This window comes from Coffea eugenioides, chromosome 11, assembly GCF_003713205.1.
Source record: "Coffea eugenioides isolate CCC68of chromosome 11, Ceug_1.0, whole genome shotgun sequence".
NCBI classification, from domain to species: Eukaryota; Viridiplantae; Streptophyta; class Magnoliopsida; order Gentianales; family Rubiaceae; genus Coffea; species Coffea eugenioides.
The window spans coordinates 12,534,322-12,606,410 of NC_040045.1; the positions used below are offsets into that span (position 1 = coordinate 12,534,322).

A 72,089-nucleotide genomic window follows, 5' to 3' on the forward strand; every position below is an offset into this window, starting at 1 on the left:
CCAACTTACCTTCATGGCATGCCTGCTGGGTACAATCCACATGCTATTTGTGCCTATCATTCGGGAGTACCTGGTCACTCAACCGCCGATTGCAGGGCACTTAAGCACAAAGTCCAAGACATGATCGAGGCAGGAGAAATAGTGCTAAGGAAAAGAGGTGAACAAGGGCCGATCATAAGTACAAATCCTTTTCCTGAACACCAGGACACCTTCGAGGCATCCACCTCCAACGACGAAATTTGAAAATCCTGAAAGAGCTTTGCACAATTTGGATGGCCGAGTATCTTCCCTCTCGAAGGGAATTTCGGTAAATCTAGGGGTTGTTATTTACTAAAGTTCACAAAAACCATTTCTTGCATATGTGAATAGCTTCATGAAAACATCTTTCGCAATTAAGTTTTTGTCTTGTTTTCGCTTTGATTAGTTTTTCCATTAAATGCACAATTTGTTTATTTGATTATTGTCCTGAATTTTAATTCTTTTAAATGGCCAAAGATGAAATTATTTGACCCTTTGAATATCACTGTTCTGGATTCCGATAATACCATTCATCTAAAAATCCCTTCATTAAGAAATCCCTTCATTGATTCGTTGAAAAATCCCTTCTTTGAGAAGGTCAGAAATCCCTTCGTTGAAAAATCCCTTCTTTGAGAAGGCCAGAAATCCCTTCGTTGAAAAATCCCTTCTTTGAGAAGGCCAAAAATCCCTTCATTAAAAATCCTTCATTGAAAAATCCCTTCATTAAGAAAGCTCTTCATTGAAAATCTTTTCGTTAAGAAAGCCTTTCATCAAGAAATCCCTCCTCTGCCAAGTTCTAAGCTGATCGGTTAAAGCAGCGTCACCGACGATTGATTTTGATGGATGAAAAGCAGTTGAATGTCGTATGGCCTGTGTTCATAACAAAAAGGTCCGCCACCGGTCCTCTAGAGAAGAAGGACAATGAGTTAAAGCGAGATTTGCCAATGCAAGATGAAATCAAAGATGAATTTGGCCTAAACTGGTAAGGCCATTTGTCATTCAAAAAGGTGCTACCGAGTGGAGCACTTATCCTTGAAGAGATGGACGAACAAACAGTCTCTCAACCTATCAACTCAGACATGTGTAAGAAGTTTTATTTCTGATTATGCAAATTTCTTTTGGAAATCATGCAAGGAGCGAAACAAAAGTCAGGCCATCTTCTTTTCCAATCAAAACATTTCATCCCTAGTCATCCCTTTTGAGCTATCAGAACAATAGTTTTTTCGTTTGGCAGCCCCTGAGGATTGCAAGCCCCACACTGGGGCAAATTCATTGTGAACAGAGACGATCCGAAAGAAAAGGTAAAACCCCACACTGGGGCAAATCTATCTTTGAAAGAAAGATGGAAGACAATAAACCCCACACCGGGGCAAATTTAGCTTTGAAGAAAAATGCAAAAAGTGAGGAAAATGCAATGAAAATGCAAGGAGAGAGAATTCAATCGAACTGGGGCAAATTTCCCTCAGTTTCGTTCGAAATTGAAGATGATTTCAAATGATGTAATCTCAGGTTATTTCACCTCTCATAAGAGCAAATTGTTTTCAAGCCTCAACTTTTCTTGAAAAACACCCCACCTGACCTCATTACAAAAGCCCAAAAGTCCTGACTTTCGTCACTTGCTGTATTTCTATTAGGAATTTCGCTAATCAATTGGCAAGTGATGTCTATAATGCCTTCACTTAAACTTCTAAGGGAAGTGCATTTTACTGATGCCAGAAATCTTCAACTCAAACTCCTGAGTCGATCATGGTTGAGCTCTTTCATTTGCGTCTTTAGGTGAAAACCCGAAAGGGCACCTCAAAAAAAGAAAAAAGAAAAAAAGAGAAAAGACAAAACGAAACAAAAAAGGGGGGGCAACCTTGGTAAAAACCCGAAAGGGCACCAAGGTAGGATTTTGCAGCGAGCGAGCACGAGGAAGAACAGCTGGTGATTTGGTTCATTTGGATTTCTCCTCATTTTGTCATACTTCTGTCAATTTTGAATTCCAGAACAAAGATATCCAGAGAATTGAATATGACATTTGTTGGCCAAAACTGTGTCATTTTGTAAAACATTCTTTTGCAAATACATTCTTAAGAAGCTCATTTTTCCAAATTACTTGCATTCATGGCATTTTTGTAGAATTTAAGCACAAATGGTTATGTGTGCATTCTTGTGCATATTTATTCTTTCATGACATGTGAATTTTCTTGCATACTTCATTCTTTATCTTTGAATTTTGGTGAATAACAATCCCCGTGGTTTATTCGAAGCATACTTGGGTTCAGTCATCTTTTGAAAAGGGTTAAGGTTCAACAAAGTCAGTTACGCAGACTTCACAATATGGCAAAGCACATACCTGATCAGTTTGTAAATCAGAAAAGCCTTAGGGTGAAAAATCCAACTCAATCGACTGCCGCAGCAAAAGTTGATAAAGGCGTTGAAAGACTCATGTTTACACGATTCTCAAAGGAAAACGGATCAAATGATGGTGGCAATTTCTTTGTTTTTTTTTCTCTTTTGCAGAAAAATTGCATACACAGATGAAAGTAATCACACCTCGCACTGGAATCGGTGTCGGAAAGAGTCCTCCGGTGAGCAATGGCAGATTGAAAATGTCGCAAGCAAATTTCATCAAAAAATGCAACGGCATGGCAATACAGAATCAACTCTGGACTCACATTGCAAAAAATTCATCATACTGGAGCAAATTAATTTTTTGTAAAGATTTTCAAAAGTCAAAAAGAAGCAAAAATCATCAATCAAAAACCAAAATCGAATCAAATTTCATCACGGCAGGATCGGGTTTAATCCCACTGACCGATTGTCAAAAACATTTTCGGGTCAGTCCCTCGATCAAAAGCATTTTCGGGTCAGTCCCTCGATCAAAAGCTTATTCGGGTCAGTCCCACGATCAAAAGCATTTTCGGGTCAGTCCCGCGATCAAAAGCATTTTCGGGTCAGTCCCATGATCAAGAGCTTATTCGGGTCAGTCCCATGATCAAAAGGATTTTCGGGTCAGTCCCAGACCAATAAGCATTTGGGTCAGTCCACGATCAAAAGCATTTTTCGGGTCAGCCCACCGATCAAAAAGCTTATTCGGTGTCAGTCCCACGATCAACAAAAGGATTTTCGGTCAGTCCCATGACCAAAAGCATTTTCGGGTCAGTCCCGCGATCAAAAGTATTTTCGGGTCAGTCCCATGATCAAGAGCTTATTCGGGTCAGTCCCATGATCAAAAGGATTTTCGGGTCAGTCCCATGACTGCAAAAGCTTATTCGGGTCAGTCCACGATAAAAGCATTTCTCGGGTCAGTCCCACGATCAAAAGCTTATTCGGGTCAGTCCCATGATCAAAAGTTTATTCGGGTCAGTCCCACGATCAAAAGCATTTTCGGGTCAGTCCCACGATCAAAAGCTTATTCGGGTCAGTCCCACGATCAAAAGCATTTTCGGGTCAGTCCCATGATCAAAAGCATTTTCGGGTCAGTCCCGCGATTAAAGCTTGTTCGGGCCAGTCCCATGATTTGAATTTCCTTCTCTAGTCAGTCCCAATTTTAATTTTTCTGTTCGGATCAGTCCCGTTTTAAATTTCTGTCTGGGTCTATCCCATTTAAATTTCTGTTTGGGTCTATCCCATTTAAATTTCTGTTCAGGTCTATTCCGTGGGTCTACCCCATTTACATTCCTGTCCGGGTCAGTCCCGTTTTCAATCCATGTTCGGGTCAGTCCCGTTCTTAAATTCCTGTTCGAGTCAGTCCCGCTTTAAGTTCCTGTTTGGGCCAGTCCCGTCTTTAAATTTCGTTCGGGTCAATCCCACTTTAAATCTCCTGTCTAAGTCAATTCCATTTTAAAAGTTTTGCCAAAAGGGGTCAGTCCTTATTTCTAAAACGTCCACCGTTCGTGACGTTTGCCACCGAATAAAGCAGGTAAGTATTTGGTGTCTACTTCTTTGTCTCAAGTTTTTCCAAAACTCAGACAAAGAGGGGCAAACTGTAGACACCAAATTTTTGGTGTAATTTCTTTTACTTTTTATTCTCATTTGTCGTGGTTGCTTTTAGTTTTTTTAGTTTCTAGTTTCTATTTTAATTTTTAAGTTTTAACGTAGAAAAATCATGGAAAAAGAGAAAAAAAGGAAAATTGTTCACAAAATACGTTCAAATTTAATTTTTTGGCATTTTGGTTTATTTTTGTTAATTTATTTTGAAAAAAAAAATGATGAGAAATGATGAAAAATGAAAGAAAAGATCGAAAATGGTAATTTTGTTATTTTTAGTTTGTTTATTTCGATGTGTTTGTAATTAAAATTGTTGTTTTTATTATTATTTAGTTTTACTATTATTTTTGTTAAATAATTAAGGTGAAAAAAAATAAAAAAAAAATCTCCATAACCACGGCACCACTTCATTCATTCCATCTTCCATTATCACACACTATTATATCAACTACCACTCACCACAATATCTCCAGATTCCATTTTTGCTTTTCTGCCTTGAGCCGTGAGTGACTAGCTACTTTGGAGTTAACGACCGAGAAAAAAAAAGGGAGGACTTAGCTTCATTCCCAGCTTCACCGTAAGACCAACCGAGAGAGTGTGAGTAAGAGGAAGGGTGCGAACCGTCTGCCTTCACCTCCTCCACCACTGCTGAGATGCCATTTTCTTCTTCATCTTCCATCAGCTGAGCTCGACCACAACCACCAACTCCACAGCTTACACAAACTGAGCTCAGCCTTGAGCTGAGACGCAAGCTTGAGCAAGGGAGAGGAAGAGTTGCGGGCTGCAATTTCTGGACAGCCGAGAGGAGGGAAATATTTTTTGCAGCTAGCCGAGGGTGTTGAGCTCCAAACTGAGGTAATTTCTGGACCTAGACTAGATGTTTATAGGTTGATGAAGTTGTTTAAGGGCATGCATGTGAGGATTGTGTGGCTAGATGATAACTTAAGTTATAGAAAAATCTGTTTGTGAAGAAAATGGTTGCCGAGAGTTTAAGCTGGAAATTTGCAGCTTCGGTTGACCAAGTTTTGATGATCTGAGCTATATGTATGTTTAACTAACCAAAGTCTGGATGATCTAGCTTTGCATGAAGCTAATTAACTTGGATTAAACAAGAAAATTGAGGGAATACCAAAAATCCGGTTGCATGCATGTCAATCGAGAGAATTGGGATGAATTTCTGGTTAAATGGTGATTTTGATGACATTTGAACTTGATTTTGGATCCAATCTGATAGATAGTTTGTTATTTGGTCTTGCATGTGATCTTTATGGCTGGGAATTCGGTTGTATGGCTGGAAAATTTTATTGGATGTTGCTGGATTGTTAAACCAATCTTCCAGCTTAGCCGATGGAGTTGTTTTGGGTATTTTAGTATGAAATTTGCTGGAAAGTGCTTGATCCTCACTTGGTTGTGTGTTTAGCTAACTAAATACTGGATGATTAAGCCCTGCATGAGATTAATTGGCTGTGTGTAAACCAGAATTTTGAGTGAAACAAAAATCTGTTGCACGCATGTTTATTCCAGAAGTTTGCATGATATCTTCTTGGGTTTCTTGTTTGTTTGGATTATGATGGTGGGTTTAGTTGTGGGCTTGGTCTAAAGTTGTGACGTTGAGTTTAATTACATCTAATCAAGGTTGTGATAAGAATCTGAGTTTATAAGAAAATTGCTGCAAAGTTGTTTGGCCGGAAACATTGCTGAAGCTGAAACCTTTTATTGTTGCTTGCATGTTATTTCAGACCTGAATATGATGTTTTTCTGGGTTGTTTGCTTGCTTGGATCATGGTTGCTCAAGCTAAAGTTGTTTGTTGCTTAATCTTGGTCAAAGTTATGTATTTGAACCAGAAAATTTGAGTCAGTTTGCAAGTAAAAATGCAGCAGATTTCACTTTCAGCTATAGCAGTTTTCATTCTTCAATGTTTGCATGTTCATTCTTCAATGTTTGAATGATTTCCACCTTTGTCTTTGCTGATTTGGGATGTTAAACTTATGTTTTTACTGTCTAGTTTAAAGTTTTGGATGTTAGCTTTGGTTAGGGTATGTGATTGGATGTAGAGTTGGCATTTGGGAGTGAAACATGAAGGAAATGCAGCTGAATTGGCGCAGAAATGAAAGGCTTCTACGTGTTTTGCATGCATGGATAATTTCAGAATTGTCTCTTAACCCCCCCAAGTCTCCCCTTGTTCTACTATGACCCAAATTTGAGAAAAACTAATCAATTGGGTCCCTGAGATCTTTTGCAGCAATGCATTATGGCCCAATTACATTTCTTTTTCTTGCATTAGGTCCTAAGGTGGGTGTATTTTGAGTCATCATTTGGCTTTTCATTGTTTTGAGACTTTTGAAGCTCTTAAATTTTTCAATTGGTTTTTATTTGGTTTGGTTGATTAATGGTTGCTATTGAGTTTTCAAAATGCATGTTTAAATCATTCATGGACCCTTGTTCATTCTTGGACCTTCGAATTTCCATAAATGTTTGTTTGGATCTTGTTATTTACTTGGAGAACTTTTTGTGTTTTTTTTTTAATGTTTCAATTAAGTTCAAATGATTGAGTAGTGCTTGCTTTTGGGTCTTTAGTAGATGTTATGCTTGGGAATCGGATGATCATGCCTTTTGCCTTGGTCTTTAAGTAGTTTTGACTTCATTGAGTTGCAATGGAGGGAAAGTTTGATGTTTTGATGGATTCAAATTGTTTAGTTTATATCTTATCACTAAATTGGTACATTAATCTTTTGTTTTTGGTGATTTTAGCCTAAGTTAGTCTTTTCTTGGTTGAATCTAGCCAAGTTGAGTTTGTTTACTCCCTTAGTATCACCAACGGGGAGGTATAATCTCTTTTACCCCTTTTGTTTCTCTCCTATGTGGACTAATATGCTAATTGAGAATTACATGTTTACTTGGCTTTCTTAAATTTGCTTTAATTCCTTTCATTTTAAGTATTTCTTTTATTTATTCATGGGGTATGTGTACACCTCTTGGCTTGTAATAGATAGGGCGTAGCAAGTAATTTGGTCCATTTTCCCTTTCCCCTTTGTTTTAGTTAGCAAATGTAATGGTTGCATGCCTATGTGTTATATGTTAAACGCTTTATTAGGATCTTGCATCTAGTCGAGCATGATAAGTGCTACATGATTTAGGTGATTTGCATGTCTACTCGCTTTTTGTAGTATAGATGAATGGAATGGATGAATGTACGTCACCACACTAGTCCAACGCTAGTTGTGGCTTCTTTTATCGTTTCCACTAGTCTAACGCTAGTCGGAATTCATAGAATGGGCTAGTCCAATGTTAGACCCAATAGGTTCTTTTTTTCCTTTTTTCATTAAGTGCATGATCACCACATATCACGTATTTTTCCTTAGTTTGTCATTTGGTATGTTCCTCAAAACCCCTTCCCCTTCATTTTAGGACTTGCATCTCATGCTAGTTAGGGTTCATTTGCGTGAAAACCCCCTTGGGTAAGGGAAACGAGCGAGTGTGGCTACTCAATAGCCTTAGCACGCTAGTTTCGCCTTCTAATCAAAGGGAAAATCGAAGTCGAAAAGTTAGAAGTCAACCCCCGTACCCGACTTGTTGCATTCCCCTAGGGTCATACTTTCATTTTTATTACTTCCATACTCTTTTAATCACATTTTTTCTACATTTCTCAATCCATATTTTTCACTACGTCTTTATCATTTATTTACTTTACTTTCACAAATGAAATTCAAGTTTCACTTATATATGTACGATTCTATCTTCATTCACTTGCACACACAAACACTTTGATTTTCATACAAATTCACACATGCACTTTCTTTACACATTCGCACACAAACACTTTGTTTTTTTTTACACCATTTCATACATGAATCTTTTCATACACTTGCACACTTGCACTTGAGTCACCATTTGCATCAATCGACCTCTATGAGGTTTCCCTTTATTGGCCGCCACAATTCATGTGGTTTGGGACCAAAAACCTCACGAGAGACATCGTAAAATTTAGGATTGCATTTCTCATTCATTAGTTTTTGTCCAAATTGCAAATACATACTTTGGGTAGAAAAATTAGGAAAATAAGGGTTAAATCGCGCAACTAGCCTTGGCTAGGTCGAAGGGGTGCCTTGGATTTTTTTCCTTGCCTTCCCCTTCGTCAAATGTGACTCCCGAACCTTTTTCTTTGTTTGCGTGGACTAGGAGTCGTTCAAAAGGGTTTCTTATTTTTTTCCCTTAAAAAATTCACTTTTTGGGTGACTTGGTACACCCTAACTCTATACCAAGTGGCGACTCCATTTTTCATATAAAAAACCCTTTTTGAACTATTTTTCTTGGGTCAAATCGTCGCATTTTCAAAAGTCCCATTTAGACCCATTTTTATTTTTATCAAAAATTTCACTTTTTCCAAACCAATAAAATCACAAAAACATTATTTTATTTTTTCCAAAAAAAAGTGGGGCGCGACAAACCAACCATAGGAAAGCCCCAATTAGAAGCCATAAATCTGAAATTTTCTGCACAAGCGAAAATTTTTCACAAATAACCGCAATTAACGCACAAAAGATCCATTTAACACAATTTAGAACCATCAATTCAAGGCCAACCATAACCATCATATGAAAATAGAAAAATCCCCAAAAAAATCAAAAATTTAGCAATCTCCACTTTAATTCATGAAATCTTCCATAAAATCATCTAGTTAGCTACCATAAGTCACCAATTGACCATTATTAGGAACAAAGAGTGAGTTCCAAGCAACATACCTTACCTACTCAAGAAAGGTAGTAGCTTAGGGGTTTTTCTTCCAAAACAACTCCACCAAGATCTTCAAACTCCCTTAGCAAGTCAATTTTGTGGACTAATTCAAGGTTTAATCGGTTGGATTTCAAGATTTATGCAAGAATGGAAGATGAAAGGTTGAAGCTTTCTTTTCTTTTCTCTCAAGAGAGGTTCGGCCAAGATGGTGATGAAATGAAGATGATTTGGGTCAAAATTGGAGTTTTAGTAATGTTAAGAAAGTTAGGCAAAAATTAGGCAAATCTACCTTTGACCAAATAGTGACACTTGGCACTTTGTTATTGCTTAAAGTTATTTTCTTGTCTCCCCATGGTTAATCCATCTAGGTAACCTCTAATCATCTCTTAACACCTAGTAATTAAATCCCTTCATGCAAAATTTAACCTAATTGGCCGAATTTCTCTCACTTAATGCACTAGCAGGTCCCACGTCCAACATACACTCCTAATTTCTCATGAACTAATTTATACTAGAAAAATGATTTTAAAACTATATTTATTGATAAAATATCTATAAAGTTAATATAATAAATGAAATATAAATGTGCACAAGAATAAAATAATGCCTAAAATAAAATATTTTTTTATTTTTTATTTTTTATATTTTTTTTCTGGGTTCTCACACCCTCTCCCCCTTAAAGAATTTAGTCCTCGAAATTGCTCACCTGGGTTACTAAACAGCTCAGGGTATTTCTTTTGCATCTCTTCCTCTACCTCCCAAGTGGCCTCTTCTATACCATGATTCCTCTACAAAACCTTTACCAATGGAATTTGTTTATTCCTCAGTTCCTTAATCCTTCGATCGAGTAAGCGCACAGGTCTCTCTTCGTAGGTGAGTGTTTCATCTATCTCAATCTCCTCCGGTTGTACAATGTGGGTTGGATCAGGATAGTACTTTTTAAGCATCGAGATATGGAAGACGTCATGAATTCGGGATAAACTTGGCGGCAACTCGAGTCGACACGCTACTTTTTCAACCCTTTGGAGAATCTTAAAGGGTCCTACGAATCGTGGTTGAAGTTTCTTTCCCCTACCCGCTGTGACACTTCGTAAGGATGTAATCTTAAGGAAAACACGGTCTTCAACTTCAAACTCCAAATCTTTCCTTCGGTTATCCGCGTAGCTCTTTTGGCGACTTTGAGCTGTTTGGAGTCTCTGACGTATCAACTTAACCTTTTCTTGAGCATCATCCATCCACGGAATGATTGTTGGGTTCAATACCTTTTTTTCGCCTACTTCATCCCAATATATAGGTAAACGACACTTCCTTCCGTAAAGCGCTTCGTACGGTGCCATCTGGATCGACGAGTGGTAACTATTATTGTAGGCAAACTCCACCAAGGTCATGTGTTGGCCCCAACTACCCCCAAAATCTAAGATGCAAGTCCTTAGCATATCCTTAAGGGTTTGAATGGTTCGTTCAGACTGTCCATCCGTCTGAGGGTGATAAGTAGTACTAAGGTTGAGTTTAGTTCTTAAGGTCTCTTAAAATTTTTGCCAAAACCTTGACACGAAACGAGGATCTCGATCGGAAACTATACTCACTGGAATTTCGTGTAATCTCACATTTTCATTCATATACAGTTGAGCTAACTTTTCTAGGGAATACTTCATATTCACAAGCAAGAAATGGGCCGACTTGGTTAACACGATCAACGATCACCCAAACAGCATCATATCCCTTTTGTGTCCTTGGCAATCCAGAAACAAAGTCCATCGTGATATTTTCCCACTTCCATTCGGGTATCTCAAGAGGTTGTAACAATCCAGAGGATCTTTGGTATTCAACCTTAATTTGCTGGCAGACTAAACAGGATTGTACATATTGAGCAATTTTCCTCTTCATTTTATCCCACCAATACAACCTTCGTAAATCTTGGTACATCTTGCTACTACCCGGGTGAATTGTATATTTCGATCGATGGGTTTCTTCCAAAATCTCCTTTTTTAAAGTTTCATCATTGGGCACCACTACTCGGTTCCTATACCTTAAAATCCCTTCAGGACTCAAATTGAAATCAAGTAATTCTCTCTTGTCTACCTTTTCTTTCCACTTTTGTACCATCGGATCCTTCTCTTGGGCTTTTTTAATTCGACCAAGAATAACAGATGTTACCCAGATATTCCCAAAGGTCACCTTTTGACGTTCCAAATTAGGGTTCCACTCACTAACCACTCCCAACATCTCCCACTCTTTGACCATTAGCCCAGCTATTTGAGCCTTCCGACTTAAGGTATCAGCTACTACATTCACTTTTCCCGGATGGTAGTTAATCGTACAGTCGTAGTCCTCCAAAAATTCCATCCATCGTCGCTGCCTCATGTTCAATTCTTTTTGGAAAAATAGATACTTAAGACTTTTATGGTCAGAATAAACCTCAAAGGTTACCCCGTACAGGTAGTGCCTCCACTTTTTCAGGGCAAAAACTACGGCCGCTAACTCCAAGTCATGGGTAGGGTAGTTTTGTTCGTGAGGTTTCAATTTCCTAGAGGCAAACGATATCACATTCTTGTTCTGCATCAACACGCACTCTAATCCTTCCCTCGACGCATCAGTATAAACAATGAAACTATCCTTTCCGTTAGGCAAAGTGAGAATAGGGGCCACGGTTAATCTTTTCTTCAATTCTTGAAAGCTACCTTCACACCTAGAGTCCCACAGAAAACGGCCATTCTTTTTGGTTAAATCGGTCAAAGGACCGGCAAGCTTGTAAAAGTCCCGAATAAAACACCTATAGTACCCAGCCAATCCTAAAAAGCTACGCACTTCAGTGGGAGTTTCAGATCTCTTCCATTCAGTTACGGCCTCTACTTTCGTCGGATCTACCGTAATACCCTCTTTCGAAATCACATGCCCTAAGAAAGAAATTTTCTCTAGCCAAAATTCACATTTACTAAATTTGGTGTATAGTTGATGATCTCTTAGGGTTTGCAAGACGAGCTTCAGATGTTGCTCATGCTCCCCGTGGATTTTTGAGTAGACCAGAATATCATCGATAAACACAACGACAAATCGGTCCAGGTAGGGTTTGAAAACCCGATGCATCAAATCCATAAATGCGGCAGGGGCATTGGTTAATCTAAAGGGCATAACGGCAAATTCAAAATGCCCATATCTAGAATTGAAGGCAATCTTTGGTACGTCCTCTTTCCGAATTAACAACTGATAATAAACCTGTCGAAGGTCTAACTTCGAAAAGACCACTGCTCCTTGCAACAAGTCAAACAATTCATCGATATGGGGCAGTGGGTACTTATTTTTAATGGTCACATTGTTTAACCCCCGATAGTCTATACACAACCTCAAGGTCCCGTCTTTCTTTTTCACAAATAGCACAGGGGCTCCCCAAGGAGATCCACTCTCACAGGTAAACCCTTGTTCCAAAAGATCTTGTAACTGCAATTTCAACTCCTTAACCTTAGCAGGTGCCATCCGATACGGGGTTTTAGAGATAGGAGATGTCCCCGGTAACAAGTCTATCTTGAACTCTATCTCCCTCTCCGATGGTAAAGTTACTAATTCATCAGGGAATACATCCGAATATTCATTCACTACCAGCACATCTTCTACCTTCAACTTATCGGTGGGAGTGTTTATAAAAAAAGCTAAGAACCCTTGCGTCCCTCTACTCAGAAGTTTCCTAACCCGAATACCCGAAATCAATGCAGATGAGGCTAGGCTACCCCGTACATCTAGCCTTAAAGTCGCCTCCCTCAGTATACGCAATTCTACCACTTTCCTTTTACAGTCAAGTTGGGCATCATACTTAGCTAACCAGTCCATATCCAAAATAACATCGTACCCCTTAATAGCTAAACTTATAAGATTTTTCAAAAGCTTTCTCTCTCCTACCCAAATTTCACAATCAGCATACATCATACTAGTGATCAAACGTTGGGTCCCCGTAGGGGTACTAACCTCCAGGTCATAGGACAAGCTAACAGGTCGTATATCAATTCCGCACATAAAATCAGGGTTAACAAAGGAATGGGTGGCACCGGGGTCTATCAAAATCCTAGCGAGACGATGAAAGACAGGGATCGTACCTTCCACGATCTCAGACGACTCAGGGACTTGACGTTACTCGAGGGAATACACCCGAGCGGCCACCTTTGATCTTGTCCCTTCCATCTTAGATTGCCCCGAGTTGGCCTTCGATGGTTGCAGAGTTACTCTCGCCTCTCGAGATAAAATTGGACAGCTTGCAATTTGGTGCTCCGCACTCCCACAGCGCAAGCATTTCCCTTCTTTCTTCCAACAGTTATCCTCAGTATGATTTGGTTTCCCACAGAATCCACAAGGACCCCGAGAAATAGAAGTTGAGCTCCCCTGTGAGGCACTCCTCTGCTGGCCTCGTCCTACTGGGCCATCCTTTGACGGGGTTCCCCTCGATATCCTCGGAAGTCTTCCTCCTCCGGCTCCCCTTCCGAACTTGGAAGGGTTACTTTTCTCACTTTGCCCTGAACTACTTCCAGAAAATCCCTGTTTTCTCATCTGGAAGTTTCTCACTTGGAGTCTTGCATTTTCAAATCACAGTGCCTTCTCAACTGCCTCACTAAAAGTATTAATCTGGGCTACCACTAGATCCTTTTGAATTTTCACATTTAGCCCCTGAATAAAATGCTGCACCCTTCTTTGCTCAATTACAATAAGTTCAGGGGCGAACTTGGATAGTCTAGTAAACTGGTTCTCATATTCAACCATCGATTGAGCTCCCTGGAGCAGCCTAATGAATTCGTCCTCCTTCTTTTCCTGAACTAGGGACGGAAAATACTTAGCGTCAAACTCTCTTATGAAGTTTACCCATGTCTTTGGTGTTTGCTCTCTTTTTCATTTTGTTCGAATCACGTTCCACCAAGATCGGGCGGCCCCTTCCAACTGAAAGACAGCAAAAGTAACCTGCTCTCCTCCGAATAGTGTAAGGCTGCAAAGATATCTATCATCTTCTCCAACCACCGTTCGGCCACGTCTGGATCTGGCCCTCCCAGGAACTTTGGTGGGGAGAACTTTTGAAATCTTTCGAAGGCTCTGTCCTCACCCTCTATATGGTTGCCCGGATTTTCAGGTTGATGAACAGGGGGTTAGCCATGGTGTTCCACTACGTGAGCCAACAAGTCAGTCATGCGCTGAATAGCAGCGGCTACCTAGGCATTAGGGTCAATTATAGGCTCAAGGTTGGGTTTAGGCACAGTTTCCCGCCTACCCCCTTCAGTCGCAGGTTGCCTACTACCACGTCCTCGGCCCCGACCACTACGAGTGCCCTCCATTGATATAATCCAATCTAGAATAGAAGCACAGGTATAATATTAAAACGATATAGAACGTAAACAAATAACAAGAAATAAGCACCAAACAAAACATGTACATGTGAGACCCTGAAAATTTTCTTATTTTCTAGGCATTTATTTTAGGTTTTGAGCTTAATTTTAGTGTTTTCTTTAATGTGTGCATTTTCTGGGAATTTTTATGAGAAATAGGAATTTTAAATCATTTTTCTGAAATAAAACATTTTCTGTGGTAATAGGGGTGTACAGTGGACGTGGGACCTACTAGTGCGGTTGGTGCAAAAAAATGGGTTGGAGGAAAAGTTTACATACGGAGATTTTATTATCTTGTATTATGAGCTAATTAGAGGTTAGCTAGTGTAATTAAGTATTGGAAGACAAAGGAATGAGATAAACACAAAAAGGGCCACTTGTCATAACCCTAATGGAAGTTGGACTTTTGACTACTTTCTTTACCTTTCTTATTAATCAATTTTGACCCAAAAATCCCCTCATTTTCTCCTCCTCTTGGCCGAACATCCTAGAGAGAAGAAGAGAGAAAACTTCCAACCTTTGTTCTTCATTTCTTGCCAAATCTTGAAATTCAACTGTTAATCTTTCAAATTTCTCCACAAAAGTGAGTTGAGAGGTGAGTTTAAGAGGATTGGTGGAGCCTTTTGGGAAGAACAAGCCCTAGCTATCTTGTTTCTTGAGGTTACAAAGGTTAGTGGTTAGGAAATTGTCCCTTTGTTGGTTATGATGTGAAATTAGTAGAGGTTGGTAGTTAAAGATGCAATTTTGTGGAGTATTTCATGAATTATGGTTGTGTTGTCTAATTTTCCTATTTATTGGAAATTTTTCTGTTTTATATAGTTTCTGTCGCGCCCCACTTTTTGATGAGTGATGTGTGGTGTGAGATGTGTAGTGGAATGTGAACGTGTGTAAATGAAAAGTAAAAGGCCATGGGACTTGAGAATGCGACGATTTGGCCAAAACAAAGTTCAAAAGGGGGTTTTTAATTAAAAAATGGAGTCGCCACTTGGTATAGAGTTAGGGTGTACCAAGTCACCCAAAAAAGAAATTTTCTAAAGGAAAGATAGAAAGAAACCCCTTTTGAACGACTCCTAGTCCACGTACACCAATGAAAAAGGTTCGGGAGTCACATTTGACGAAGGGGAAGGCAAGGATAAAATCCAAGGCACCCCTTCGACCTAGCCAAGGCTAGTTGCGTGATTTAGCCCCACCTTTCCTAATTTTTCTACCCAAGGTATGTATCGCATGTTGGATATGACTATATGAATGCAAAACGGAAAGGAAAATGCAATCCTAAATTCTACGATGTCTCTTGTGAGGCTTTTGGTCCCAAACCACATGAATTGTGGCGGCCAACAAAGGAAAACCTCATAGAGGTCGATTAATGCAAATGAGAGTTCAAATTTAAGTGTGCAAGTGTGAAGGTGTATGAAAGATGCAAGACATGTAAGTGCAAGGTGCTTGTGTGAAATTGTATAAAGTTCAAGTGTTTTTTGTGTGCAAGTGTATGAAAATAGAATAATAGATATATAAGGTAAAGTGGAATTTCATTTGTGAAGTGAAAATGAGCAAGTGATAGGTAAAATGTAGTGAAAAAAAAGTATGGTTTGAGAAATGTGAAAAAATGTGGTTAAGAGAGTATGTAGGTGCTAAAAATTAAAGTATGACCCTAGAGGAATGCAACAAGTCGGGTACGGGGGTTGACTCCTAACTTTTCGACTTTGATTTTCCCTTTGATTAGAAGGCAAAACTAGCGTGCTAAGGCTATCGAGTAGCCACACTCGCTCGTTTCCCTTATCGGAAGGGGACACTCAAGCAAAATGAACCCTATAGCTAGTATGGGATGCAAAACCTAAAATGAAGGGAAAAGGGGTTCGAGGAGCATGCAAAATGATAAAACTAAGAAAAATGCATGAAATGAAGTGAAACATGCAAACATGTACTAACGAGGGGAAATCCCTAAGGGTCCAGCGTTGGACTAGCCCATTCTATGAATTCCGACTAGCGTTGGACTAGCGGAAACGTACATTCATCCATCACATTCATTCATGGCTATGAAAAGCGAGTAGACATGCCAAACACTCATAAACACATAGCACATAACATTTAGCATGCTCGACTAGATGCAAGGCCCTAACAACGCAAATTAACACTTAACACGTAGGCATGCAACCAAGCTAATGAACCTATTACATTCACTAACTAAAACACAAGGGGAAAGGGAAAATGGACCAAATTGCTCGCCACAGCCCTATCTATTACAAGCCAAGAGGTGTACACATACCCCATTAAAAGAATAACTTAATGAAAACAAAAAGTAAATGACATAAGTAAAAGGAATTAAAGAAAAGCTAGGAAAGCAAAGTAGACATGCAATTCACTTAGCACATTGAGTCACATAGGAGAGACACAAAGAGGGATAAAAGAAATTATACCGCCACCTTGAATTGATGCTCTAAATGGAGTGAAATCACTTATTTATCCTCCAAAATAAAAGAAATGGTCAAGGTACCAATTTATTTGGGGAAAATTTAAGAAAATTGGCAAACACAAGCTCACTTGGTCATAAAGCCCCTAAAGTCATGAATTAAGTGCAATTGAAACAAAGCATAGTAATTAACTAAAACAAACAAGCGATGAAAATGTAGAATTAAAATTGCCAAGGACCAAATTGATGAAGTTATTCAATTGATTGGGTCCTAGTGGAACAAGAAGAGACTTGGGGGGCCAAATGTAAAATTTGAAAGGTTTTCATGCATGCAACCTACGTAGAAGAAGAATTTCTGCAACAAACAATTTCTGCAATGCCAAACCAGCTGCACTTCCTCATAATTTATGACTCTAACAAGCCAAATTATTCCAATCTTCTAGCATAACTTGCCAACATCAACTCAGTCAACTGGTATTTGTTAAACAGAAATTCTGGAGCAAAATGTGCAAAGAAAGAAACGAAAACAACGAGAGGATAGGGAAAACATTTCTGCAATAAAATCAACAAGACGGCTGCATTTTTCTGCTGCAAATTCGCAGCTTGTTAGCTACCTAGAAAAATGGCCAAAGTTACAAACAAAGCTCAAGGTGATCATGCAAGCAAAGTGAGGAAACCAGCTTCGTGGGTTGTTATGGGACAAGGAAAAAACAGCAAAACGTGTAGACCGAGAGGCAGCTTTTCATGTCAAGTTAAATGGAAGTTCCATGCAACAGCAGAATTTCAACAACTGAAACCTTTTAACAATCAAGCTAGCTGTGATTTTCCTTAGCAACCCAGCAAGATTACAACAGTTAATTCTTCTACAACCATCATTAACACAAGATTGAGTATGCGGACAGCAATAAACCAAACCTATCATCTTGTTGCAGCAGTTTATTTTTATGAATCTCAGTCAGACATCATCTAAGCTCAAACAACCAAATCACAGCAAAACATCAAGTCTTTCTACCAAAATAACGAGAGCATAGGGTCCAAGCATCAAGATTCTATCTTGGCACATGTAAAATTAGATTCATGTCATAAAGCTGAATTACGGCGAAGATGAGTAGGAACAATACAGCGAAGGAAATGAATTACGGCGAGCCAGATTCGAACAAGTTTGGTCAAAACCAAAACTTAAATGGCAAGAGTAAAATGGATTGCATCACCTTGAACACTCCATGAAGTTGAGATGAACTGTAAAGGTGCCTTTCGGCGAAGCTGTGCAGCAGATCGCGACTTGCGGTCAGACGAAGGAAAACCAAACAGCAACTGAAGCGAATAAGGTCTCCAAAGCCGCAGGTTTGAAAGCACCTAAGCTACTAAACGCAACAGTAGAGACTCCTGGAAATTGCACAACTTTGGCAATCGAAATCCACGAATTGGGTTGCGAGAAACTCCAGCGCTGATGCAGGCGATACCTTCCTTTTCCTTCTCTGATTTGCAGCCGAAGCCCTCCTCACAACTCTCTCTCTCGTTCTCTCCTTCGTTTTTTCTTCCCGTTAACCCCCCTCTCCTCCGCTGAAGGTCCTCTATCCCCAGTCTCCTCTAGCCGACCTCCTAAAAGAAACCTTTCTATTCTTTCTCGGCTCTCTCTCTTTCGGTCTTTCTCAGCCCTTATTGTTTTTTAGCCGTCTCCTCCCCTCTCACTCTCTGGTTTTCTCCCTCGCTCAGCCCCTCTCTCAGAACTTCAACCTCTCCAGCCGTCAACCCTCTGTTTTGTTTTGCCTTTTAAACCTCTCTCCCCTTTGCGGCTGCTCTTACCTTTGCTATTTATATCCAGCTATCAACCCTAAAACCCTCAAACATCTTTCCTATATTTGCAGCCAAGGGCTGCCCGAACATTTCTTTGCAAGCTGCGAAAAACGCAGCTTGCTGCCGCGTATCACTTTTCTCTTTTTTTTTTTTTTTAACACTTAAAATTTAAGTAATAAAATTAAACAATAAACAAAAGATAATTAAGTAAAACAAAAATATAAACAACAAGATGATTAAGTAAAACAAAAATATCAAACAAAAACAAACGAACGAAGTTGCAATTTTTCTTTTTCCCATTTTTCATTTTTTATTTTTCCTTTTTTTCCTTTAAATAATGAAATTAAATCCTAAACAACTAAAACATATTTTTTGGAACACTTTTCTTTTTCCTTTGAGAAATTCTAGCTAAAATGGATAAAATAACTAAAACTAAAAGTAAATACAAATAAAAATAGAACAAATAAAAACGAATAGTAAATAAATAAATAATTAATAAAACACCAAAAATTTGGTGTCTACAGTTTCTTATGGTTAGCTAAGGTATGATAGCCATATATTGGATAATTTAGAGCTTCTATGTGTTAATGGTGGTTAATTGCGGAAAATTTCCGCTTTTGTAGGAAAATTCCAGATTTTAGGGGTTTAAACATTTTCATTCTGCCTGGTATTGTTTCTCCTAGTTAGAGGCAGAATTGGCATTGGTGTAAAACATGCAAGTTGTAGAAAATGATATTTTATAGTTGTCTGCAAAATTTCATCTCAATCGGAGCAACGTAGCCAATGAAAAGACCAAAATACCCCTGCTGCCCTGTTTCTGTCCGAAACTGATAATCAGCTTGTGTAATTGGTTAGTTTGACTAGGAATATTATCGAATTAGTTGTTGGTCTCTTCTAAAGAATTATAGCCTTGTATATTAGCTTTCAAATGGCCTTGGAATTACCTCATTTGGAGTTGTGTGTGCTGAGATAAGAGTGAATGAATCAGGACTGCCAGTTGAATTCCGCGGTGAGTTTTGAACTGGAAAATCTGGAGTTGTTTTGGTAAATTTGATCTAGTTAGGGTGAGAACTAGACTTAGTAGTCTTCATCAAAATTATAGCTCTCTGTCTTAGCTTCGAAACGGTGTAGATTACGCCCCAATCCGATAAGTGTAACCCCAGTTGTGTCCGTTTCGCTAAATGACGTCAAAACTGTCTTTTGGTTTTAGGGCATAAACATCATTCCGGATTCTCCCTAGCTTGGTTTGGCACTTATAGGTTCTATTGGGCCTTATTTTTTTGTAGGCTGTGGATTTGCTTTGACTCGTATTCGAGTCTTAATTGTGATGTTCTTGTTGTATAGGTCGTACCGGTGCTTCGACGCCTACGCCTGAAGCTAACTTGTGACCTTGTTTACTTACCTTGGTGAGTGTACCATTATATGGTCTACTGCTTCATTGGTTGATTATACTTGCTATGTGAACTTGAATGGCTTGAATGAGACGAGGGTGTACTTTATCGCTCTCGATCTCTTATCTGTATTCCTGTTACTGTCAAAGTGTGAAATTATCTACATGTATGTTTTCACATGGCTGAGAGCTTTGCCAGACAACTTAACTGTGCTATCTGAGCTCATACCCCATTGGTCCTTAATCGAGTCGAGCCGGCCAGGGCTTGGGCGAATCGATAATGGATCTTGGGTTCACTGTAGTCGAGTGGAATGTTAACTCCTCGACCTTATGGTATACTCGAGTATTACCCTCTCTGTTACTGTGAGGTGTTCGGGCCCGGTAAGGGGGTGATCGGTAGAAGGGATATGGAGTAAAATGGGGTTCTACGGAATGTTTTTCGCTTTAAAGGTTGACGGAGTGTCAACGGGTTGGTGATCAAGTGCGGCAAGTGGAAAGTGGCTCTTGAGAGCCAATTGTATCCTTTTATATTGACTTGTTGTGTTTATGAGATTTGGGGTCACTATGTGATAACATGTGGTTTCTGGTATGTCTTGTTGGTACCTCACGAGCGTAAGCTCACCCTCGTTACTTTGTTTTCCTTACAGGGAATAAACTTTTGAGATCTATGATGTGGTGAAGCCGAGTTGAGCTAGTTTTCATATATATATATTTTTTGTATAGCTCCTCGATAGTTGGGAAATCCATACATGTACTTGGATCCAACATTTCTTTTGGAATGTAAATTGGTAATTATGCGTGTATAAAAGTGTTTGGTAATGTTCATGTGCGGCCCCATTTTTTTCCATTTTCGTTTCGTGACTTTGATTTATTTGAGCGCGCTAAAATATTCTGGAACGTTTTAGATTATGTGTAATCGTCTTTGTAGTCCTGGCGAGAGTTGGGCAGACAATCCGTTAACCCCTTTGGTACGCCCTAGGGGAAAGTGGGGCTGTCACAGGTGGTATCAGAGCCTAGGTTAGAAATAACCTGGGCGAACCCGAAACTTGAATCTTAGCACTTTTGGAGATTTTGATAGGCTATGTTTAAGTATGATCACTTTGTCTAAGTTGTAATCTGTGGCTATCCTTATAGGTCATGGACGGAGCTAGTGGGAGTGGAGGTGGTCCACCTCGGAGGCGTTTTCGTGTTGTCGACTACGAGGAGAGGCCCGGAGGACAGATTCGGCGCTGGAGTACAGCCAATCGGACTAGGCGCTGTGGTCGTTGCCAGCACTACTCCTACGCTGACCATGTGGTCGTGGCTGTGTTAGATGAGAGGAGGAGGCTCAAGCGTGCCGCTGCCAGAGATCACACTGAGCTGCAGCGTGTGAGGGGTATCATGAGGGTGCAGGCGGATTCGAATTCGGGAATTCGGGTTAGAAAACTACTGAGTAGAGGGGCACAAGGGTTCCTAACTTTTCTCATTAATACTCCTACCGATAAACTAAAAATAGAAGATGTTTCCGTAGTGAGTGAATATCCAGACGTATTTTCCGATGAGTTAGTAAATTTACCTCCGGAAAAGAGAAATTGAGTTTGAAATTAACCTATTACCGGGGACTTCTCCTATTTCCAAGACTCTCTACCGAATGGCACCTGCTGAACTCAAAGAGTTGAAATTGCAGTTGCAAGACCTTTTAGAACAGGATTTTATTCATAAGAGTGGATCACCTTGGGGGGCACCTGTTCTCTTTGTTAAGAAGAAGGACGGGACCTTGAGACTATGTATCGATTACCGAGGGTTGAACAACGTGACCATTAAGAATAAGTATCCATTGCCCCACATTGATGAGTTATTTGAGCAGTTGCAAGGTGCGATGGTCTTTTCTAAGTTAGATCTTCGACAGGGATACTATCAATTGTTGATTAGGAAGGAAGATGTGCCTAAGACTGCCTTCAATTCTCGGTATGGGCATTTCGAATTCGCCGTGATGCCTTTTGGACTAACTAATGCCCCTGCCGCTTTTATGGACCTTATGCATCAGATTTTCAAACCCTATCTGGACCGATTTGTCATTGTTTTTATCGATAACATTTTGGTCTATTCAAAAATCCGTGAGGAGCATATGCAACATTTGAAAGAGGTCTTACAAACCTTGAGGGATCACCAGTTGTACGCTAAATTTAGTAAGTGCGAGTTTTGGCTAGAGAAGGTTTCTTTCCTGGGGCACGTGATTTCAAAGGAAGAAATTGTTGTAGATTCGGCCAAGGTAGAGGCAGTGACTGAGTGGAAGAGACCCGATAATCCTACTGAAATCCGGAGTTTTTTAGGGTTGGCAGGTTATTACCGGCGATTTATCAAAGATTTCTCGAAACTAGCCAGTCCCTTAACTGATTTAACGAAGAAGAGTGGTCGGTTTCTGTGGAGTGATAAGTGTGAGAACAGCTTTCAAGAGTTGAAGCGAAGGTCAACCATGGCCCCTATCCTGGCCTTGCCTAACGGTAGGGACAGTTTCACTGTTTACACTGACGCCTCTAGAGAAGGTTTGGGGTGTGTATTGATGCAACACCAGAATGTGATAGCCTATGCTTCTAGGAAACTGAAAATTCATGAACAAAACTATCCTACTCATGACCTAGAGTTGGCTGCAATTGTCTTTGCTCTAAAAAAGTGGAGACACTACCTATACAGGATGACCTTTGAGGTCTATTCCGATCATAAGAGCCTTAAATATCTCTTTTCCCAAAAGGAGTTGAACATGAGACAACGCCGGTGGATGGAATTCTTAGAAGATTATGATTGTACTATTAACTACAATCCGGGTAAGGCTAATGTTGTAGCGGATGCCCTAAGTCGGAAGGCTCAGATTTCTGGGTTAATGTTGAAAGAGTGGGAAATGTTGGGAACCATTGGGGAGTGGAATCCGAAGGTGGAACATAAGAAGATAACCTTTGGTAACATATGGGTAACATCCACTTTGTTGGATAGAATTAAGGAGGCTCAAACTAAGGATCTCACGGTTCAGAAATGGGTGGAAAAGGGGAGGAAAGGAGAAAGTCCGGATTTCAATCTAAGCCCTGAAGGGATTTTGAAATTTAGAAATCGGGTTGTGGTACCTATGGATGAGAATTTGAGAAAAGAAATTTTGGAGGAAACCCATCGATCCAAATATGCAATCCATCCAGGTAGTAACAAGATGTATCAGGATTTACGACAGTTGTACTGGTGGGACAGGATGAAAAGGGATATAGCTCAATATGTACAAACCTGTCTAGTATGCCAGTAAGTTAAAGCCGAACACCAAAAACTTTCTGGATTACTGCAGCCTCTGGAGATACCCGAATGGAAATGGGAACATATCACCATGGACTTCGTTTCTGGACTACCTAGAACCCAAAAGGGACATGATGTCGTTTGGATAATCGTTGATCGGTTGACCAAATCGGCTCATTTCTTACCTGTGAATATGAAGTATTCCTTGGATAAGTTAGCTCGAGTATATTTGGAGGAGATTGTGAGATTACATGGAGTGCCCGTGAGTATAGTTTCCGACTGAGACCCTCGTTTCGTGTCAAGATATTGGCAAAAGTTTCAGGAGACTTTGGGGACGAAGCTGAATTTAAGCACCACTTATCATCCTCAGACGGATGGACAGTCGGAGCGGACGATTCAGACCCTTGAGGATATGTTACGCACTTGTATTCTAGATTTTGGGGGTAGTTGGGGTCAACATATGACGTTAGTGAAATTTGCCTACAATAACAGTTACCATTCGTCGATCCAAATGGCACCGTATGAAGCTCTTTATGGGCGAAAGTGCCGTTCGCCGATATACTGGGATGAAGTAGGAGAAAAGAAGATCCTAGACCTTACTATTATTCCTTGGATGGAGGATGCCCAAGAAAAGATCAAGTTAGTCCGTCAGAGACTCCAGACAGCTCAAAGTCGCCAGAAGAGCTACGCCATAACCGAAGGAAAGATCTGGAATTTGAAGTTCGAGACCATGTTTTCCTTAAGATTACCCCGTTATGAAGTGTTACGGCTGGCAGAGGAAAGAAGCTCCAACCTAGATTTGTAGGGCCCTTCCCGATTCTTCAACGAGTTGGAAAAGTAGCATACAGACTCGACTTGCCGCCAAGCTTGTCACGGATTCACGATGTATTCCATGTGTCAATGCTCAAAAAGTACTACCCCGATCCAACTCACATTGTGCAACCGGAGGAGATTGAAATTGATGAACCCCTTACCTACGAAGAGAGACCTGTGCGAGTACTTGATAGAAAAGTTAAGGAGCTGAGAAATAAACAAATTCCACTGGTGAAAATTCTATGGAAGAACCACGGGGTCGAAGAGGCGACCTGGGAAGTGGAGAAGGAGATGAAAACGAAATACCCAAGACTGTTTAATGACTCAGGTGAGAAATTTCGAGGACGAAATTCCTTAAGGGGGAGAGAGTGTGAGACCCCGAAAATTTTCTTATTTTCTAGGCATTTATTTTAGGCTTTGGGTTTAATTTTAGTGTTTTCTTTAATGTGTGCATTTTCTGGGGTTTTTATGAGAAATAGGAATTTTAAATCATTTTCCTGAAATAAAATATTTTCTGTGGTAATAGGGGTGTACAGTGGATGTGGGACCCACTAGTGCGGTTGGTGCAGAAAAATGGGTTGGAGGAAAATTTTACATACGGAGATTTTATTATCTTGTATTATGAGCTAATTAGAGGTTAGCTAGTGTAATTAAGTATTGGAAGACAAAGGAATGAGATAAACACAAAAAGGGCCACTTGTCATAACCCTAATGGAAGTTGGACTTTTGACTACTTCATTTACCTTTCTTATTAATCAATTTTGACCCAAAAATCCCCTCATTTTCTCCTCCTCTTGGCCGAACATCCTAGAGAGAAGAAGAGAGAAAACTTCCAACCTTTGTTCTTCATTTCTTGCCAAATCTTGAAATTCAACTGTTAATCTTTCAAATTTCTCCACAAAAGTGAGTTGAGAGGTGAGTTTAAGAGGATTGGTGAAGCCTTTTGGGAAGAACAAGCCCTAGCTATCTTGTTTCTTGAGGTTACAAAGGTGAGTGGTTAGGAAATTGTCCCTTTGTTGGTTATGATGTGAAATTAGTAGAGGTTGATAGTTAAAAATGCAATTTTGTGGAGTATTTCATGAATTATGGTTGTGTTGTCTAATTTTTCTATTTATTGGGAATTTTTCTATTTTATATAGTTTCTTATGGTTATCTAAGGTATGATAGCCTTATATTGGATAATTTAGAGTTTCTATGTGTTAATGGTGGTTAATTGCGGAAAATTTCCGCTTTTGTAGGAAAATTCCAGATTTTAGGGGTTTAAACATTTCCATTTTGCCCGGTACTGTTTATCCTAGTTAGAGGCCGAATTGGCCTTGGTATAAAACATGAAAGTTGTAGAGAATGATGTTTTATAGTTGCCTACAAAATTTCAGCTCAATCGGAGGAACGTAGCCTATGAAAAGACCAAAATACCCCTGCTGCCCTGTTTCTGTCCGAAACTGATAATCAGCTTGTGTAATTTGTTAGTTTGACCAGGAATATTACCGAATTGGTTGTTGGTGTCTTCTTAAGAATTATAACCTTGTATCTTAGCTTTCAAATGGCTTTGGAATTACCTGATTTGGAGTTGTGTGTGCTGAGATAAGAGTGAATGAATCAGGACTGCCAGTTGAATTCCGCGGTGAGTTTCGAACTTGAAAATCTGGAGTTGTTTTGGTAAATTTGATCTAGTTAGGGTGAGAACTGGACTTAGTAGTCTTCATCAAAGTTATCGTTCTCTGTCTTAGCTTCGAAACGGTGTAGATTGCGCCCCAATCCGATAAGTGTAATCCCAATTGTGTCCGTTCCGTTAAATGACGTCAAAACTGTCTTTTGGTTTTAGGGTATAAACTTCATTCCGGATTCTCCCTAGCTTGGTTAGGCACTTATACGTTCTATTGGGCCTTATTTTTTTGTAGGCTGTGGATTTGCTTTGACTCGTATTCGAGTCTTAATTGTGATGTTCTTGTTGTATAGGTCGTACCGGTGCTTTGACGCCTACGCCTGAAGCTAACTTGTGACCTTGTTTACTTACCTTGGTGAGTGTACCATTATATGGTCTACTGCTTCATTGGTTGATTATACTTGCTATGTGAACTTGAATGGCTTGAATGAGACGAGGGTGTACTTTATCGCTCTCGATCTCTTATTTGTATTCCTGTTACTGTCAAAGTGTGAAATTGTCTACATGTATGTTTTCACATGGTTGAGGGCTTTGCCCGACAACTTAACTGTGCTATTTGAGCTTATACCCCATTGGTCCTTAATCGAGTCGAGCCGGCCAGGACTTGAGGGATCACCAGAGGACCTTGGGTTCACTGTAGTCGAGTGGAGTGTTAACTCCTCAACCTTATGGTATACTCGAGTATTACCCTCTCTGTTACTGTGAGGTGTTCGGGCCCGATAAGGGGGTGACCGGTAGAAGGGATATGGAGTAAAGTGGGGTTCTACGGAATGTTCTTCGCTTTAAAGGTTGACGGAGTGTCAACGGGTTGGTGATCAAGTGCGGCAAGTGGAAAGTGGCTCTTGAGAGCCAATTGTATCCTTTTATATTGACTTGTTGTGTTTATGAGCTTTGGGGTCACTATGTGATAACATGTGGTTACTGGTGTGTCTTGTTGGTACCTCACGAGCGTAAGCTCACCCTCGTTACTTTGTTTTCCTTACAGGGAATAAACTTTTGAGATCTATGATGTGGTGAAGCCGAGTTGAGCTAGTTTCCATATATATATATTTTTGTATAGCTCCTCGATAGTTGGGAAATCCATACATGTACTTGGATCCAACATTTCTTTTGGAATGTAAATTGGTAATTATGCGTGTATAAAAGTGTTTGATAATGTTCATGTGCGGCCCCATTTTTTCCCATTTTCGTTTCGTGACTTTGATTTATTTGAGCGCGCTAAAATATTCTGGAACGTTTTAGATTATGTTTAATCGTCTTTGTAGTTCTGGCGAGAGCTGGGCAGGCAGTCCGCTAACCCCTTTGGTACGCCCTAGGAGAAAGTGGGGTTGTCACAGTACACATATTATACACAGATGTATCAAACAAGTCATAGAGTAGCAGTCGGTCAAATATATACAAGAGGAATCCCATGAAAGTATCGGGCAACCAAAAGTAAGATATACAAAGCTAGGTCAAAACACAAAAATAGCTAACTAAGAGCTTTCCCTAGCCATTCCCCACATGGGATCAAAATATAGCTCAAAGGAGCTCTAACCTAGTTCTCGACTGAACCAACCGACTCCTCCCCAGAACTAGAACTAGGGGCACCTCCCTTGCCTGGAGCTCCGTCGCCTGGAACTCCCCCTGGCATATTAGCGCCAATCACTTCCTGGATTAGCGTCTCACACTCGTTAATAATGCCACCGGACCGATCTCTAACTTCCCGGACCACCCTAGTGAGACGGCCGTTGGCTACCCGTAACTACTCTCTAAGAGCATTCGTTCGCTCCTGCTCCATGGTTACGTCCCCTTGGAGCTCCCGAATCCGATCTGCCTGCATTCTCATGATGCCCCTCACATGCTGCAACTCAGTGTGATCTCTGGCGGCGGCACGCCTGAGTCTCCTCCTTTCATCTAACACGACCACGACCACGACCACATGGTCGGCATAGGAATAGTGCTGGCAACGACCACAGCGCCTAGTCCGACTGGCCGTGCTCCAACGCCGAATCGATCCTCCGGGCCTCTCCTCATAATCGATGACTCGAAAATGCCTCCGAGGTGGCCCACCTCCACTCCCACTAGTTTCGTCCATGACCTATAAGAATATTCACAGTTTACAACTTAGACAGAGTAATCATACTTAAATAGACCCTAACACAATCCCCAAAAGTTCTAAGAATCAGGTTTCAGGTTCGCCCAGATTATTTCTAACCTAGGCTCTGATACCAACTGTGACAGCCCCACCTTCCTCTAAGGTGTACCAAATGGGTTAACGAACTGCCTGCCCAACTCTCGCCAGGACTACTAAGACGGTAGCACACACTAAAATGTTCGGAATGTATATTAGCGCTCCTAAACGATTCCACTATCACAAAATGGAAAACGAAAATCGCAACTGAAAGTGAATAGTGACTGCCACGCCACCATCTAGAGAATGAACATTTCCAAACCAAATACAATACATGAACATGATTAAACAGTTTTATACACATACATTTGTCAATTACAAAGCAAAAGGAAAACATTCGGATCAAGGTACATATAGGATTTTCTAACTACTGAGGAGCTATACAAAAGTATTTATACTAGTTCAATTCAGTCTTCCAAAATCATGGTTTCCAAAAGTTGACCCTATAAGGAAAACAAAATTAACGAGGGTGAGCTTACGCTCGTGAGGTACCCATAAGACACACCGAGATAATCATACTTAGGCAAGGAACACATACTTAGGCAAGGAACACATAAGAAATTACATCACCATAACCAAAAGTAAAAGGATACGTTCGGCTCTCAAGAGCCACTTTCCACTTGCCGTACTTGATCTCAAATCCGTCGACACTCCGTCAACGTTTGGGGTAAAGAACAAAACCGTAGATCCCACTTTACACCACATTCCTTCCACCAAACATTCCCCTTACCGGACCCGAACACCTCACAGTAACAGAAAGGTAATACTTGAGTATACCACAGGGTCGAGGAGATAACACTCTACTCGACTAACAGTCACTCATGGTTCGTTATCTAACCGACCAAACCCTTGCCGGCTCGACCCGAATAACGATCAATGAGGTAAGAGCTCAAATATCACAATGAAGTCGTTGGATACAACCCTCCAATCGACATTAACTCATGCACAAGTACAATTTCACAATAATACAGTAGCAGTCATACAAGTAAGAGAACAAGAGCGGTGAAGTACACTCTTTTCTCATTCAAGTCAACCAAGTTCACAGAATCAAGTATAAACAATCATTTAAGCATTAAACCATACAAGGTACACTCACCAAGTCAAACAAACAATTTCACAAGTTTTCGCGCGACGTATGCCTCGGTTCACTGGCACGCCCTATAACAATCAAGAAAGTACAATTGAGACTCGGACACGCGTCGAATACCTCTTAAATGAACTATTAAGGCAAAACCAAATATAGCTTGAAATGGAAAATACATAACATTTAGGGTTAAAAGTAGAAACAAACCCCAAAATCTTTCATTTCTATCCAACCTCAACCTAAACTCACAAAAATCCGATATCCTAAACATTTGGACAGCATTTCCCCTAAAATTTCAGCTTTTCCATCCTACAAACAACCATAAAAATGCATCCAAAACAACCACAATCACCTAAACAATTCATAAGCCATTCAACCCACTTCATTAGGGTCACAATACCCCTCAATCATAGCCAATTAGAAGCTCAACAACCAACCATAGGAAAGCCCCAATTAGAAGCCCTAAATCTGAAATTTTCCGCACAAGCGAAAATTTTTCGCAAATAACCGCAATTAACGCACAAGAGATCCATTTAACACAATTTAGAGCCATCAATTCAAGGCCAACCATAACCATCATATGAAAACAGAAAAATCCCCCAAAAAATTCAGAAATTTAGCAATCTCCACTTTAATCCATGAAATCTTCCACGAAATCACCTAGTTAGCTACCATAAGTCACCAATTTACCATTATTAGGAACAAAGAGTGAGTTCCAAGCAACATACCTTACCTCCTCAAGAAAGGTAGTAATTTAGGGATTTTTCTTCCAAAACAACTCCACCAAAATCTTCAAACTCCCTTAGCAAGTCAATTTTGTGGACTAATTCAAGGTTTAATCGGTTGGATTTCAAGATTTGTGCAAGAATGGAAGATGAAAGGTTGAAGCTTTCTTTTATTTTCTCTCAAGAGAGGTTTGGCCAAGATGCTGATGAAATGAAGATGATTTGGGTCAAAATTGGAGTTTTAGTAAAGTTAAGAAAGTTAGGCAAAAGTTAGGCAAGTCTACCTTTGACCAAATAGTGACACTTGGCACTTTGTTATTGCTTAAAGTTATTTTCTTGTCTCCCCATGATTAATCCATCTAGGTAATCTCTAATCATCTCTTAATACATAGTAATTAAATCCCTTCATGCAAAATTTAACCTAATTGGCCAAATTTCTCTCACTTAATGCACAAGTGGGTCCCACATCCAACATACACTCCTAATTTCTCATGAACTAACTTATACTAGAAAAATGATTTTAAAACTATATTTACTGATAAAATATCTATAAATTTAATATAATAAATAAAATATAAATGTACACAGGAATAAAATAATGCCTAAAATAAAATATTTTTTTTATTTTTATTTTTTTTCTGGGTTCTCAAACCGTTCATCCATTGTAACCTCTTTACATAATGTAGCAATAAATTATGAATAAATCCCTTTGGGATCAATGAATTATGAAATAGTCCTTTTGAGAATACAAATGGACATCTACACTTTTAATTGTTTCATAACAAAAATTAAGTTTATTCCTATATATAGTTATGGATGCACATACGCTTCCTACCCGAGAAAATCATGATCGAAAAAATCGCTCTATTATGCTCTAGGATTTTAGCATAGGAATTTTCAAATTGAAATTACAAGTATGTGAAATATTAATTTTATAAATTTTGAATGAAGCCATGTAAATGTGCCATGAGGGATCCATATTTTTTACACTAAAAATTTGCTATTTATGATCAAACTTTTCAAAACTCATTAAAGAAGATAAAATACGGTGGGTGCATACAATACATCACTAACGTTTGTTTCTAATTTTTAAATATATTTTGTATTGTTAAGGTACTAAATTCCATATCGATTTATGTTTCAGGCAAATACATAAAATAGTTTTTTCCTCCATATTCTAAGTTAAATACCCTAAGTTAAAAGTCCTTCATTCAATTTGGGAATCTCTTATGTTTTTAAGCATATAAGTAGGAGTTTTAGGTGTATACTTTTATTAGAATTTGACACTTTAGACTGTAAGAAAGCTATGATAATTTGGATAATATAGAAGATTAAAATAAATTTGGAAAATTATATAATCTTTCAACCAAAGAATTAAGAACTTTAGGTGTATATTCAATTAACATTAAAAGATTAAACTTCCACATATGAGTAGCTATGATAATATGGATAGTGTATAGTTTGGGTTAATTCCATATATGGACACATAAAAAAGTGCAACTAAATGAGATTTGTCATTCTTAGAACAGAAGAGAATTATAGTGAGGAACCAGCGGATTTATTATGAAAGTTCAAAGTTTTTGGTTCATATTATTGTAAATTATTAAGACAATGCTTACGAAATTATACTTGTTAAAGGTTGCATATACTAGGTAAAGAAATGTACTATATAACCAAAATTATATAAAAAATAAATTGACAAATTAATTATCATCAATATTATTGCTCTCAAGAAAGGAGTAACTATTATTTATTGATGATTATCTTTTCCCCTATCTTAATTGTCCTCAAGAAACAAATAAGTATGATTTGTCAATGGTCGTTTTTTCTACTTCTTTATGCCAATTTTGCGTAGGGGTGAGCAAACGGTACAAATTCGGTAATTCAGTTAATTGAATTTAATGAATTCGGTTATTTGAGTTATAGAAATTTAAACCGCTTTCAATTTCGAATTGACTATAACCGAATTCATTTCGTAACCGATTTCGAATTCGGAAATAGTAATGAATTCGGCTTAACCGAATTCATTTATAAAAAAAAAAAATTTTGGGGCTCCTAAATGATAAGTGATAACCTCATAACCCGACTTTTCCCAAATTCACCTCAACTGAAGGAAGTGATTGTGTAATTTTTAATTTATAAATTAGGTCTCCTAAATTATAATACATTCATTACGCTCCTCAATGATTTAAAAATTATTACTGATTTGATCCCCAAATTTATTCTTAATTTAATACATTACTTATGTTCTAATCATTTTCTGATTTAATTGGCATTTATTTGATCACTTATAGCTAGAATCCTTAGTCTATGATTTAAGGAACACATAAAAAGTGATTAATTTAAACTAGAATAAACCTTAAATTGTACAATGATTAGTGATAATTTATGAATTTATAATTTACAATGATTAATAATAAGTAATATTAGTTACAAACTTACAAATTACAATGATTAGTGATAAGTTATATTAGTTACAAACTTATAATTTATTTCAAATCGAAATAAAACTTATTTACTTACATATGTTATTGTGAAAAGTCAATACATTAATACGTTGATTTGCAATTCATATGCATTCATTTGCACTGCTTAGTTGTCTTGTCTATACTTAAAGTCTTAAGATTAGGGAATAGAGAATATGAATTTTTATGTTAAATATGTCATGTAAATTTAGAGCACACTAATACTTGTAAGTTATAGGTTACGCATTCAAATATTCAATAATTCAAACATGAATGATGTATCAAATTACCAATATCTAAATTCTAATTACTAGTTATGTTCATTGTTTAATATTTAGTAGTATACATATATGTATTAATTATTATCTAATTCTAGTCATGTTACTCATGTATAAAATAATAAGTATTATACTTATGTTATATTGTTATGTATTACTATATATTTGTATTATTATAGTCATATAACAATTAACAAATACTAAAATAATATATTGTACATTATTATATATTATTATTATTATTATAAGTACATGATAATATTATATACTAATTATTATTAATAGCATTTACCTATATAATATGATAATATATTAGTAGTATATACTAATACTAAATAGCATTTATCTATATATTATATAATTTTATAAACTAATTTGGTATTCGAATGTGGTAATGCGGTACCCTATTTCATTTTACCGAATTTGAATGCGAAATCGGTTATTATCAAATTCATAATCTCATTACCTATTTCATACCATATTAGAATTCAGTGAATTCGGTACGTATCAAATTTATACCAAATTACCAAATACCCGATTTCAAATTATCAAATTGAATTTGAATTCGGTTATGAATTCTGTATGTACCAAATTTGCTCACCCCTAATGTTGCGTTAATCAGATTCAAATTTATATTAGTTGTTTTAATTTGTTGTGTTGTATAATGTTAAACCCATAGTGGTTTGTTTGGTTTACCGAGTGTTTCATTTACCTTTACAAGGGAGTGATTCATGACAATTGATATAAAAGTCCTTGCGATAATAGTAAAAATTGATTCTTTCAAATTTGAACCAAAATTAGAGCTTTGATTAAGTAGTAAAGAAGTAGGTTATGGATTGACACTTTCTGGTCATTTGTGCGCATGAGAAACCAAAGCAAACGTTTTTAGTTTGCTGTTTAATTTTTTATTTAATGTAGGAGAATTCTAAATTAAATAGTATCTTTGATTACTTAATTGTTCATTAAAAAAAAAAAAGCGTACCTACCAAAGAGAGGATTTTTGTGACTGAATTTTAAAGTACTTTTGGGATTACAAGATAAAAAAAAAATAAAATTGTTGGCCATGGAACTCATCATGATAAAATGCACATTAATCAGTGGATAATATTGGGAGTGTTTGGATACCAAAATTATTCCAAATATCTTTTTATATTCCCAATCACCTTTTTATCTCACATACATCATATCACAAAAAGTGCTACAGTAATTATTCCAAATAATATTTCAAATAATACACTATCCAAATTAGAAAGTATTTACCATATTTTTGGCAGCATCTTATATACGGCTATGACAAAATCTTTGCAACAATTTTGAACAAGTGATAAATACTTTTTGTTATGAAAATAAAATGGGTTTTGGAATTCATCGTAAGAAACTATGATTTGTTTTATTGACTATTATTGACTATGATTTTAACATGATAAAGAAGGAAATAAGTACAACCACATTTACATTCATTGCACAAAAAGGTATACTCCAATGAAAACGATGAAAATTACGTCCTGACAGAAATAAAAAGTAGTTTATTATGTCAATTTTCTATTTGACAAATAAAATGCAAAAGAACAAATTCCAATTCATGATCACCGACCACCCTTTCCAGTAATACCCATCATTACATTTCATTTTTTTATTTTATTCCATTTCCTTTCTTTCCCTTTTTTCCCCTGAAATATTCAACTGGATGCATCTCACTACGATATCATTGAATTTGTTTCTAGCGAAGTATTAGATGCCAGAGAATACAAAATAAGTCATAGAAAATTAAGGGGGCGTTTGGTTCTATGGAATTGGAATTGGAATTCTATAAAATTAGAATTCTATGAATTGGAATTCCAAAACATTGCAATTCTTTTGTTCAGAAAATGCATAAAATTGATACAAAATTCATTTGGAATTCCAAATTCTTTATTTGGATGAGAGAAGAATTCATTAAGAATTAGAATTGATTCCATCTAAAATTTGTTTACATAAAAATTTTCTTTTTTTTTCTTTTTCCTATGTAGTAATTTTTTAACATTTAACTAATTGTTACTAAAGCTTCAAGAAAAAACCCAATTAGTGCCTCTAATAATTTATTTTTTCTTGCATTTAACTAATTGTTACTAAAGCTTTAAAGAAAAAAAAGACCAATTACTTCCTTTTCTACAAAAAAAAAATATACATTATTCTTGTTTCCTTTATTCTTAATTAAATAAAAAAATAATTATGTATTCTAACTTAAAAAGTAGTTAATATTTACCAAGTTAAAACCTTGATTTTTTTTTTTTTAAAGTTAAGAACTTTTAAATTTTAGAAAATTAAAAGCCTCCTCTATTATATGAATTGGGGAGGGAAGTCATAGCTTGTACCTATTATAAATGTTTGAGTTTTGTATCTTACAAGAAATTTCAATAGATAAATATGCAAACAAAGTGATTTAAGCAAAAAACAAAAAGAGAAAGAAAAGCACAATTATACATTGCTACTATTCTTCAGTCAATGGCCATTCTAATATTAAATTAAATCCGAATAAGTTCCTATCAAACTTCAACTCACATGATGACCTTATTTAATTTGATAGTCAACAAACATTGCTTGTGCTAGTTCATTTCTAAATTGTGTCTACTCTCTAGTTGGCTGTATTGTTCGAATTCGATTCTCATTAATAGCATTTACGCCACCATCATTATTTGGACCATCATCATCCATTCTATCTTCCTCATCTTCATCTTCCATTTTGGGTCTATTTGGTTCAGATGAAAATCTTTTCCAGAAAAATATTTTCCTAATTTCCCTTGTTTGGTTGCACAAAAATTACTGAAAATATTTTACTGTATAAAAGATTTTCACTCATCCTATGGAAAACAACTTCTCTTCTAAACTTATTGAAATTGTTTTCCTAATCGCACGCATCTCACCTGATAAAGGTACTTGCCAAACTTTCAAAGATTATAGTATGTTCAAAATCAAAAAAGGTCTCACCTTGCTCACCTTATTCTAGTAATTAATTATGTATAATAGCGACATTGTTTTCTAAAGGAGCTTTTAGCAGTGAGAGTGCAAGACATATGTCACAATAAGCATTGCATGTGATTGATATTTGACAATGAATGGCTAGCAATTTGTTTATTGCTCAAGGAGAAATTTTTGAGTCATATTTACATTTCTCTAAGTTTTTTTAAAGTTAAACAATGAGATAATTTTTTTATTTTTCATGGAAGAAGTATTTGGTTATAATGTGTAGAAAGTAAAGACAGAGGTAAAGTGAAAATATTTCAAAGTTGGAAAATATTTCAAAAGTCAAACAAACACCAGAAAATGAAGTAAGAAAAAATTTTCAATAGACTAACCAAACACCTGAAAATGATGAAAGGGAAATGATTTTCTTGGAAAATTACTTCCATGGAAAATATTTTCCCAAGGAAAACATTTTACTCCCAACCAAACGGACCCTTCATCTTCATCATCAACCTCATGTTGTACTCTTCGCATCTCAACATCAACTTCATCCAAGGATCATTTGGTTGTTCTACTCAAATAAGATTATGAAGGATGGCACATGCATTAATTATCATGACATGAGTCTTGACATCAAAAAAAGATGCATCTCTCAAAATGACCCATCACTTCTTGAACAAACCAAATGTCCTTTCAATCACATTTCCAGCAATAGAATGTCGAAGGTTGAATAACTCTTTAAAATTTTGAGGCTTGTTCCCACTAGCAGACCATTCATTAAGATGATATCTAACTCCACTATACAGAGCGAAGAAACCTGGGCTATTTGCATAACCTGCATCAACAAGAAAGTACTTGCCTATAATGTTAGACAACAAATTGTTACTCATTTATAATTGAAAAAAAACACTCGATAAGTCTAATTATCACATACCCTTGGGAACAATTAATGGATCTGATCTACCTAACGCAGCATGTAAAACTGCTATCTACTGCAGAACCTTCCCATCCAGACAATACATATGTAAATCTCATGTCACGGGAGCATACACCTAAAACATTTGTTGCTATCTCATTCTTCCTATTTCTGTACCTTCCTTGGTCTCTAAGAAGAACATGTACTTACATAAGTACCGTCTAACGCTCCAAGACAATCCTGTATTACAAACAAAATATCATAAGTTGATGAATTTGTAAATATTATCTTCACTAACAAATATCAAAAAATATTGATTACTTGAAACCATTCCCATTTTTCATGCTCGTAACCTTCCATTTCCTTTTCATGCTGGATAAAATAGTGTCTCCCCAATTTTATGATAGCACGTAGAACTATATTAAAGTATCGACTCTCTGTCTCACATGATCTTATGAGATTAAATTGACAGTGCGATTCTTAAAGTTATGAGCAAGAACATAGAGAAACATTGCAGCTGCCTCTTCAAGTGTAATATTTATAGTATCTCTCAACTCACAATGCTCTCTTAAATTTGTACACAAAATAGTAAAACAATGTTTATTCAGTCGAAGTTGCTCTACACAAACTCTATTGTTTCCATAGTAAAGGCGCCTCAAATATATTTCACGTGCTACTTTACAGTCAAAATAAGGTTCCTTTACTATATGTTTCTCATGCCACCAAACTACCAATGTAGCTACCGTTACCATATAATTTGCAACTACCACTTTTTTCTTTTTTGCTTTTTGCTCGTCTCCTTGATCTGTGTCGATATCCAAATTCTGCAATTCAAAATCACGACAATGTAGTGATAAAACATTGATTATTTGACATTGCTTATAAGACATCAGTTTGTGATTAAGCATCAATATTATCATATTGCATTGCTCAAATAATTCTCTATTATCCCAAACGTTCTATCTATGTATGTTTCTGTCTATCCAAAGAAAAGGAAATAGTAGGAAGGTTCATGGTACATATTTGTTATATTCTGTCTTTCAGCCCACAATATTTTTTCGAGAATATCCATGCATCTCACTAACGACTAGGATATTAAAACTTTAATTTCTGTCATTCATCATATACAACTGAATTTGCAAATGGTTTTTATAAGAAAGATAAGAAAAATCGAAATCCTGTCCATTATTTAACAACTTTATCAAGATAGCAAGTAATATTGAGCCAGGACTCCAATTAGAAAACCAAGAGAATTTTCATGTGGGATGAGCAGGAACATTTGAGAGAAGAAGAAAAATGTAGAAGTTTTGAACGCAAAAGTAGCAATGTTAGGCCTGATCCTATGTTCCAATATCCTGTTAAACCACTTTGCTCCCAAATCCACAAGCCCCCGCTTGTAACAAGCATAAATCAGAGTGTTAAAAATTTGATACTCGATCTCACACCCTGAATCAGCAATCCCTCTAATCATGTCCTCTGCCACATCCCACTCCTCCCTCCTACCTATCACTCTAAATATTAAATTATATGCAGTCAAATTCTTCTTCAACTTCCCATTTTCTCTCATCCACTAAAAAAAACTTAAAGCTTTATTGTCACTACTACCACTTTCCAGCTGCTTCAAAATTCCATTACAAGGCTTCAAGCTCAAATCACACTCCAAATTACTAATATCAAAATCTAATGCCAGTTCATTATCCGATAAACTACGATCCATAATATCTTTCCTGTCAGTTTTCATAGCCTTCTCTCCACCTTTTGCCTTATTAACACCCTTCCACAAATTTGACCTCAAATTATGAATCTTTCTTCACTCTCTTTACACCCCTAAATCTTTTCCAAACATTAAACCCACCCTTCCTAAACTTCCATCAAAATTCCCTCTGCTAGAATCTAAACTCTCGGAATCCATATCATCATATGACTCGAAAACCAAATCATCAACCAAATTGAATCATAAGTATCCAAAACCTCAGCATCTATCTGAGAAATCTTAATGGGATGCACCTTGCAAAATGGTTTGGTTACACATGATCCAGATATATGCAAGCATCCAGGAAACAAGGAAATCGAAAAGGGATCAACAATTCAGACAGAATTCACTGTAAACTTGTGTTTTTCATATGAAGGATTTTCCAGTGATATTGTGAGCTTAAAAGAGGCCATGAAGTTCAGTTCAGTGGCCTCTCAAGACATGCCTTGCTTAACTCATTGAGTCATATGAAAAATGTAGAGCAAAATTAGGTCGAGATTGTGATCGAAGGAAAGGTAAACTTGAGTGAGTTATAGTAATGATCAAAGACTACACCAAAGAGCATTTTGGATATGATTCAGAATTTATGGGCTTTGTAGCTATAGTAATTGTGGCTTTTGCGGTCTTATTTGCTTTCATGTACTGCACGAAGAAATTAAACTTCCAAACAAGGTAGAACAAAAATCCGAGACGCACATAGACATGCATGAAGATTCCAAATACAGACCTATGTCACAAATGTGAATCTCTAAATGCATAGTCAAATCTAAATTACAGAGCTTAAACTTACTTCTCTGGAAGTTTTGCGAAAGGATAAATTTCACGCAAGATGTTCACAATTTCGGAGTAGTGTTCACAATTTCACGCAAGACAGTATCTTCCACTGGCAGACGGATTTTGAGGTGGCACCTTGAAACAGAACAAACCGTGGCAATGTATCAAATGAAACAAAGTTTTGTAATAAAGCCCACAACCAATGATTAATTGAAAAGGTTTCAAAGATAAAGTTACCTTTTACAAGCCCTAAGTATTTCTAAAATTTGGGGAAAGCAAAAGAGCTGAAGGAAAGAACCCAAAAAGTAAGGATGAGAGGAATAAAGGTGACTGCAACCGCAATGGTGGAGCAGCAGAAGTAAGTGTGGAGACAAAGAGAAAAAAATTGGATGCGTAGGTCTTGCGATTGGCGAGGTGATGGGTGGAGGGGTGGCGGGAGCGGAGAAGGATAGAAAAAGTGGGCGGAGGATTGGAAGGCGGAGAGGGAGATAGTGGTAGCTAGGAGAGGTAAAATGTTAGAGTGGAGGTTGCAGCGACGGTGGAGAAAGGGCACCTGCGAGGCTCAGCAAGCGATTGGGACAGAGAGACGCCTCTGTTTCTTGCAACTTTGTGTTTGACCCGATTTTAATTTTTACCTACATTGGATCCGTGTGTAGACCCGTTTCTTAGGGTTTAATTGTGTGGAATTGGAGTTAGAATTTTTTTATCCGGTCAAAAATTCAACTCATGAAATTGGACCCAAATTCAATTCAGATTAAATTCTAATTCTTTAAGTGGAGCAGAATCCAAACAACAGATTTCAAATTGGAGCCCCAATTCCAATTCTAATCCCCAATTCCATGGGAACCAACCATATCCTAAGTTTGGTATAAATCCTTTACTTTCAATATTTTCATCATTGCATGAGAATTTTGAGAATTTTAATGAAATACCCAAAAGAACGAAAACTAGAAACATATATTTGGAAATGCAGAGCATGTCACTATATTAATTGGAGATATCCTTTTAGTATCACTTAATATATTAAATGGAGAACGTTAGAACTACTAAATGGATCATATGTCCATTAAAACTAAATCTGTGTTAGGGAAGGCGATATATGGGCAGACTAATCCCTAAAGGCAACCTCCAGGATTCTGTATGCCATAGGAAGTACCAATAACATTAGAGCAAGATGCAATGGCAAGCACTCCTAGGCCTTTGTAAGCTAAGTCAATATCCACAAGCTTCACGTTTTGGCATGGCACCAATTTGCTACATTGCAAAGATAGTGCAACCTTTGAACTGGATGTGCCCGAAATGTCGTTGAATTCTACATCTCTGATTTGAACTTTTGAGACTGATTCACCACCCTAAAAGCAACAAAAGCAGTTATTGAGAAATGTTTTATTAAAAAGACAGAAAAAAAGGTGATTGGCTTCAGTCTACTATTTGCCCACTGAAGATATTTGCCCACTATTAATCCATTTAGATCTACTTTAGATCTTTTTTTTTCAAGACATTTTGGATTATAGATGAAGACTATATGATGAAGAAGAAGAGATAGGAAATCTGACGAAGAAGAAGAACAGAAGGTGCGTCATGTGATGGAGAGAGGACAGGTCCGTCATAAAAGTTGAGGGTTTTGTCCAAAACCTCCCAATTTGCTCAGGAATGGGATAGCTCCAATTTTTTAAAAATGATTCCAAAATTTACATTCCAATAAACTTAACCCAAGCAACAAATAAGGAGTTCATTCTTTTTTGTGATTCCCAAACCCTTTAACCAAGCAGCCCCTCGAAGTTCAAGTTGGTTGGAAAGGACATTAATATAATCGTAGGATCTCTCAAACTTTCCTCTTTCCCCATTTGCCTCTAAGTCTTTAAGTCTCCTCTTGGACGCAAATACGCACACACACACATACCTGGACATATATATACATCAAATAATAAAACATCAATAAAAGATACCATACCGATGGTGGGCAATGTGGGCAGTACTTCTGATCAATAATGATGGGGTTGCCAACGTTTTTCATTATGATGTTCTGGAAACTAATATTTGAAGCCAAACTGGACCAAGAAGGTGACCAAGTCTTGATCCTCACACCATTTTCAGTGTTCCAGAAAGTGGCGTTCCTGACGCTTATGCCCATAACATTTTGGTTTTGAGAGCCTTTACCAAGGCTTCCGATGCTGATGCCATGACCAGGGCCGCAAATAACTTCAGAAATGTCAATGTTCTGGCTGCCGGAAACCATGGATATACAATCATCGCCTGTTCCAATGCTTACTCTTGATATCTTGATGTTGGTCGATGCCCCAATGTGGATTCCATCTGTGTTTGGACTGTTCTCCGGAGCAGACACCCTAACGTAACTGATGTCTATGTTGTTGCATGCAAAAAGGTTGATATGGACCTTTTTGCTGTTGATTGAACTTAGGTACTGTATTTTGGAATTTCTGATAAAGTCGAACCTCAAGCTCTGATAGGATCCGCATTAAAAAAAAACAAAAACAAAAAAAAAAACAAAAGGAAGGGACCTAATATTAGGATGGATTGATGGGGAAGGGGATAAAAAAGATGTAGTAATGGAGATTGAAAAGGAAAAAATTATAAAGTAAAGCCTAATAATACATGTCTCTGGCAGTGGGAGTAAATTATAAAGTATTTTATCATTGGGTATGTCTAATGCATGTCCGATGTCAGATTTTTTTAAATGTAAAATTAATTAGGAAGAGAATGTAAATATAAATAAGGATAATAATTATAAGCATTTGCCTCTAAGTCTTTAAGTCTCCTCTTGAACTCATAATTACACAAAAACAGTTAAATTTGTACTATAAATGATTACCATGAATGAGAGGAGATGATTTTAATAATTCCTCCTTAATTGACTCCTGATTCCAATCAAAACAATGATGTATAATCTAATAGATAAGGAAAGACTAATAATACTACCAATTAGGGAACAAAGTTGCCTTCCATCAATAAGGAAGGTGTTTAAGGAGAATGTTACTTCCGTGATCACAAAATTCACCTCACAACTGAGCAACAATCTTTCAAGAATTTAAGATGACAAAAGGGATTAGGCAACTGGTGATTATAGATCCCCAGCCCTGTACTTTGTTTAGGGAAAAAAAAAAATCTTCTTTGCTAAACGCACTGACCCAAAAAAAAATTGATTTTTTCCCATAAAGAATTTCTATGAAGAAATTAAACTTACAGAAGGGAGGGGCAAGCATTGAGAGTTCTTGAAGCAATCATTATAATGCCAAGCAGAAGCACCTTGACCATCCAAATATCCACTCCCAGTCACAGTCAAATTATCAACAGAATGAAATCCAATCCAAGTATCTGTGAAGAACAAAGCAGGAATAGTAGGAGCCTTAAGAGTTCCTCTCATAAAAAATGTCATTTCTGCAAGACATGGCCCCGAAAATGTGATTGAATGCAGCATATAGGTTCCCCCTGGAATCAAGACTGTGCTGCTTCCTTTCCATTGACATGCATCACTCCATGCTCTCAGGAATGCCTTCTCAAAAGTACCCACAAAACAAAAAAAGAAGAAAATAAAGAAAAAGTTAATTCACTTTCCAACAATCACAAATGCACGGCTACCTTTCCCTTTTGCGGGAAAATTTCACATAATAACACAGAAATCTTTTTTCATAATAAAAAGTTTGGATAGTTTGAGTTCTGGTCACTATCGTAGACTAGAGTATGTCTTGAGGTACTTAAAAATTATCCATGAACCAATATAACAATCATATTGGAAGTGGAATTCGGACACATAACATTTTATTAGAAAGTGGTATGCTCTTATCAATTCAACAACTGTTTTGGTATAATAACAGTGATTATAGTACATAATACAAATACTTCAACAAAGATTTGAGACTTTGGAAAAGAGGTTGTGTAAAAAAAATCAAGTTCATAACATAAAATTAATTTTTCCAATCTTTTAAGGCGGTGAACCCTTTCTTTCTTTTTTGGAAATCCCATGAATAGGCTAATTTACTATGCATAAACTAACCTGACTGTCATCTGTGTTTCCGTCAGCTCTTGCACCATAGTTCACCACATTGAAGATTTTAGGTGGTGAATACACAAAAGCATCAGCAACACTCCAAAGGAAGATGAGAACTATAGCTATGCAAAAAGCCAATCTTGAAGCCATGATTGAATTCTGGGAAATGTAATGTGCTTCTAACTTGTTCTTAGGAACTGCATATTTATACCCATGTTTCGTTTGTTGCCAAATACAGGACTGGTTATAATAATGTTATAATTTTCATTACATTTATATTATTTTTTGCGAATCTTTTCTCCTATATACAAGGAAGACGCTTAAATACATGCTTTTTTATTGCTTCCCAACTTCATTTAATCAAACCCTAGAATCACTCTCGGGAGATATATTTTCCATTTTACCATTTTTAACATCTATACTTTCTTGTCTGAATGGGCATATCTTTTTGAATCTCAAGAATCTTCATTTGAGATATTATCTTTTCCTTATTATTTTGTCGTTTAATTTTTGCTATGTCACATGGAAATTATTTCTGACTTTTTCTCCAAAGCTACTTAATTAAGTCTGCCGTAGTTTAGACTTTACCACAATAGTTTCTATTTCTACTTCTATATCGAAGTTTTTTCTTCCCTACAAGTCCGAGTACCCCAAGAGAAGGCAATCTTCATGATGTGATATGCATCGGAATATTTGGGATTTGATTCTATATGTACTCAATCTATTGTATCCCAATTATTTTCTTGAAGAAAATTTCATTTCTCGAATAGAAAGTTTACTAGCCGTCCTTTTATAAATAAACGAGCATTAAAAGAGCGGAATTCGATTACTTGAGAGTAGGCATATCAATGGGTAGGGTCTGAGTTAGATCTTTTTTATTCAGATTCAGACCCATTTATTTTAGTTAGATCCAGACCCAGACCCAAACCCTTTTGGGTTAGAAAAAGTAAGTCCATACCCAAAGTCTTATGGATCTGGGTATCCAATGGCATTCATGGGTATTTTCTGAATATACTAAAGTAAAAATATATTTAAAATATATAGAGTTTATAAATAATATCAATGCCATCCAATTTTTATTTTCAAATAATAAAATTAACATTCAACAAGTTGAATGCAATAGTGTGAACTCAAAGAAAGAATTATTATTGACTACTTCTATATATTTTTAAGGGTTAATCACATTTTATCCCGTTAAAGAATATCCCATTTTTCAGTTTATCCCCTACCCTTTAATTTTGCTCACTTAACCCCCTTTAGGACAAAATTGCCCTTGCATTATTTTGACTTTTCATTTACCTTTTTTCCTTTCTTTTATTTCTTTTTCTCTTTCTTCTTTATTTAATTCTTCCTCTTTCCCACAAAAATCTTCACTTTAATGTTTGAAATTAAAAAAGAGGAATTGTAGAGATCTATTTTCTCCTTAAATGATTAAAAAAATATTCAAATCACTTTCTTAAAATACAATTTTTTTAGCCTTTCAATTCTTTTAATTTTGGATTTTCCTCTTTCCTTTCTAGTTTCTCATTTTATTCTCAAGAAAATATCATAAGATGAAATTGTTTTCCTTTCTTTTATTTCTTTTTCTCTTTGTTCTCTCTTTCATCCTTCTCAATAGAAATTCCATTTCAACGAAAATTTTTGTTTTGAGCTTGTGGTTGCATATTTCTGGGTGAAGGTTTAAAAGACATCAAAAACTAATTTTGATTTTTTGTATGATGCCACGTGTCCTCTTTTTTAATTTCAATCATTAAGGTGAAGATTTTTGTGGGAAAGAGAAAGAATTAAATAAAGAAGAAAGAGAAAAAGAAATAAAAGAAAGAAAAATAAGGTAAATGAAAAGTCAAAATAATGCAAGGGCAATTTTGTCCTAAAGGGGGTTAAGTGAGCAAAATTAAAGGTTAGAGGGTAAACTGAGAAATGAGGTATTCTTTAAGAGGATAAAATGTGATTAACCCTATTTTTAAAGATTCAACTGCATCCACATCCAATATTTCATTTGTTTGCCTTTGCCTTTTCTCCTTTTTTTGAAAAAGTTTATACCAATTATAATGACAACTAGGATTAGTTTTTAAAAAAGAAAACAACCATAACATATATAAATATTTAGTCTTATTAAAAAATGTAATTTTGTACCTCTTTTTCTTATTTAAATCTCAATATTGGTAGATGTCTTGCAATCGAGCACTAAAATAGTGAATGAGATAAAAGTCATTTGACTAAGGACTGATGCCAAATAAATAATAGAATAAGAAGATTTATAAACACTTACTCATTCTTTCTTTGATTCTATCCAATCATCAGTAGTCACTAATATTTCAACCATATTTAGAAGCAATTTGGTGTGAGTCTCATCAATCACTCAACCACCAATACCAATTGCAGATCCTGATGTCATGAAATCTTACTATATTCGATCCAATAACCATAAAATATTAGATTATTTTAAAAATTTAGCTTATATATATTATTTAATTAAATATATATATGGGTCTGGATAAGATCTGGTATGGGTCTGGATTTGGATATAGATTCTAGAAAACCAAACCCTACCCAGACACACGACTCTCTCACAGGGTCTGGATCTGGGTGGGGTCTGAATTTAAAAAATTAAATCCAAACCTTACCCAAATATATTGGGTCTGGATTGGATCTAGATAAGACCCGAACCATTGACATGTTGACTTGGGAGTAAAGATTTTTAAGGCCGTCCCTTTTTATAAATAAAAAAATAAAAATTTATTAGAAAATTAGAAAACGAGTATCTTTCAATTTTCCAAATTAAGTACATTTTAATTATTTGAGAAATTTAACTATTGCTTGGGAAATTCATTATTTATCAAGAATTCACATAACTTTCTCCAACCCAACATCCATTATTTTCTTTATCCGCATATTAAAGGAGTTTTTTTAAAAAATTTTCTAAGTAGGGAAGAGGTGGGATTTAAGAAGCAAGAAGGGAGAGGAGGACTAAAAAGGAGCTTTTTTCTCTCTTTTTTGTGGGAAACTTTTATTAATATCACCAATGAATGCTTGCAGGAAAAACTTTCTCAAGTACACTAGAGAAAAAAGCTCTGTAACTAACAAAAGTAACGAAGAGGCTTGGTAAAAAGACCATTTCCTATTGGATGTCGAATAAAAGTTCAAGTCCAATCTTAAACCAGCCAGAAAATGCCGTTATCCTTTGGTAAAAAAATTTACCTCAATAAGTTCCAAAAAAAAAAAAAAAAAAAACAAAGAAAGGTTCCCAAAATGCGTTGTTATTTGTGTCCTATTTTGACCTTAAAACGATGTGCTCATCCTCTTTTTACACAGCAGCCACAATACACAATAGCTTTAGACATTCCCATCCAATATCAGGCCTCAATTAAAAAAAAAAAATTTAAGCGGAACATTTTACTCCTAGTGCAGCAAAAAAAGTGCTCGTCGCAAAAATCATTTCAGTCGATAGAGACATTACCTATATGACTATAAGGTCTCTGGCACGGCTTTCAAGCCAAGTTTTAAAGTCTCGCTTTTGACCAATAAAATAAAAGTTAATTTTATATACACTAATAATATATATATTATCACGATTAGATGCAAAATATATATACATAATTTGAGTTTGAAATTCAAATTATGTGTCATGCATCTAATGATAAAAGTGTATATATTATTAGTGTATAGAAAAATAATTCATAAAATAGTAATAACAGTTTTATTTCTTTCAAAAATTTCAATGACGCTATCTTGGAACTAAGCGAGGTCTTGCAATCATGTCTTGCACCTCAGTTGCAATTTGCACGCTTAAATTAAAAAGAATAATAATAATTTGCCCTTTTGATTTAAGGTCAATCTAATTGAATACAAGTTCCATCATTTCATGGCATAATGACTAATGTACCACATGAATGAAAACCAGTTGACCAATATACTACATGACAGAACATGTGTCTTACATAGGTAAAAGTTTATATTGACAATATCTTTTTCCTAAATAAAAATACTTTATAAATGTATAAACATTAAAATAATAAGTTCTAACATTCTTCCTTGGGAATTAATGCTGTTAAGACCAAATTCATCATCAAATGTCCATTCTCTCGGTTAAGGAACCCAAAGTCTCAACTTTAAATAGTAAAATATCTATTCTCCAGCATGATGAATTCTGTACTTTTCTCCATTAAAATAATTTTTTACTTTGTCGCTTATCACTTATTTTAATTATTTAAATTGGACTTGTCAATTAGACATTACTACAGACGAAGACAAATCTTGAATTGTCATCTAATTCAGGAGATTCCAGTGATTGCAATATTATTAAAAACTATTCATTTGGATATTAAAGGTACACAGTTTTCAAGTTGATGCAGGGCATGTAAAAAAATCGTTTATTATCATCTTAATATTCATGAAAAAATTCGAAGATAATTGCAAAAAGGGTCCACCTGATTGATCAATCACTTTTAGTCATTGGACACTTAAAAAGAGAGGCAATTAACATCTATTTCGATAGTGAACCTTAATGCTCTTGAAAATATCACCATATAATTCTAAGTAATGTCTTTGGCACAATGTTACCTAGCATTTAAAAGATCACCTGAGAAAAATTGACAATGTTTTGGCCGTGAAATCACAACTAGCTAAAACAAGAAAGCAATGCCAAAAACAGCAATAACTAATAGCTTCCTAAATTGAAGAAACATTATTAATTCTTGCTTCAGCTAATGCTTCCATAAGCAACTGAAGGTGATATTCAAGGAACTATTATTGCTAAAATCACAAAAAGGTTCCATGTGAACTCTCTAATTTTAAAAAAAAAATTCTAAAACAATAAAAGACGCTTATGTGATTGTTAAATTTAGTTAAATTCTTACGTTTCTGTTGTGTATTAAATATTTCGATATTTCATACTCTCAAGGCTTCTGGTAACTCTTACTCTCCTCAATAAACTTGGAGGTTTTAGTTCTTAAGATTGCATTACTGAATTTTATCGATTTTGTTTTTGAGCAAAATTAGAACTTTTCCATTGATCAAGAAATGAAGTTTAACACTAGAGAATCCCTTCTTATTTACATCAACTAAGATTAGTACTATACGCTCTTCAAACTAAGAAAAGAAAAGCAGTGCAGAAACATTTGAACTAAGATAGCTTTGGTCAAAACTCCACTCAATAACTAAATCCCAATTCTCCTTAATCCTCGGTATCTTGGATCATGAAGCAACTATCAATCGAATAACATTCACAATCATAGTCACAACCTGCACCCTAGGTAGCCTAACCTTCTTTTATCCAATAAATAAATAAATAGCCTAACCTGTTGAAACACCATTTGATTCCTTACCTGCCCAAGATGATACACGATTGTTGATAGAGCCAACCTCCAAAACTTGTGACAAAAAGAATCAGATGTATTATGCTTACTCCATCAATATAGTTCATCTTGCCACACCAAAATTCTCTTGTACAATAAGCACAACTTCTGTATCTTCCCCCAAACACTATGAGTAAAGTCACATTCAAAAAACAAAAATTCTTGTGATTCATCATATATATCACAGAAAGCACAAGCAAGAGATATGGCAATTTTCCTAATTCTCAGTCTTGCTCGAAGGATTAATCGACAACTTCTGAGTCTTCCCCCAAACACTATGAGCAAAGTCACATTCAAAAAACAAATATTCTTGTGTTTCATCATATATATCACAGAAACCACAAGCAAAAGATATAGCAAATTCCCAAATTCTCAGTCTTGCTTTAATGTTTGATCGATTCCTGACTACTAGCCACAAAATAAACGCATATTGTGGGATATACCCTTTCCCCCACACTAATGTATAACGCTGCATCCTGTTTCTAGGTTCAATAAGCTGTTTAAGCACAGATTTAATGGTAAACTCACCAGATAAAGTTTTCGGTCCAGTTTACATGATCATCCCTATGTAAATTTTGTAATAGAATAATGAGTTAATTACAAGGTTCCTTGATCTCCTATGACCTTCTCACATAGGGCTACTTCCACCTATCACAATCAATGAATTTAGCTACCTTTGATCCTTGGCCAACCTTAAATTCTTCAGCAAATGTTTGAAAGTTTTGAGAAATAAAGCCCCAACTGTTGGAAGAAACCTAATAATGAGGGCATATATGTTCCATCAACCTTAAATTCTTCAGCAAAAGATCAGATCCCCTTGTCTCAATTCTCTTTCACTATGAAAGAAACCTAATAAGGAGCCATTCAGATTGATAGAAAATTGTGCAGTAGAAACATAATTATATTCCAGGACAAGAATATCATAGGAAAGCCCATATTGCACATAGCAGAAAACGAAAATTCCCAATCAGCTTTATGATACGCTTTCATTAAATCAACTTTAATAACAGCTCTGGGCTTGCCTCCGCTCCTGTGGTAACCTCTTACAAGTTCATGCAAAATCATGGATGCTATGAGATGCTTTCCTTTAACAAAAGTATTTTGCACTTTAGAAATCAAGGTAGGCAGGACTCTCTTCAATCTAGCAGCAAGAACGTAAGGGTAACACTTGTAGACTACATTACAACATGATATTGGTGTAAAATCTGTCATCTACATAGCATTAGGCACCTTAGAGACAAGAGTAGTAGTAGTGCACTTCAGAGAATAGTACATACACTCATGATCAAAACAAAATTTCAAAGCTTCAATTACAATATCCCAGCTCTTCTTTAAAAATTCCATTGTAAAACCATTAGGCCCTGGGGCTTTTCCTGGTTTCATCCTAAAAATCACTTGCTTAATTTCCTCTTCCGTAATAGGAGCTTGCAATTCACCTGTTTGAAATAAAATCAGTAATAATTTGCTTGAACCTATATTGACCGTGAAATTCACTTATTTTTCCAAATAGATTGTGACAATATTTCATTACGGTTGTCTTTGTTTATTCATAATCCTCCACTATTTCATCTTCATCATTCTTCAATTTCAAAATTTTGTTTCTAGTAGTGTGATTAGATACCTTCCTATAGAAGTAGCTTATTTTTCAGTCCCCATCTTTTAAGCATTGAACACGAGAGTTATTCTTAAAAAATTGCTCCTCAAATATCAAAAGTTCGGCATGTTCCACTGTCAAAGATTTCTGCTTCTAAATTAACTTAGCACCAAATGGTTTGTTACAAAGTAAACTTTGTACAGTATGAAGCAAAACTTTCGTTTGCTCCACTCTTTCACTAATGCTGCTAACGAAATCACAAATTAAGTTTCTTCAAAGCAACTTTAACTTTCTCTAACTTCTCCTATACCGGTTTGATTGGATTCCCCTCAAGCTTCTTGTCCAAGTGCTGCTACAGCATTCTTATAACTATCATGCCTAGTTCAAAACTTGTGAAATTTGAAAAGTTTCAGCCTAAAAGAGCCGAAACTCAGTTATCTTGCATGGACACAGAAATTCGAGAATGATCACAAATAACAGGTGTAGACACCAAATTTTAGTGTTTTTTAAGTTCTTTTTTCATTTTTGTTATTTATTTATTTATTGGCCATTTTATTCTAACAAGGATTTTTCTTATTTTGTAGGATTCTTTTATTGAGAAAAAAATGAAAAAGCAAAAGCCCAAAACCCTAAGCCCATTTCCTACAAATCAAGAAATAAGACGCATCAACCTCCTTATCTTCTTATTCTCATTCTTGATACTACTTGTACTACTTCATCTATCATTTTCTCTCTACAAGACTCCACACACAATGCACGCTCCCCCCTCTAACACTTCATGCCACTACTCTTTTTTCTTTACCCATACAAGACACCTTCCCCCCCCTCTCTCTTCACGCATGCCAACAACACACTTTTTCTCTATACACACTTAACACACAATCTTTCTCTACAATAATCACACCAAGAACACACTCTTTCTCTGCCAACACTAACACACTAAAAATTGCACACATAAGAGTTGAGTTGGCAAAGATTCAAGGAAGAAGATTGAGGTGCAAGTACAGCCCTCACATTGCTACCCTAAGCTAATAAAGCTGCTAAAGTCCATTCTTTTCTTCTTTCTAAGTTTGGTTTTACTTAATGGGTATATGTAATTCCAAACTCTTGGCTTTTAATTTATGGTCTTTTGGTGCTTTTGTTGCCTATTTCTTTACTTGTTTCCGTTGTATATGTTGTGAGTAGTGTTTTGATACAATTTTTGTAAGATTTGGACTTAATTTGGGTGAGTTTAAGAAAATAAGATCTGGTTGTAAATTGCACATTTGACTATGTTACATTGCTTTCTTACAAAAATTAAGTTCAAAAATAGAATCTATGCAAAAAATGAATAGGCAGTGAATTTTGTTGAAATTTGGTAACAGGCGGTGCTAGTGGCCAATGATTAGCCAATGGTGGCCGGTAGCAGCACCGCCACTGGAAGCTGCCATATCCAGTAGCTAAAGTCTAATGAAGAAGAATGGAGGAAAAAGAAAAGAGTAAAAAATATATTAAAAAAATAAAAAAATAAAAATGGGCTTTTTTTTTTTTTAGATTGGACTTATTTTGTCTTCATGGTTTGGGCTTGTTGGGTTTTAAGTTAAGTTTGTTCCTTTTTCAAGACTAAACTGTTTTGAGTTTTAATTGGACTTATTTATTTTTCACACGAGTTTTTTTTTATTTTCTTCTAGGCTAAGGTAACATGGCCCAAGCGATCAATTTTACTAAGTTTAAAATGGGTCAAGGTGACATGATCTAAATACTAGAAGTAGCCTGGACTGCTTGTTTCTTGATTTGGATTGGGTCAACCCCATCCATATTAGTAAACCCGATCTAGACCTAATTTTCTTGCTCTGTCTTTATTTTGGCTTGTAATTTGACCCCTAAACTTTTAAATAACTTCATTATAGCCTTAAAACTTTGATTCTTTTGCTTCTAGCCCCTTATTTTCAATTACATTGGTCCCTAAACTTTTAAATTATGATGAATCTCAAGACTCAAAATTGGGATAAAGATGTTGACTATTTGGGGCTTGTGGGTCAATTTTGGAGCTGGTGTGCTAGGTTTTTAAGGGCTCATGTGCATGTGACATGATGGCTCTTTTAGTGTTACACAGTAATATGTTAGAAGACCTACACTGGCTTTGAAATGCAAACATAAGGTGCTAATTTGGCAAATAGCATGCATAATGGATAAAAATGGCCAAAATCTCAAAGATATGAGACCAAAACGGCCATTTTCCCGAAGGAGTAACATCAAAAGAACGAGTTTAGCTGTACATTTCAACTAAACCATTGTTGTCAAATTCACAAACTATTCGAAGTTTCAAATTTGTCAATTGGTCTATGGCTTCTTTTTTCTTTTCATGGAAGAAATATAATTTTGTTCCCAATATTTGACCGTGTGCAAAATTGATCCCAATGTTTTGGCCAAACTAAATTTAGCCTCAGAGTTTGTGATTTTAGGCAAATTTCAAATAACTAACAGAAAATTATCATAAATTAGAATCAACAACAAATTGGCGTTAGTCAAAAGTTTTGAATTTACATTTTTAGTCCCTAATGTTTCAAGTTTCGATCATTATGGTCTCTCAGATTTTAAGTAGTTACAACTAAGGCTTTTAAACTAAAACGATATGTGAATTGAATTGAATATACAGCAAATATGTTCTTAAATTTCTATAAAAATATTTCATGAAAATATTTTATATTGACACAAAATGATAATAGCTTAAATAGCATATCCTTGTTAAATAAGCTATAATTGGATGACAAAAACTAATAATAATTAAAATATAAAGTAATGAAAGGAAAGAAGAATTCTACTTTTGTAAACTAAATTTATTATAGTTATGTCGCGCCCCATTTTTAATGAAAAATATAACGTGTTTAGAAAAATGAATTTTTGATTAATTTTTGAGTGAAAAATGAGTTTTTGATTTTTAGAAAATAAATAAAGAAAACGGGCCTAAATGGGACTTTAAAAATACGATGATTTTGGCCTAAAATAATAGTTTAAAAAGGGTTTTTAATGAAAAAATAGGAGTCGCCAGTTGGTATTGAGTTAAGATGTACCAAGTCACCTAAAATAAATCTTTAAAGAAAAAGTAGAGAAAACCCTTTTTAAACGACTCCAAGTCTGCGAAAATCAAGAGAAAAAGGGACGGGAGTCATATTTAAAGAAAGGGAAGGCAGGGATAAAATCCAAGGCACCCTTTCAACATAACCAAGGCTAGTTGCGTGATTTAGTCAAAAATTTTCTTAATTTAACCTAAAAACTTATCACATTTGGATGTTTACTATATGAATGCAAACCTAAACCTAATGTATATCGGAAGGGTCAATATGTCTCTTCGAATTTTAGTTGGTGCAAATCGTATTGAATTGCAACGCCCAAAAGTGACTCTTTGAAGAGGTCACGAGTATGCAAAATATGAGACTCGAAGAAAAGAAAAGAAAATAATAATTATACAAATATACATGATTTAAAGGAATGTATCATAACGGGTGCGGGGGCTAACATTTGTGACTTCAATTTTCCCTTTTTATAGAGGAGATACGAGCGTGCTAAGGTTACGAAGCCATACTCATCCATATCCCATATTTGAAGGGTTATTTCTCCTATCTAATCAAGCAAATGATCTAACCTAGTTTTAATTTTCTTAAATGGAATGCAAGTCTACATGTCATGTTTCACACATAGGGGTAAGGAATATACATATAAAGGAAATATAGGATAAGGGATATACATATAGTAGGAATATGAGATAAGGGATACACATATAAGGGGAATATGGGATAAGGGATATACATATAAGGGAAATGTCATGCAAAATGAAGAAATCCTAAAAAGTAGAAAATATGTATGAAAATTCTAGCGCGTGGATGGCCCCTAAGGGTCTAGCGTTGGACTAGCCCATGTCTATAAGTTCTCACTAACGTTGGACTAGTGAGAAATTAGAAAGGAGGGAGGGCCACAACTAGCGTTGGACTAGTGTGAAATCGGAAAAATGGGCCACAACTAGTGTTGGATTAGTATGGTGACATCATGCATCTATTACAAAAATAAATGGCCCAATTTCATTTGATTGTGATTTACCCAAATCAGAAACAAATTTTGTACTTTGGCTCTTGATTTTTTGAGTAGTTTTATTGTGGCCCCGAAATTTTAAATTTCTTTCACTTTAGTCCTTAATTTAATTGCATTTTGATCCCTAAACTTTATCTTGATTTAATTTTGACCCTAAAACTTTTGAAAAATTATAATTTTGACCCTAAAACTTTTGAAAAATTATATTTTGATCCTAAAAATTTTCTAATTTCTATAATTTAGTCCCTAGTAACTTTTTGACTCTCTCTATTATGATTATTTCCTTTCTTTAATAGCTAATTATGTTACTCTTGAATGTATTCAACTTGTAATTTTTAAATGTCCTAAAGTTTCTTTATATTTGACATATTAATATGAGTTTAGTACTTTTATATTAGTATTATTTCCAATTAAATTGGTGTCATGATACTTTTGTTCATTTTGAGTATAAATAGGGCAATTTGACTCTATTTAGTTACCACTTCAAAAAGGAGGTACCCCTATTATCATTTAGATTTTAATTACGTGCTCTTATGTGCTCCTATATGTTTATATATTTTTACATGTTTTGTTATTTATTTAATTCAAATGTTCATTCAAATTTTCTTATAATTATTTGGAAGGTATTTAAATACCTCAGGATGTAAAAGATAGGTAATATTTTTGAAAACTTGTAATTAGATAGACTAATGTAATAGATAAGATAGATAGGTTTATTTCATTATATTTTTCTATTTTAGATTGTAATTAGGTCCTTTATTGTAATAGATAGAATAGATATGTTTATTTTATTATATTTTTCCATTTTAGATAGTAGTTAGACTCCCCGCTATAATAGATAGGTTTTGTATGTTTATGTGGCTTATGTATTTATATGCTTTATCCACTTTTTTTAAGATTTTTGCATCTAGATTTTATGTTTATGTGTTATGTGCTACGTGCGCTTACATGTTTATTTGTTTTACTATATATATTATGAATGCATGACGTCACCACACTGATCCAATGCTAGTTGTGATTTTTCCCTCCGTTTACTTGTTTGTCCAACGCTAGTAAGGACTTTTAGAAATGGACTAGTTTAACGCTAGTCTCTTAGGATTTTTTTCTCATCTGCATGATATTCCCTATTATATTATCCCTTACCCTTTATATGTATTAATCATATCATTTAGCATTGTATCTCATTTGAGAAATTGTAAAATAAGTTAGTTCATTTACTTGTTTAGGTTAGGTAAATTACTCTTCGAACATGGGAAATGGGCGATTATAACTCTTTGGTTTAACTACCCTGTTAATCCCTAAATAAGAAAAATTATGTCACAAGTTTTGCGTCTCGTACCCATTATGTTGCATCCCTTTTTTCTTGATCACTTATACCTATATGTAATTTAATTCTCTTTTCTTCGAATTTCATTTTTGCATACTCGTGACCCCCTTAAGGGATTATTTTGGCTTTCGCAATTAATGCGATTGATATCAATTAAACCCTTGAATGGACATTTTGTCCCTTTCGATATTTTTTATAAATTTAGATTTGCGTCCATGTAGGAAACATTCAAATGTGATAAATTTAAAGGTTAGATTAAGAAATTTTTTTAAACTAAATCTTACAATTAGCTTAGACTAGATTGAAAGGATGTCTTAGGTTTGAATCAATCGAACCTTTGCTTTCTTTTTCTTCAATCATGACACCCGAACTTATTTTCTCTTATTTTCAAAGATCTGGAATTGTCGAAAAGGGTTTTATTTTTATTTTTATTTTATTTAAATTTTTAAAAATATTTTGGGTGATTTAGTACATCCAAACTCAATACCAAGTGGCAATTCCTATTTTTCTTAAAAACCATTTTTAGACTAAATTTTGGGTTCAAACTGTCGCATTCTTCAAAGTCCTATTTTAGACCCTTTTCACTTATTTTTAAATGAAAAACCATATCTTTTGTAAACATCCTTTTTCATCGTGAAAAATGGGGCACGACATTGCCAATCCAAGAAATTGAAAATATTAATTATTCGAGAATAATATGCAATTACTCATAATTTCTATTATAGGTAGTAAAGATAAAAAGGAACTGCTATTTATGTAACAACAAAATCAAGTAAAAATGACATAAAAAATGAGTTTGATTTTGCACCCCTAGTTTATTCAAATCTACAACCGTCTTGTATAGATTCTTAGATTTCAAAAATTGCTCGTAGGTTAGAATCCCATTTAGTTATTTTGATCTTCAGTGTGCTTAACAAACTAAAACAATTTCAACTGGTAGGTACTTATTACCAATTACAACTCCTACAACTTCTAAATAGTTGAATTATCAACTCTTAATAAACTACATCATATGTGTTATGTGACGACCCCACCTCCCCCCAGGGCGTACCCAAGGGTTTGACAAATCGCCTATCCAATTCTCGACAGGACTTATCCATACACCATAAAATTTATAAAATAATAATCTCAACAGTAAGAGCAATAGCAATTTCAACCTTAGATGTATACAATCAGGGATATCAAATGCCCAAACAATCCATAAATATAGTCAGGACTCCAAGCATACAAAGTAAAAACCAAGCGAATCCAATATGGAAGTAAGAAGTGCTCACTCGAGCAACTAACAAAATTTAGACAAAGACTATACCTTCTTCAACTCCCACTCTCACGTTCTCACCCGCCCGTAATGAGAACAAACTAAAGGAATGAGATTTCGCCTAATGAGGTTCCAAGAATCATGCAAGTAAACTAGTAGGCATGGTATAATTCACAGGATATCAAGAAACAGGTCAAATCCAGATAGATCATGCAATAATGTATAATAAAGAACACATTCATGTCAAAGGATATGATCTGCTCTCAGGAACAGGTTCCACAGTAGCATGTCCAGGGGCCGTTGATACTCAGTCAACCAATTATAATGTCCGTAGACTATCACTTGTCTCCAACTCCGTTTCTACGATCATTCCCCTGTACCGGGTCCACACGTCAAATGTGAGGACCGGAAAACTTATTTTATATTGTATCTTATTTTCTTGGATACATTTTATTTTACTTTACTTTATTTGCCTTAATTTCTTGGATACTTTATAAGTGAGTCAAGATTTTATTATTTGTCTTCTACAAGTTAGTGCATTTATGAAAGTGGGACCCACTAGTGAGGTGTGTGTGATAAATTTGAAAGATTAGGAGGAGTTGGATGCAAAGAGATATTATTTATAAGGAGTCAAGAGATAATTAGAAGTTGGCTAGATATTTTAGTGCTTGAATGATAATAGATAAGGATTAGCTCTTGGTTTACCATTTGTCATAAAACCATAGAATTTTAACTTTGACTAAGACCAAATTTTCTTCTTATCCAACCAAAATAATTAGATCATTAATTAGACACTAATCATTGCCTTGCCAAGTGTCACTCATCTATGAAACTTTGACCAAGACTTCTCTTGAACTTTCTCTTAGAAGTTTGGTCAAAATTCCCTTCCTTTCTTTCTACTTCTTGGCCGAACTTCCTAGCAAGAAAAGAGAGGGAAAAACTCCAAAATTGCAACTTTGTCCCTTGCTTGAATCCTTGAAAAATTTATCCTAGAATCTTACTTCAATCCATAGAAAGTTGTAACAAGGAAGGAAGAAAGGCTCTTGTGGAGAGATTTGGAGAAAAAGAAAGCTCTTGGTTGTATTTCTTCGTAGGGTTTGAAGGTATCGAGTTAAGAAACCTTCTTTTCTTTCTTATCTTTCTTTTTTGATAGATATATGACTTGATTATGGAAGGTTTGACAAAGATTTCATGGTTTTGTGAGGTTGATTGAATTTTTCAGCTTTGAATTATAATTTTCCAGCCTTGAGATGAAAACTTCTAGCTTTGATATGACTTGTGGGCTTGGATATCTTGTTGGAGATGCATTTTTAGCTTTGTTATATGAATTTCCAGCTCTAGTAGTCAATTTTCAGCCTTGGAATGTAATTTTCAGCTTTGTTTCCCTTTTAGGTCTTGACATGGGAATTTCCAGTTTTAGTATGAATTTTTAGCTTTGCTATAGAATTTTTCAACTTTGGGTTGTAATTCTAACTTAGGGCAAAAATTTCCAGCCATGACATAGTTAGTTTTGTAAGCGATTTCTTTGTTAGAAATTGACACTATATGCCTTATAACATGTTAGTTAGTTTAATTTGTGGATTTGTTATATCAACATGAAAGAAAGTTGGGGAGTTTGGCTAGAGGAGAGTTTGGAAAAAATATTCTTTGGCTTGCTGGAAATTTCCACAGAGAGCTCTGCATAGATTTGGGAAATTGGTTATAACTTCATGTAGAAAAGTCAGAATTGAGTTCCGTTTGTTGCGCTTGAAACTAGATTCAGAGTACTTTCTACCGTGAAAGTTTCAGAAATTTTCTAAATTCCTATGAATATCTGTGATTTTTCAAAATTGACAAAATTTCCACACCTGTTCTATTTTTCTACCGGATGAAGCAGCAACTTGAGACTAAAATTTGACTGAATTGTGGACAGAATCTTACAAATGTTCTTTTGGGAAATTGTAACCCCTTGAATCTATTTTCCAACGGTATAAATTTTATAAATTTTGAACTTAAGAAACTTGAGATATGATTTTTCAAATAGCATCATGCAAAACTGGAGTAAATTTTGTTCTTCAAAAGCTGTTCTTGCTTTCATTTCCAACTTCAAGTTGGAGTTGTAAAACCATTTTGAGCTTGGTTTTATGATTGGAGTTGAGATAATTTGGTTGGTTTGAAAGTGTTTTCCTTTGAATATTGTAGCTTGGAGTAATGGATCTCATGGCACTTCACATACTTGATTTTAGAACTTGAAAATGAGGCCAGAAGTGCTCCTAAAGCAAACACTTAAGCTTGTTGCCGTAGTGAGTGTTCCAATTGTATGTTCCATGCTACTTGTGGTTCAAAAATGACTTGTTGCTTGAACTGGCTTATTACCGCTTAGGCGAGTGTGTGCTTTATCACACTCGTCCTCCTCTCCTTGAATGATCTTGTACTTGTTGAACTTGATTGACCTGTACTTGTGTTTGTATTTGTGCTTGGCTTGTAAGTACTAAGCGGCAGCATGTACCACATTCAATCCGATTGGGAGGTGCCTCTCATCCCATCTCAGTACTTTTATCCTGATTAAGTCGATTGGAGAGTTATTTTGTCGACCCTTGCGCTGAGGGGCAGCATGTACCACACTCAATCTGAGTGGGAGGTACCTCTCATCCCATCTCAGTACCTCTATCTTGTTCTGTCGAGTGGAGTGCTATCTTCTCGATTAATTGGTATGCTCGAGTATTACCGCTACTGTTTCTGTTTGGTGTTCGGGCCCGGTAAGGGGTTGGTCGGCGGATGGAGATTGGAGATAAGTGGTGTTCTATTGGACTTGTTACTATATTTCAAACATTGACGGAGTGTCAACAGACTTGAAAAATGCTACTCCAGGACTGGCTGCATGTGAAACACTGTACGAGACTAAGTGCTACGCTTGAAATCTGGCAGGAGCACCATATCAGCTGTATCAACGTTTGAATCCTAGGTGCTCTGCCTAGAACTTGGCGGAAGCCTCTGTATCAGTACCGTATCCTTTTCTGGCTGGTGTTGAAGTGCTTATCTGAATGTGTGAACTGTCCATGACATTATGTGTAACTGTTTACTGTCTTCGCTTTGAGATTTTGATATATATGAAAGATATTTTGCCAATTTGATTGCATGTTTTCTTGAAACGTCACTGGACTTTTAGCTCATTCCGTTAAATTTGTTTTCCTTACAGGGATGAGAACAGGAGAGGTTGAATTGGGGAAGGCATAGACTTTGTCTAAGTTTTGTTAGTTGCTCACGTGAGCACTCCTTAGAAATTCTAGCTTGCTTGCGTGGTTTTGATTTTGTAAATTCGACTCCGTGGCTGTATTCATAGATTGTACGGGTTTTTGAGATCCATAACTGTACACATTGGAGGTTGTATTTGTTATCGCCTTTATTATTGATGTTATTATTCTAAAATTTTGTAGTGCGTGACCGAGTCCTGGGGAGAATTGGGCAGGCGGTCCACCAAACCCTTAGCTACGCTCTAAGGGGAGATGAGACTGTTACATCAAACAAGTACTCAAGATTCGTCAATCTCCTCGACCAAACCCTTGCTGGTTCGATTCGACCAACTATCCACGGGGTGGAGGTTAGAGTCCCAACTATTCAAGTATTCATTATTTGGACTTGAAACCCCAAGTGTTCAAGTATTCACAAGTGGAGTTGTTGGTTGTCACCCAATGCTCACGCATGTCACGATTAGAGACGTTAGCTATCACCTAAAGCTCCGTATTCAAGCATGTCACGAGTTCAAGTCACGAGTAAACAGGTTAAGAAATTCTTTCTTTACCCAAGGTTGTACTATTTACCCAACCACTCTAAGGCTGATCTCAAGTAATAGTTCCAACGACGGGCCCAATTCAGCCGTTACCGGCTTATATTCAAGCATACGCATGAGTAACTCAAAGCTGTCTAGTTTAGCCAATGTCTCAGATAAGGGTGCTAGCGAAGAGTCCAGTTCAGCCACTACAAGGAGATATACAGCCGGCCTACATTCATGCATATGTACATGTAAGTCCACATGTAGGGTCATATAATTCAACTTCATAGAGGTCAAGTGCAAATAAGTACACATTCACCTAGCCAAGATCAAATCAAGTAAGCTCAGTATGTCAAGTATTTTAAGCATTTCAACTATTTCAAGGTCAAGTGTTTCAAGTCAAGCCACAAGTCACATGTGTATCAAATTACTTGTACATGCATAAACAAGATATCAAGAGTTTAGTCAAGTTAGGTTGAGTGCAATAAAGTACACATTCGCCTATGCAATAACAATTCAAGTGCCTAGCAATTTCTAGCAACAAATCATATTTAATCAAATAACATGAAACATGCAGTTGAAACACTCACCACTTGACCTCACCAATTGGTCACCCTGGTTCTTCCTTTAGAATATTCTCAAGTCCTGTGATCATGTAATCCATCAAGAGTCTAGCTACTTAAAACCAAGATGATGAGAAAATATGAGATTCGAAACTTCACTTAACAACCCCAAAAACTACAAGTTTAACCCTAATATTAGAAAAGCAAAAGGGCCACGGTTTCTTGTTAAAATCAAGTTCCTATCAAGTTCAAATCAAGTGAAATAGTTCACGCATGCTAAGGTTAACACATATCTAAGTATTTCAAATCAAAATATACAGGATACCAAGGAAAGTTAGGTTTAAAACTCAGAAAAGTTTTCTAAAGCTTTCCCAAGTCCCACTTAATCCATTTGATAAAATTCCCAGCTTTGGTGACATTATTTGAAAATGTATAACTTGAGTTCTGTAGGTCAAAAAATCACAAAACTCACATCGTTAGAAAATAGACTCAAATCACTAATAGGTTTTAGAAACATCTTCATGAAATTCAGCTCATAGATTAGTCAAATTTCAATTTAAAACTCATTGCTATCACAAGTGTAGAAACAGAACAGTCATGATTTTCAAGAAACTTTGCAGATTTTCTGGTATTTATAGAAATTGAACCAAACCCTGAATTTTATACCATTGGAAGCTCTATGAGTCTAATTTCAAACACAACAAACGGAACTCAATTCTGACTTTCCTATACGAAGTTATAGCCAATTTCCCAAAACTGCACAGAGCTTCCTGCGAAAACTTTCAGATTTCTAACAACTTGAGAAAATGAAACTTTTCTTAACAAAATCTCACTCTCTTGGCTCAGATTCAACATACATGTGAAGATTAAGGTTTAAAAAATATCTTAAACAAAAACCTTGCCAAATCACCATAAATTTTTGAGTTGAAAAATTCACAAACAACTCAAGAAGAAATGAAAGCCTCCATAAAAGTCATCCCTTTTAACTTCTATAACATCATCCATAAACTAAACTCCAAAGTAAAGGAAGAAAACTAAGGTTTCTAGCAAGATTCACCTCCTACCTTCAAATTCAAGGATGACAAGCAAATCAAGAAGATGCAAGGCTTTTCTTCCTCCAAAAACCCACCAAGAGCTTCCCTCCAACCTTGATTCAAGATTTATTGGAGTAGATTAGAGTTTTCCTTTGGATTTCTCACTAGTTTGGACAAGAATCAAGGATAGAATTTTTTTGTGGTTTTCTCCCTCTTTTCTTCTTCCCAAATTCATCCAAGGCCAAGGAACAAGAAAAAGAAATAGTGAAATGATAAGAGTTCAAGTTGGATAAGAAGAAAACTTGGTCTTGGTCAAGGGTATTGGTCAAACTTTGAGTGACAAATGACAAATGACAAGATCACAAGATCACAAGATCACAAGGGTATTGGCCATTATAGAATGTTTGAACAACCAACCAATTGGGGAGACCATGGTGAGGACATCTTCTTTGAAGATCCTTAAATATCTCCCAAACTTCACATAATGACTCGCCTTCATGTTGAGTGAAACCTGTAATATCCATGCGAAGTTTAGCTATTTTTTTTAGGAGGAAATATTTATTTAAGAATGCTTTGTCAACTCACTCCAAGAAGTGAAAGTATTAGCTGGATAAGAGTTAAGCCATACCTTTGCTTTGTTACAAAATGAAAAAGCAAATAACCTTAACTTAATTGCATCTTCACTTACTCCATTTACTTTGATTGTACCGCATAAATCCATGAAGTTAGTTAGATGAGTATTAGGATCCTCCATTGCATTTCCTCTAAATTGACTTTGTTGAACCATTTGGATGAATGAGGGTTTAATTTCAAAATTATTTGCATTAATTGCTAGTCTTGCAATGCTAGTTTGTGCTTCTAATTCATTTGGCAAGGCATAGTCCCTCAGAGGTTTTGGCCTTTACTCCTCCATTTCGATGAAAGTTTCACTTATACATTCCACCTCAATTCGCTCTTGTTGGGTGCGTTTTCTTCCTCTTCTCGCCGTGTTTAATTCTTGAAGATAAATTGTGCCTTTAGTGAAGAATTTAGTCCCTAAAAATAAGCAAAATGAACAACTAAAAGATATATAATATAAGATTAACACAATAAAGATAAAGTCTAGATTAATAAAACTTGCTTTAACTCTAGTGTTGCGCCGAAATCTAAGTCTAAGTCCCCGGTAACGATGCTAAAAACTTAATAGGGTATTTTACTACATTACAAATTTTAAAACCTTATTACTCTATTTTTGCAAGTATACGGTTCGTTTATTGAGTATAGGGATAATAGGTATCGATCCCACAAGGACTTAGAGTTTGGCAATCATTTGAGCTTAATCACTTGCTTTATTATCTAGATAATCAAAGTTTAAGTAAGTAAAACCAAAGAAAGTTAATTAGGTGGTACAACTGGCCATAAGAGTTAGAATTTTGCTTAAGCAAATAATGTAAAATCGGCCATTAGGTGGTAAAACCAACCATACAGGCAATAAGTTGCAAGAAAATAAATAAAAGTAAAGAAAATTTATATTAGAATTGCTGAAACATTAGGTGAGAGGATCCTAGGGATTAGAATCCTTTGTTATGTTAAGATTAGAAGTTAGTTAAGGTGATTATGCATATGCTTCCATGGATTGTCAAGGAATAACTTCCAATTGTATGTCCTAGCTTTCACCAATGGACATTGAAAAAAAAACCGCTTTGGCTAATTTCTTGAGAAATTGCTTTCGCCAATTCCTTTAACTTCTTGAATCATCCTTTACCTATGTTCATAGAGAAAGGGTAAGAAACAAATTAAATAAACTCAGTGAAGTTATTATATGAATCCAACCAATCATTATTCACTACTTTCGTGAGAATAAGGCTAATGTTTACGAATTTAGATCTATTAGAAGGCAACTTTCTTGCTCAACTTTATCAAATCATTTATAGTTGAAGGCCAAATAACTATGAAGTAGAAGCACAAGTTCTCAAGCTAACAAATCATGAAAAAGCATAATCATCCCTTAACTACTTCAAATCAAGATTATAACAAGTTCATCTTCACTCTAGGATATGAAAAAGCTTAGCTAGACATCATAGTAAGAACATCTAAATATGAAACAAACTTGTAACAAAGCATGGCAAATAAGAATAAGAGACAAAGTTTAGGAAGAAGAATTCTTATGCAATCTTGAAGTTTGAATTCTTGAATTCCTTCACAAGTTGATCTCTCAAATAAGTTTAATACAAGAGTGTTTACACCTCCCTCTCAAAGCTCTTTAAACAAAGAAAGAAACTCTCAATATGAAACTAAAGCTAAACTACTTCTATCTCTACTTCTACTCTACTCTATAAGGTGCTATCTCTTACTAACATTCCTCTCAAATGAATGAGATTTAAGGGATATTTATAGATGTTTTGGAAGAGAAGATGTTCTCATAATGTAGACACAAAGTTATTTTCTACTTCTCCAACTCAATTCTAGCTGTTTCCAGTCGTTTTTCTTGCAGAGGAATTGGTCAAAAAGATTATGTGAACAAAATGCAAATTGTAGAGTAAGTTGTAGCTGTGAATCAGGGATCCGCGACCCTATACCTCACAAATCACCTCTTGGATCTTTGTTGCACTCAGTTTTGTGCTTTCAGCTTCAATCTCAACTTTGCTCTATTTTTTGTCCAAATTCAATTGTGACTTTCTTGATGATGGAGGCTGAATTAGCTCTTGCACAAAACATAAGAATTGTAGCTCTTTGAGTTGGGTTTCCAATGGATCAATAATCATCTCATTTGGATTTGTATTGACTGAGAAATGATCAAAATACCCCTAATTGATAAATGCTCTATTTCAACTTTTGATGAAAACTTTTCCCCACTGTATTTTGACTTTTTGACTAGGAAGCTTAATGAACTGGATTTCGATGTCTGCACAAGAATTATAGAGCTATGTCTTAACTTCAAAATGGTTTAATAATCACCTCAATCCGATACTTGTAGCTCAAGATATCACCAAAATATCATGATGTGTTAAAGTTGTGAAACTCCTTTTGTCCTCAATCAATTCATATGAGACCAAAACCTACAAAAAACAACATAAACTTACATATTAACCTACACTTTTACATGTTTTGGTTAAGAAAAACTACTTTATGAAAATTAAATTATAAAGGAATTCAAATCTTCCATTTTAACTTAAAACACACAAAAACCTAACCTAAAACGTAACTAAAAATAGGTAAAATAAAGACTAATCAGAAAGAGTGATCATTTTACCTAAATGCTGATCCTAAATAAGGAAGAGATATATTGAAATTTGGTCTTGTTTTGAGAGATTCATCATGGAGTCTTCTACATGAATTTAAACATGACATTTTTTAGCTTCTTTGTCATTTGAAGAATGCAATTCTATTGTATTGCCTGTCCTTGATGATACACCAATGCACATTGCATGCTAGCTTATGATTGTTTTCTAAATTTTAGGGAGCACAATTTTCTTGTATTTGTCAAATAAATGGAAAGTTATTCAAACAAAAATTTTTGTAATCTGATGGCCTAAATTGAGGAGAAGTTTTATAATACATTTGTGGAGTACGCCTGAGAGTCAAATGGTCTTCAAATCTGTTGTTCAAAATTTATAAATCAACATTTTTATGAGTAGTAATTGTTGCATCATTTTTTCAAATAAAGAAAGAATTTTTTGCCAAAAAAATTCAAGTGTATGTTGTATTTTGGCAAACCCCTCTTTGTAGGAGTTTACAGCTAAGATGGAGGTAGAACTACAAGTTAAAATCTAGCAAATTTGAAGGTCAACCATGAATAAAAAAAAGCAATAATGAGACATTTCAAAGTGGAGGGAAACATTTTAGTCTCTTATGTTTGGAACGGAAGTGGCAATACCTACCAAATTTGAGATCCCATCCTTGCGCATCTTAATGAAAGCCTAGGTAAAAGAAACAAAATGGTGACTTGGTACACCTATACTCGATACCGAGTGGTGACTCCCTTTTTCCTAAAACCCTTTTAGACTAAATTTTGGTCCCAAACTATCTCATTTTTTTAAAATCCCATTTTAGACACCTTTTCATTTATTTTTTAAATGAAAACACATTTTTTGTAAATACTTTTTTATTATGAAAAATAGGGCACAACACTCTTTAAAAGTAGACACTTATTATCCTTCTTTTCAATTTAGTTCTTTTAAGTTCTCATATATTAAATATCTGGTATTTCATACCCAAGGAACTTAACTTAGAAGGAAATATACTAATTAATCTCAATTATAAATTTAACATGAAACTTTCACAAAGTTACATTTTATTCAAGTTAAAACTATACAATGAAAGTTTACATTATAAGGCTTATTCTTTAAAATCTTTTAATTTATCAACTCTTGATAATTAATTCACATTTTCAACTCTTGATATCTTTTTAGTCAACTCTTGACTTATAGTCAATGACAAAATTTGATTGAACTAATTTTTCAATATAGCCAATCATTCTCTAATAAATCAATATCTATTTAAAGAAAAATTGTCATTTTTAGTAATGAAATTATTGTTGAAGGATTTCATATATGTTAAATCTTGATTATCCATCATTCAATTCTTTGAGATGTCTAATTATGGTGAAATAAAATGAATCCTTGTAACATAGGAGATTTAGGAAGCATCTATGATACACTATCATTAGCTCTTTTATACTTACTATACTTTTAATTCTATTCCATCTTCTATGATTGGAAGTATTAAGGTTTTAAAAAATATAGCCAAATTTATTTGAGAACTTTTCTCAATTCATGTTGCCTACAGACACCAAATTTTTGTCAATTTTTAACATTTTCTTGAATTTTATCTATTTAATGAGTTGTTTATTTTCTTGCCTTTTAATATGTATTTTTCCTATATTATAGGTTTGTTTCAAGAAAATAAAAAAAAACAAACAAAACAAAAACAAAACAAAAAAGAAAAAGAAAAAAAATTACGCTCTCTAATAATTTTCCCCTACCAAAACCACTATTAACCCATTTTACACTCAATTTCTATTGACATTTCTTTTTATTTGGGACAGAAATTCATCATTTTTACACAACTACTCCACCCATTTTTTTCTTTGACTCTTCCTCGGCTCTCTCTTTTTTTTTTTTTTTTTTCTCACCAACACATTGGCACAATAACAACTCCAAACCCTTTCCCTAAATCTCTAAACTCTCGGCTCTCTTTGTCTCTCAGTTTTTTCCCCTTTTTGGTTCAAGAAGACAGGACACAAGAAAAAAGCAACAAAACCCCCAACTCCTCTGATTCTCTTCGCTCGCTTTCCCTCTCTGGCTCTCTTTTTTTTTTCTTTAAAACACAAGACACAAACTAGCAAAAATTTCTGATTATCTCCCTTACTCTGATGTCGGCTCTCTCTCAATCTCACAAGTCACCCAAAGAAAAGAAAGAAAATAGAAGGTGAAGGACGTGGATTCTATTACCGAGTTCAAACCATCATCACCACCATCTATTGGTTTGCCTTTTTCTACTACAAAAACAAAGTGATTTTTTTGCATCATTGTCTTACCCAAACATTTGTTTTCTTTATCCCTGCTCTTCATTTTTTTTTGTCTTCTCTTTTTTTTTTTTCTTGTTCTCTTTCTTTTATGCTTGTGGTTGTAAATGGAATGTTTCACATGAGTTGATATGTGGGGTCTAAGTCTGCCTAAATTCCATGGATTGTATAGGCCAGAATTATGCATATAATGTGTTTGAGAAAATGTCTAAGTGAAAAAATGAATTGAAAGACAAAATTGAGTGTGTATATTCTTGCTAAAATAGATGGTTATGGCTAGTGCAAGGCTTGAAAAACGTTGGGTTGTTCAAATATTTTGAAGTTTTGAACCTTAGAAGCATGTGAATATTTGTTTTGGACTATTTTGCTTTAATTTGTCATATTGTTGTTGTTTTTTATTGATTTCTGGTCATAGCTATATTGTATGAATCATAAGGAGTGTATTGGTATAAATTTTATGAATTTTACCGATGATTATAGTGATTTTAATGAATAAAAATGGACCATTTTTTTTGGCAATTTCATCACTTTTGGTTCATTTTTTCTAAAAACTAAACCCAAAAATGGATTCTATGCGAAAAATTGATTTGGGGTTTGTATTTTGGTGATTTTTCGTGATTGGACAAGTCGCCGGCGACCGGCAGCGCCACCGGCTGAGGAAGCTTCAACCTTGCTGGAGAAAAAGAAGAAAAATAAAAGAAGAAGAAGAGAAGGAAAAAGAAAGATCAAATAAAGAAAGCAATATTGGGCTAGTTTTTTTTTTATTTTCTGGTGGGCTTGTTTCTTTAATTTCATTTGGGTTAGAGTTTTTTTCTGGGCTTTCGTCTGGGTTCTAGGGTTATTTTCCACTTGGGCTTGCTTTTGTTTTTAATAAAAATAGCCTGCATTTTTCTTTTGGGCCAGAGCAGTCCAGCCCAAATAAAAATACATGGCCCAATTTCGCTTGGTTGTGCTTTATCCAAATTAGAAATGAATTTGGCACTTTAGCCCCTGATCTTGTGAGTGATTTTACTGTGGCTCAGAAATTTTAAATTTCTTTCAACTTGATCCCTAATTTAATTGCATTTAGACCCCAAAAATTTATCTTGATTTAATTTTGACCCCTAAACTTTTGAAAAATTATATTTTTGATCCAAAAATTTTCTATTTTTGCAATTTAGTCTCTAGTGACTTTTTGACTCTCTCTATTATGATTATTTCTTATTTTTTTAATAGCTAATTATGTTACTTTGAATGTATTCAACATATAATTTTAAGATGTTCTTGAGTTTCTTTATGTTTGACATATTAATATGAGTTTAGTACTTTTATTATTATTATTATTATTATTTCCAATTAAATTGGTGTCATGATCCTTTTGTTGATTTTGAGTATAAATAGGGTAATTTGACTCCATTTAGTCACCACTTCAAAAGAGAGGTACCCTTATTATCATTTCAATTTCAATTACGTGCTCTATGTGCTTTTGTGATACACCGAATGTTTGGAGGTTATTTGTAAAGAAAATACTGGAGTTTATTTTTTTTTTGTTTGATTTAACACCTTATTTTGTTTTAAAGGACTAGAAAACCCTAAATTCTAATAAAAAACCCTAGTTTACTTGTGACTAACCGGTTTTCTTAAATCTTTCATTTTTAATGTAATCAATGGAATTGTAAAATCCCTCACCATTTGCTTAAAATTCCTTTTATTTGGCATTTATTCATTTCTAATAGCTTTACTACTCATTCACACCCTCAATAATTGCAATCAACCACAGAATTAAGGGTTTTCCATTTCATTTTCGAATTATCGCAAATTAGGATTTTTTTCTCGCCTTTTCGTAGTGTGACCATTCGGTACGGAGTGTGTATCAAATTTGGTGATTAAGAGTCAGTTTTAGATGATATTAAGTGTGTGATTAGAAGTGATAATAATAAGTTGGTGAATTATAAGATAAAACCCTAGTATACGCGATTTAAGAAAAAACGGGTTGAACCGACGGGTACCGTTTGTTACCGAGTGAGTGCACAACTTGAACACTACTTTATTACCTTAATCTCCTTGCAATTAATTGATTAAAATCAGCCCCAAAATATCCTCAAGGCAGCTGAAATTATTGACCAAGAAAAGGGAGGAAAAAGAAAAAAATTAAGATTGAATCTTGTGGTGACACTTGTTGGCAATCCATGGACCTTTGACCAAATGAGTTTCCTTCCTTCTTATCTTTCTTCTTGGCTCCATTCCCTTCCATTTTTCTTCCATCTTGGCTGAAAATAAGAGAGGGAAAAAGAGAGAAAAACAACTTTACCTCCAACCTTGATTCTTCCTTGTTGAGTTGAAATTAACCGAACCAAACCGATTAAACTTACCTTTTGGTGCTTGGAAGGCTTGGTGTACTGAAATTTTTGGAAGAAAGTGGTGTCTTTCTCACCTCCAAGGAGCTTTTGGAAGCTGCCATGGCTGCCTATCCCTTTACTCTTCCTTAATCTTGTTTAAGTGTGAATAGAAACTCATATTCTTGGTTTATGACGGTTAATCGGTTAGTTTTGATTGATTTGTTGGGTATGGAGCTAGGGTTTACATTTTCAGCTTTGATTATAGTTATCTATCTCTTAATTGATATTATTGAGTTAGTAATTGGTGGGTTTGACGATAGAGCACTTGTTAGATATGGATTTCTAGAGTAAAGGTGCAAAAGCCAGAAATTGGAAACCAATCTGCCCTGTTCTGTCCGGTTCTGGTTGACTATGAGGGAGGCCGAATCAGGCTTAGCACAAAACATGAAAGTTGTAGGGAATGATGTTTTATAACTTTCTGTAAAATTTCAGGTCAATCCGAGTACTGTATCAAGTGAAAAGACAAAAATACCCCTGACTGCCATAGGTAGAGTTCTGTGGCCAGTTTTGACATTTCACCAATCTGACCGCATCTGTTCACCCTGATCCGCACTGAATTAGCATTTTTTCAAAACACAGAAATTTTAGTACTATGTCTTAGCTTTCCAACGCCCCTGATAACGTCTTAATCGGACTTCGGTAGCCTGAGTTATTGTCGTTTATGCATAGTGCGGTTGACTAGCCCGAATGTGAGATTCTGGTTCTGTAATTTGAGATTTTGACTTAGATACACTACAAACTGGACTGAGTGGTCTTTATAAAAGTTGTAGGCCCTTGTCTTAGCTTCGAAACAGTATAAATTACACCCCAATCCGATAAGCGTAGCTTCGGTTGTGCTCGTTATGCTAAATGATGGCAAATCTGTCTTTTGATTTATGCCTTACATTTCATTTCCGGACATGCACCTAGTTTAATTTTGTACTTGTATGACATTGAGCCTATCGAACGGCTATTAAAATGAGATTATTTTGTATGTGACTTTGGGACTGTTTGAGGAAAATATTGAAGCCAGAAATGGTTGGAAAATAGGTAAACACAAGGGGCATGCCGCTAAATTTTCACTAGAGGACTAACCTAGCCTTTGGAGTTCTAGTTCTGTAGTTTGCAAATTTGACTTGGATACACTGAAAACTGGGTCGAGGTGTTTTCATGGATGTTGTAACCTTTTGTTTAAACTTCGAGGCACTACCTAGTACATTTTGATCCGATAACCACAGCTCCAGTTATGGTCAAAATCGTGTAACCCGTTTTGTACCATTTTCATTTTTACGCGCGCGCACGTGTATTTCTCAACCGTTTTTGCCGTTTTGGACCGTTTAGGATTATTTTTGTTATTTTGTTACCAGTCCGGCCGTTTCGGCCAATTTCGACATTCTTTTGGCCGTAACGTTGTTTTTGACCGTTTTTTATTATTTTTGATCGTTTTCGATCGTTTAAGTTATAAACTGCTATTGTATGGCCGTTTCACTTATGTGTGTATATAATCTGTCAATACAGACTGTGAGGATTTTGACGTGACGGTCAATCTCAGTGAATTGTATCGTTTTTCGTGCCAAGTTTTATCAAGTGAGTAATTGGGTTGTTTATTGATGTGAAATTATCAAAGTGCTTTGTATATGTTAAATGGTACTTAGGCGAGGGTGTACGTTATCTCACTCGACCTAAGTTCATCCTTTGTTTTGATTTCATATGTGAAATACATGTCTTATGTTGAGTATCACCCTCTTGCTGTGTGCTGATGGGGGTGGTTACATGATTTGAGTTGAACCTCTTTTTGCTGTGTACTGTTGGGGTAAGTACTTTGTTGTGTACTTTATTAAGAGATATCATCTATTGAGAGATTGGATATCTCAGGGCTTGGTTCCAACCCGGTTCTAAGGGTAGACGAACTATTCGAGTCAGCCGGGGTTTGGTCGAAGTTAGTTCCATGCTAACCTTAGGATTTCGTTCTTTGTTAAAGCTTTGATGAAAGTTAAGTGATTTTGCTTCGCTCGAGCTGCTGTGTGCTGTTGACTGGCCAGCGGGGGTTGATAAGGTGAACGGGAAAAGTAAGTGGAGTCTACGGATCATGAGTATTATGAGTATTTTGGTTGACGGAGTGTCAACAGGCGTTCAAACTCGGGGAATTGAACTGGTTTTGAAGCCACCCGTATCCTACCATTGTGATGTTATATTTCTGTCTATTGATGTGAAATATCTTGGTTTACATGTTTATTTGGATGTGATTTTACATTTTTACCCCCGATTATTCACTAAGCATATAACTTACCTCATTCCATTTGTTTTCCTTTGCAGGGGGTACGAGCGAGGCGTGAGACTTGTACAGAGTTGTCTAGTTGTTTTGAATTTTAACTTGTACTCGTGCTATGACTCGCTTAGGATGATTTGTACTTGGATTGTATACACTTTGAAGTATTTTGTGCATCGATGTATATTATAAGGTTGAATTGCGATGTTACTTATTATCTATGGATGTATGCGTGAGATACGAGTGAGCGAGTCCTGGCGAGAGTTGGACAGGCGGTCCGCCGAACCCTTTGGTACGCCCTAGGGTGAGGTGGGGCCGTCACAGATCGTATCAGAGCCATTTCGCGTGGTCTCTGCGCGTAGTGAGCTTGGGCCAAGTGGTGTTATGGTCCTAATTTCGTGAATGGGTGTAAGGGATTAAGGACTCTTTTGAGCATAAGTTACGAATCATGAAACGTTCTAGGTTTAAT

General features: G+C 35.8%; 1 protein-coding gene, 1 long non-coding RNA gene and 1 other non-coding gene across 3 annotated transcripts; 1 reads left to right on the forward strand and 2 right to left on the reverse strand.

Annotated features, from left to right (window-relative positions):
• Positions 1–35,937: 35,937 nt before the first annotated feature.
• Positions 35,938–39,093, reverse strand: LOC113754357. Its single transcript, XR_003465175.1, has 3 exons — positions 38,765–39,093; positions 38,544–38,662; positions 35,938–36,240 (listed from the first exon to the last, which is right to left on the reverse strand). It is a non-coding gene; the product is annotated as an uncharacterized LOC113754357 (long non-coding RNA).
• A 549-nt stretch (positions 39,094–39,642) lies between these two features.
• On the reverse strand, positions 39,643–42,686 carry LOC113751975 (exopolygalacturonase-like). Its single transcript, XM_027296118.1, has 4 exons — positions 42,543–42,686; positions 41,733–42,041; positions 40,482–40,991; positions 39,643–39,879 (listed from the first exon to the last, which is right to left on the reverse strand). Exons 1-4 carry the CDS (start codon positions 42,684–42,686, stop codon positions 39,643–39,645), a joined length of 1,200 nt encoding a protein of 399 aa, XP_027151919.1.
• A 19,228-nt stretch (positions 42,687–61,914) lies between these two features.
• LOC113754663 lies at positions 61,915–62,021 on the forward strand. Its single transcript, XR_003465341.1, has one exon. It is a non-coding gene; the product is annotated as a small nucleolar RNA R71 (small nucleolar RNA).
• The last annotated feature ends 10,068 nt before the right edge of the window (positions 62,022–72,089 follow it).

Bases quoted from the DNA above. Each gene is read 5' to 3' on its own strand.
- LOC113751975 (XM_027296118.1), bottom strand. From the start codon at position 42,686: ATGGCTTCAAGATTGGCTTTTTGCATAGCTATAGTTCTCATCTTCCTT. The intron at 42,042-42,542 runs GTTAGTTTATGC...ACTTTTGAGAAG, and splicing joins GAAACACAGATGACAGTCAG to GCATTCCTGAGAGCATGGAG. The intron at 40,992-41,732 runs GTAAGTTTAATT...GGATCCTATCAG, and splicing joins AATGCTTGCCCCTCCCTTCT to AGCTTGAGGTTCGACTTTAT.